Source organism: Rhopalosiphum maidis, chromosome 2 (genome assembly GCF_003676215.2).
Source record: "Rhopalosiphum maidis isolate BTI-1 chromosome 2, ASM367621v3, whole genome shotgun sequence".
NCBI lineage: Eukaryota > Metazoa > Arthropoda > Insecta > Hemiptera > Aphididae > Rhopalosiphum > Rhopalosiphum maidis.
In genome coordinates, this window is record NC_040878.1 from 49,631,400 (window position 1) to 49,703,488 (window position 72,089).

General features: G+C 24.0%; 1 pseudogene; it reads right to left on the reverse strand.

Moving 5' to 3' along the window:
• Nucleotides 1–8,478: 8,478 nt before the first annotated feature.
• LOC113552501 lies at nucleotides 8,479–54,787 on the reverse strand (annotated as a pseudogene).
• Between the last annotated feature and the right edge of the window lie 17,302 nt (nucleotides 54,788–72,089).

The window sequence follows — 72,089 nt, forward strand, 5'->3', positions numbered from 1 at the left end:
CACCTATTTTAATCTTGCAACGCAAAATAGTTGGTTGTTCTTTGTAATAATTAAAACGTTGTGAAAAATAAGAATGGTATATTCTAAAACGTTAATAACATTGACAGTAATCAGTATTATAAGCTACAGTGAATCCAAAAATGGAGGTAATATCAATAATTTTATTTAAAAAATTGTTAAAAAAAAAAAAATTGATAAAAAGTAAGAGACAACACAAATATCATTGAATTATGAAAAATGTGGTCCATATTGTAAAAAATATAAAACTATAAATTTAAAATATTATTTTAAATTATTGTGATTTTGTTAAAGATATTACATAGAAAAGATAGAATTATAATTTATTTAAATACAAACATTCCATATTATAATTATTCAATATATTTATTAATATTTAAGATCACCTTTTTTTTTTTAAATGGTTTTATACTTTTTTAGTTAATTATAATTACATTTTGAAACAATATGATCATTAGATAATACACAATAATCAAATCTTATATGGATATTACATTCATACTCTATATTATACGGAGTGGACACTAAACAATTTATCAAATTTAATTTTAATTTTTATTTTTACACGCGCAATGGTATTATTGTATAAATATATACACTAATAACTAAGTTGCTCGTATTTATGAAAATGAATAATTTCTTAAGACTAACTTTGTTAAGTTTTTCTGTGCATATGAATATAAATGTATTAATAAATAGTGTAATATATTATATAAACGAATATTAAATGGATAATTTAAAATATGATATCATCGAAAACATGAAAAACAGCAGATAAATGAATTAAAAAAAAATAAAATATTTTCAAACCAACTCTGTTGAAGGTAAATCATTTTTATTTTTTTTTTTAATACAAACAGAGTTGGTAAAACCATAGATGTGTTTTTCTACAGATACTAATCTAAAGGGTCTAAGCTAGATAAATGCGATATTTTTATATGGCAAATTTTGATCATACCATACTATGTTTACTTACCAACTTTGTGTGCAATCTATCTTAAATATAATCGGGAATTATATTTCATTTATATTTTGTTATATTCAATATGCATTAGTCATTAGTTTTTTAAAAATAAAATGTACTGAATTAAAAGAGGGGTGGGAAGCTACACACAAGGGCTATCCCTTTATAGATATATAGATCTCTGAACTATCGACTTGTTATCGCTAATCTAATGTGTAGACTTGTAATGCATAGAAGACTTATATAATATTGATTTAAACTAATCTGGTTAATCTCGTTTTATTATACTTCACAATAATGAATTATGAAATAGTAGTTGGAGTGCGACAAAATAAATAAGTTATTTATCAAAATGAAAAAAGTCTTAAAACAAACCTTGTTAAGTATTTATGTGCGTTTAAGTGGAAATGTGTTAATAAAAAGTGTAATGTTAAAATATACACAAACAAATCTTAAACGGATATTTCAAATGATATATTGACCATTTAAACAATGAAAAACAGCCGATAAATGTATTAAAAAAAAAACCATTTTCAAACCAATTCTAAAGAAAACTTAACGATTTCACAGATGATCCTGAAATAACAACAGTTAAAGGTAAGTCATTTTTATTATTTTTTAATACTAACAGAGTATAACATATAAGTTATTTTTTAAAATGTAAAATTTTTTTGAAAATGACAAACTTTGTTTAATGCTTATTTGTATATAAGTGGAAATTTATTTGTAAAAAATCATATGTCAAAATATATATAAACAAATATTACATGGATATTTAAAATACAATCATCAAAACCGCAGATAAATACATTAAAATAAAACTGTTTTCAAACCAACTCTAATGAAAACCTAACAATTGCACAGTTAATGCTGAACAAATAACATTTGAACTTGAGTCATTTTTATTATTTTTTAATGCTAACAAAGTTAGTAAAAACATCGATGTGTTTTTTCTAAAGGCACAAAGCTCGACAAACATGAATTTTACTTATGGTAAATTTTATTCGTGCCCTATAATTACTTACCAACTTTGTACAATCCATATAAATATAAACGGGAATTATATTTTACTTGTTTTTTGTTATACATTTAAGTATTTAACATATTATATAATATGCATTAGCATTTAGTCACATTCACAAAATGTGCCAAAATAAAAGAGTGATGGGAAGTTACACACGAGTGGTAGATTTAGGACTTAGCATGCTCATTAAAGAGGTATAAACTAATTATGTATCAAAATTCAGCTTTCGGTAAATTAGTTCCGAAATTTGAGTGGCATCGTTTTCGGCCAAAATAAACCTTTCCCTTTAGGGCCATTCTGGTATGTCCGTTTTCGGCCGATACACTAGTATTTGGTACACTAGTTGGTCACCAATGAAATATTTTTTTATGTTAAACTGGCAATTTATAGTAATTTGTAGTAAATGCATACAAAAAATGAATTCAATGCAAACTCTTGATTAATGTTTTATAATTTCTGTATCAATAAAAATGTATTACATTGGCACATTTCAACAGTTTTTATTTACTAATAGTATAGTTAAACACAATAAAAGCAATATGCTTTTTGGGAAAATAAAATTATTTTCCATTTACATGAGCATGAAGGTAATACTTACAATGTTAACCAAATTATCATATTATCATTGTGTGATTGTATAGCTATTTTTGAGCTCTTTATTGAATTTTATTTAAACTTAAAATGTTTTTTAGTATTATTTCTACAAATGTCGATGAAAATGTTAACCTGTAACGATAAACGATTAATTTTATTTCGAGTTATCGAGAACAAAACACTATTAAGTAAAATGATAGTTTCAAGGATATTTCTATGTATTTTGATATAGCGACGTTTAACATAATAATGTTATAATAATTATCTACTGTTTTATTAATGTCATTAATTTCTTTTCAATGTCACATTATTTTTTTATTTAAAGTATATATATATATTGTGCTTTTTAGAATGCGAGGGTAAGAGATATCATATTAGTTAATGATATATTTTATAATAAATTAATATAACATTACCAGAACTGTGATCGGACAAATTCTGCTCACCGAATTTCCATTTTATGCCATATGAAGACGTATCAACAACAAACAGCCATGTACTATAGTCTGTGCAACTCCAAAATTTAGTATGAATTTCTTCATTTTTCAACTCTTAACATATTTTCGACCTATTAAGTACTAAGTTTTACTCGGTAACTCGACGATGCTATTCGGGCCTGAACATTGCGGTTTATGAATTTTACGTACTGGTCATACTTGGTACATTTACGACATTTAGTGAATGATGAAAATGTCAATCATGTAACAAAATTCAACTACCTAATTTATTTGTAACTCACTTCTTCTATTCAACAACCTTATTCCTCTAAAAACACATATTAGCAATAATCATTTCAAGATTAATAGAATCTAATTTACCTATTTAAAATTGCATACCTTTTTTTTCCAACTAATTTTATATTTGTAATTTTGGTATTTTATAAACAGCTGCTCTAAAAAGGGCAGGACTTTCATGTGAGTAGTTATAAGTTTATGATATAAAAAATTTCGGATAGACCTATTTGTTAAAATTATGATTTATTTGTTAAAATGTTGTATTTACTAACTTAAACTATTTTATAATGCTGAAATCAAATTCATAAATTTCAAGAAGTCTACATTCTAATTAAGGATAAGTTAACGTGTGATATATTATCAATTTTATAGCTGAAATTGGATTTTTAAACTACTGTTATGTCATGCAATTTGGTGAGTTTTTTAATGATAATAATGTATAAATCAAATTTATGTTAGAGACTTATATAATGTAAAAAAATGTTCACACTTGGAGGCAAATTTAATACTGTTTAGTCTTATTTAGTTTATTATTTAGTCTTATTAATACTGTATAGTCATATTCGACCTAATATTAAGTTCTTTATTAATTTTTAAATTAAGTATTTATCATATCATATTAATAGACTATTTAAACAGGTAAAGTGCAGAGTCCATTAAAATATAAATGTGCATATTGTGTGACTTGATATATTCACTGTATCAACGTTTATAATAGATTATAATATGTGAACAATTGTTTTTATTTTATGACTTATGAGGTACTCATAACCTATAGGTGGTTTTTATTTAAAAATTATTATTACAGAACCTAAGGAGCTTGTAAGTTTTCTAAACAGCAAACGGAAAGTATATGATTTAAAAACCATAAGTAAGTTTCACACTTATTCTCGTGGACTACGGATTTTGGTTTACGACGAGTTAACAATTATATATATTCATTTATTCATATTAATCAAAGGCAATTTATTGTCTTTATTCTGATAATAATTGTATAAAGTATGCTAATCCAAGAAAAATTGATTACACTAAATTTAAGATGCCTTCAAGGCAATGTAGTGAAATCAAAATGAAGTGATAAGGAATGATATTTTATATAAAAGTGTTACTTGTACCTAATAACTTAAATATAATTTTCGATTAAGTACAACAATATATATATTGGAAAATTTGATCAAATAATATGGAACGCAATGACATTATAACGTTTGGAGAGTTCTCAATGTGATTTATTCAATAAATAACTTAAATTTACGGTGATTTAACTTTTTTTACATTTGAATTAGATGTGTTTACATATGCTCACAATTATCTGGCGTTGAAATGTGGACAATTTTATTATCATTTTTATAAACGAATTATATTTTAAATCTATTAGTTAGCTCTAATAAATATTTTATGATATTAAAGATATGATATATTTTTTGCATCCAAGAAAAAGTAGTATGCGAATAAACGTAATTAAAATATCAATAAAATTACTTTCTAGATATTATAAATACATTCTCGAATGAATTAAAAAGACGGGGATGTGATGTTATTGGTAAGTATAATTATCATATTTTAATTGTTTTTATAATCATTTAAATAAAAAATACATTGCATACACTCTAGTTATTGCTTTATTTAAATGTGTTCCTAAAATTAAAATATGTTTTGACATGTTTAATGGCTGGGGTCATTTTATACTTTTGTGAGACTTGGACAGCGTTACCATGACGTTATGAACCACCCGTAGGTTTATAATATTCGTCAGTATCCATAAGAAATAAATATGTCCGATGTATTTACAAGCAGTGGAGATTTGATTTACATTATGTAACCTGATAAAATAACATCCTTATTTTATATTTCTTTACAGATATTGTGATGGGTCCAAAAGAATATTGTAAATATATCAGTAAGTTATATTATTAACGCTCAACATACAATTTAGAAGTTTAAAAATTTGGATTAATTTAATACGATACACTACTTTAAAACGAAGACTTATAAAAAACAAATTATGTATAAACGTAGACAAATACTGATGGACTGTTGAATGATATTATAAATAGATTTGAGGTACTTCTACAAAAATAACACGATAATCTAAAACTTTTAAAAATATTTTTGTTTACTGAAAATATTATGATAATAAGTCGGTTGTTACATACATATTATTATCAATATCAAACATATTATTATCTATCTCAATGAATTGTTTTAATTTTATTATAATACTGTCGTAATTATGTTCTTATTGTATATTTGTATTATTATTTAGTATTGCTATGGCTACCGAACCGCATATACCCAAGTGCAGAAACCAATAAATTATTGTATAATCATTATTGCACGTGTGCGTGAATAGCTACTCTTTAATTATACTATTAATTGTTTGCGCGAATCAACATATTCATATTTTAAGCGGTGATTGTCATTATTTTTCATTATTTTTTTTTTTTTGCAATTGTTATTTAAATGATTATATTATTACACATTTTTTTTTGTGTAGACAACATGGCCATAATTTATTTACTATTGCTCTAGCTATTATTGCATTGCATTTATTATCATAATTTCAAATTTATTTATTAGTGGCGTACGCAATATTTTTTTAAGGGATGTCATAAAAAATAATTATTATGCACGAATTAATAAAAGAACTTTCTTATTTTCTAGTCATCGTTCATAATTTGAACAGATACTTAGATACTTATTTTTGAGGAGGGTGTCATATCTCCCTTACACCCACCCCCGCGTGCGCCACTGTTGTTTATTATTTATATACAAACACATACGCACTTATAAGTGTATTCATACCCACCGCACACCAGCACTTATGTGTTTACACACCCAAATCAGTTCACGATATTCTAGCTAAGTTGCACACATTGTAATTTGTTTCTGGATAAAAAAGGCAAAGTATATTCTATTAATATTTATAATTATAACAGAAAATTCAACAGTTGATTCTATTTCGCATATCCAAACATCTTTCAATTCATAAATGCATTAACAGTAAGCAAAATTAAAACATCATATTATGTACAGTTGCGAAGTACAGAAAAACAATAAAATCTTAAAACTAAATATAAGGAAATATATATTTAAACAAAACTGGACAAGTATTAAAATAATGAAATAAATTGGTTAAAGATTTGAAAAAATGTTTGTCCTACTTTTTTACCTCAATAAAACAGATTACTTATAAAAAAAATAAAAAATGGAGGAATTAAAAAGATATTATGATAATTGTTATTATTATTACTTACTATATATTCTATTATAAAAAAATTATAAAAACAATAGTTGCAAAAAATCATAGATAATAACCTGTATAATGATGTGTGGACGGATCTAAGTCCGTAAAAAACGGGATTAAATATTAAAAATTGAAAATGACACGGGAACTCGGGAACCAACTCGGATGTACCTATCGTAACAACCCCAAAAACAATTCGGTCGTTCCGGAATCAAGTCGGATACACTAAGTATTTCGGTGACCGTAAATCTATGATTAATCATTTAAAGATCAAATTGGATATTCAATGCGTCCAACGCTATTTTTATTTTGTTTTAGTTAAATAAAAATAACAGTGTATACATAAAATTATTAACTAATTTTTTTAATTCCATTATTTTCTTTATAATTTTTAATTTCTTAAATATATTTTATGAATTATGTATATTTATTGCAAATCATAAAATACAAAATCAAATATTTAAATTTATAGATTCAATGATGGATCAAAGTATAGGATGGTGTGGTGCTTTTGGTATAATTATTAAATTATTTAAAATTACAATAATATGACTTTAATCACATTATTATATACATTTTCAGGAATCATATAAATTATTTATAAAAACATAAAATTTACGTTAATTATTGATGAATATTTAGAAAAAAATATGCTGTGTATGTGAGAAATATTTTTTTCGTAGTTATAGCCCTCTATATTAGACTGAAAAAAATCTGACGCCATTTAACATTACGACTTTCCTAGTCTTGCCAATACTTTATAGCCGGTTTCGGCCACATTGTATCTATTTACAATATAATTTATTCTCGTCATAATCTGCTGTTCTAGTGGTATTTCACCTATGTAATAGAAGTTAAAATATCAGGTGTTTAAATATTTCATCACACCTGACGTGTGGTTAACCGAAACGAGTACAAAAAAATTAATACTCCTCCGGGGTACTAGTAGAGTTGTTTGGAATTTTCATCTATTTGGTAATTAAGTATCTTCTGAATATTTATAAGATTTCATCCCTTGTACGGTTTTTATATCCACGGTACAGTTGGAAAATATCTTAAGTTTATAACTTAATATACTAAAAAAAATCTCTATTTTTGATGGATTCTTAAATTGATGTCTACTTGGTGGATGTATTCTTATGGGAATATAGTACAAGTAACTCTGGACCCCTTATCAGTCAACAGACCTATGAAACTTCAACTATAATAAATGATACAATGTATTATGAAAGCTGTTAGGTATATTAAAATATACTTTATTTTCATTATTGAGTTCAAAATTATCTGCATATTCAATTCTCTATACATGCCAACTATGTAATAGACCATCAAGTAAATATAAGAATTATTTTAATTCTTATTTTTCCTTATCCTCTGTTGAATCAAATACATACACATGAATACTAATTAAAACCATCAAACTTTTTCAATATATAATCAGCATAGACCCGTTGTCTTTTTTTTCATCATATATTTCATAAAATATTAAAAAATCTGTCTCTCATAAGTAAAATTCTGATTTGCTGGACCAATTCTATTATTCTTAATGTATAGAAATGTGTGTGTTAATCTTAACAAAACGCAGGCTACGCAATTGTTAGAAATAATACAATAATGATCCTGAAAAGCGGTATTCAAACCCTTTTATTCAAACCAATGGCCAAATTCATATTTAGAAATTGACCACCCATAATGAATTATTAAAAAATGATTATAGTATTTTTCAGATGTAATAATTCTGAACCTTATCACCATGTTTTTTTGCAAAGTTACAACCCCAACTACGTGTTTATCCGCCTAATCAAAAATACTCCTACAGTTGTATAAAATCCGAATTTTATAAGTTACAAAAATTAAAGCTGACATACAATTTTAAAGCATTAATTGCTATTTTCAGTTATGTCAAAGCTCTATGTTTGCGTCTTTCTCGACTACTCTGGCTAGGTCTTAGCCTATCGACAAGGCTCCGATCTTGGTAGTCAGAACCACAACTAAAAATAACGTAGCAATTAATACATCTTTAAACATAATTATAGGTGATGGGAGATCCATTATTTCTACCTAATTTTCAAATAGTAATGTTTATAACTAAAAACGTTTGAATACATTCTCTTAATTTATATTTACTATCAATTAATCATTGTATTTATATTATTATAGCATATAACATTAGTTATATCACCTTTCTCAACATTATATAAACACAACTTTAATAAATAGAATAATTAAATGTTTATGATTTAAATTAATCTTTATACAGAATTTACAAAACTTGTATTAATTTATAATTATTAACAATTTTGTTGCACTCATGCAGATATTTTTTCCATAAGTAAGGACACAACTTTATTTATTCATTTAGTATTTTTATTCAGCAATTATAACAACTGTTAACTAATAGTTAATACTTAATTATGATAGATATATAATCACTATAATTGTATTATCTGTAATTAAACATTTTATTTCAAAGTTATATTAGTATTTTGGACATTTTGAGATAAAATTTTCAGATATAAAGACTTGGTGCTATGATAATATTAGTAGATAGTATGGCCACATTCCTTCTAATATAAAAGTAACAAAAACATATTTCTTTTCTTTTGAGTAGTATGATGTTGTATAAAGAAATTCAAAGACATAATGTAAGGTTGTGTAAACTTTGACGGTTTATTTTTATTATTATAATAAATTTTGTATTAAATCCCCAATAAATTATATTACAAACAGATAAACACAAATATATGAATTGAATCATTTTAAAAATTCCACAATAAAATAAAAGACTAAAATATGTATAATCCATTCTAAAAAATTACATGATTTCATTGATAATATTTCAAATAGAAGTATTTTAATAACCATTAATATATTTTGGTCAATTAAATATTTATTAAATACTTATATTTATACATTCACAGGAAAGAAAATAAGTATGTTAACTAAAATACACTTGGCACAGATTTGACCCTTTTAAAGTTTTAACTTTTACCACAAAATTATTTTTGTTTAATATTTTATAAATTAAATAACAGTACTTACCATAATTATTTTGTAAACTATTTGTTATAAAATTATTAAAATGGTTTTTAAGTTATAACACTAATAAGTTTATTAAATGTATTCATTCACAGAATTTTTAAGTAAGCTAACTCATAGGATTATAATAAATTAATACTAGTTTAACGATTATACCTAACTTAAAATACATATTTTAATCATATGTATATTTAATTTAATGTTATTCGCTATAAATTCCAACTCAGCTTTCGACTTCCTATATTTTATATTAAAAAAGAACACCTTATTTAAACCACTGTTGATGGATTACCAATCTAGGACTTATTTGTTAATGAGCAAATATCATATAATCCGAATTTCATTTAAATTTAGATACCGAAACACACAACATACGCAATAAAAACCTTTACATAATGTTTATAAAAACAAAAAAGAATTTAATTTAATATTAGTGTGTTTATGGGTTAAATTAAAATAGTAAAATATAATTGATCAGGAAATTATAATTGAATTTACAATTGTTTTGTATGTTTAGAGTGTTTAGGTAAGATAAATGATGTTATTTTAAATATTTTTAAATACAATTTGTAAATAATTACTGCCTACTACATACATTTTTAATATTAAAATTGTAACACATTATTATTAGTATAATACTTTATTGCATTTGTGTAAACCATTAAATGTGAAATTATAAATTTTGATTCAGGGTTGATACAATTAAGTACACTTTATGGTGAGTATATTCTTTGTTAATTATTATTTATGATAAAAATTCCTCGTATAGTCTAAATAAAATTTAGTATGTTTAAAAAATAAATCAATTACATATATGTATTATATGAAAATTGCGTTTTTTCTAGTGGGTGATGCATACACTAATGTCCTTAGCACATATCAAAACCGTAAGAAAATTATTATATAATATAATTATATGTATGTTACATTTATTGATTTATCTATAAAATATAGTTCTTTATCTTAATATAGTAAATGGCCAGTAATCAACATGGATGATTAAAACTGTACAATTGCAATCAATGTAGCTTCACCTATATCCTATCACTACACGATAATAATAATTAACAGAATCGAATTAAGTCCAATTAATTTAGAGATTGAGAAAAAGTATTACTAAATTTATTGTTATTTCATTTATTAGAGCCTGCATTTATTGAAGGAAATGGTAATAATAGAGTAAAATATAATGTACATATAAAAAACTTAAAAAAACTATTCCTGAATTACGCAACTCATAATTTTTAGTATAATAAATTGTACAGTTCCAAGTAGTTTAATTAATAACTTATAATATCATTATTGTAGAAAAATTAATGGAGATCGTAAAATCACTTTCAGGTACCATTTAAAAATATTATATTTAAGGTTTTAAAATTAAAAATTAAGTTAAATATACTTTATAATGTAGGAAATATATATTTATGGATTATGACAGAGGTTCAGTGTGGGGAATGACCCTTCAGGGAGCTACGAAAGCATTATAAGAGGGAGCACAAAAACATTTTAAAAATCAACATTGTACTTGTAGGACAGAAAATGATTTGTTGTGTTTGCGTAATAATAATCGTGTACAATATCAAACCAGACCACACATCACATTAAAAGTAACTTATTGTTTAAATCCTATTATAAAAAATACATTTATTTTTAAATAAATTTGTAAAGTGAATATCATTATTAGCCTATATTTCTGTTGTTTGTTTTTAACTTTTTGGTACTCTAAACATGACTTATTAAAATTATTTTACGAAGGAAGGGGCTGGCCTGAAATGTTTAGGAACCTCTGGATTATGATATTTCAGTAGAACTCTGCTGATACTTTTTTAATTTTATAATTTAGGTTTATTGATCATATTATTTGATGTGTTCTAATTCATAAATTAAGACGTAAGGTCTCACATTGATTCACCTAAATATAAATATTTTAATTATAACTAAAAGTATAACAATGATTTTAATACAATTCTTAAATTTTTACTTAACTAATTCTAACATTCGGTGTATTTTTATTTTGTTATCCCAAAATTTAATATCAGGAAATAAATAATCACATCAACTTTAGGTTGTCTCCCTTCATTCAGAATCTAAAAATGGTTGATACAATTTGTATTATATAGTTGAATTTAGCATCGTGAATAAAAAAATAATACGAAAGCCACTAATTCAGTAATCAAGTTTATAAATAACCACATTGTAACTTATATTTAATGGTAAATTGATAATAAATAATAAATAATAAAAATGAACACTTTTTAACCATTTAAATATATTAACAATTCTTTGATGCAGCGGATGAAAATAGTTACTTCAATTATCATATGAAAATTTTGAATAGATTGAAAGAAAGTAAGTAATCTCTTGAAAATAATAAATTATAATATTTATTTGTTTCCAGTTACATAGTAAAAAAACGATACAACATTACTCTATATAATAATTAGATATACTATAAATCAATTATTATGAATGTTCTATATTAATTGTAATTTGTATACATTATTTATTTATTATTTCAATGAATCTTTCTGTAACCTAAAACTGATTACTATAGTAGTATACCCTATAGGTACTTATTTAAAATATATTCTTTGATTTTACATTGGTATCTACATCATATGACATAACAAATCAATAGTAAACAATTTTATGTTATAATTTAAAAAAACAATTGAATTATTTTAGTATTATATTTTCCCATGATAATGTAACTCACAATATATATTGAACATTAATTATTAATATACTTCTATACGTAATGTAAAAAGTTTCAAATCGCTAGAAGAAATATTTTTTGAATTGCAACAAAAACAATTTTTAAAATTAAATACATTTTATTGCTTTATTTCTAAGTGATATTTTATTGTAAATTAAATGTTAAATCCTAGCTAGAGAACATAATAAATTAAATAAAATGCCATTAAATTAGTAGAAAATATTGTATAGTTACCTTATCATCTATTACACATACGAATTATGTTTAGTTTTATAAAAGTTATTTAATTTAAAATTTACTAGATTTAAAAATAAAAAATAAAAAGCATAAAATGTAAATTAGTTTTTATATTATTGTTTTCAGGCAAACGATATTGGACACTAACAGAATGGTGTAAGATAAAATTTGGTCCTCCCATTGACACTCAAACAAATTCACCTAAAGCACCGGATCAGGAAGAACCTAAATAATTGAACTGCTATCGTATTTAATTAACTGCCTTTAATTGTATTTTTAAATCTATACTATTAAAAGAAGACTGAGGAACTCACTTATGATGTAATAAGAATTTCAAGTATAAATCATTACGTCTAAAATATTTATTTATTATATTTAAATAATAATCATCATCTAATTAATTGTAACAAGTAATGTAATTAATACATTTCTTATACGTTTATATTAATTTAATCTTACAGTAGCCAGTGTTATTATTTATTTATTTTTTCATTAATGTTATATGAGTTTCTATGTTTGATTTCTAATAATGATTTATTGTACATTTTTGGATCAATATACAATTATGTGGATTGTATTAATTTTTTTATTTTTTTTTTTTTTTTAGTTCATTTTGTTTTGTCTTCTTTTTCACACTTAATTTTTTTAGTTATTAACAAATATTATTGTTTATAAATAATTATAATTTATAACTATTTAAATTTTATAATATGTGGGTAGATATTCAAGATTTAAAATCGTTAAAAAATAATATTTTGTAAATACATATGTACATATTATATTATATATATAATATAATATGTACACTACTACTAATTTTAATGATATTTTTTTTATTGATGTCTGTTTTTTTTTCTTTTGTATCGTTAAAAGATCATGGATTTAATTGTCATATTTATAATGTAATTCAAAATTTGATGAGTGATCTTGCACTCCTCTTCGTAACACTTTTAGGGCCTCTTTCATTTCAAAAGAACTTGGAGGTTTTTCAGTAGGTATCCGTTTGAGGCTAAAGCTCAATTTCTTGAAGTTTATATGTTTATAATAAAGCATGTAAAATATCTTCTTCGGTAAAATTGGATGTAGTAGGTATATTTTCATCACTTTTTATCCAATTTTTAAAAACCAAGTGTATTTCTTCATATTCTTCTTTTCCTCCTACTCGATACTTTCTGCAAAACTTCCATGTTTAGAACAATTTCTCGTACATAATGTTGATTTTATGACCTCAAACTGATAACATTATACGGCGTATTAATTATAATTATGTATAATTATATTTATAATATTTATAATAACCAACATAATTTACATATTATATAAGTATACGTCCAGCCCGTACGCCAAGCCGTATATTACCAACTCCAATTGGTTGTCTTTATTCTTATATTTCTAAAAAGTATGATAATCCAGTAAAAATTTATGACTATAATTTTAGATTATTTCCAAGATAATATAGTAGAATACAAATGGGGTGATTAGAAATTATATTTTATATATATGTGTTAGGTACATATACTTAATAACGTAAACATAAGTGTTTGTTTAATTACACCAATAAGTGTTGGAAAATGTGATAAAATAATATGATAATGCAATAGCCTCATGATGTTTGGAGAGTTCTCGATATAATTTCTTCAATAAAAAACTTAACTGTATGGTGTTTTTACTTTTTTTAAATCTGAATTAAATGTGTTTACAGATAATAAAATAAAATAAACAAATAATAGAAAAAATAAATGTAATAAAATAGCAATCAAATTATTTTCTAGATATATCAAATGATTTTATGTTGGAATTAAAAATCCGGGCATGTGATGATAATGGTAAGTATAATTTTAATTTTTTAATTGTTTTTATAATTATTTAAATAAAAAATTAATTTTATTCACTCTAGATATTGCTTTATTTAGATGTGTTCCTAATATTAAAATATGATTTGACATTTATGGCTATGGTCATTCTTTACATTTGTGTAACACGGAGAGCCTTACCATGACGTCTGAACTTTCTATAGGTTTATGACGATGTATATAATATTTATGTATCATAATAATATTATGATGTACCTATTACCTACAATTATAATATATGTGAGCGACATAGAGAGCGTTACCACAACGTCATTATTCATTAACCACCTATAGGTTTAAATTAGTCAGTAGCCATAAGACATAAACATGTCTAAAGTATCTGCATGCAGTGGATATTCGATTTACAATAATATGTAACCCAATAAAATAACATCCTTATTTTTCATACTTTTACATAAATCGTGATGGATTCAACACAATATTGTGAATATCTCGGTATTTATAACAAATACCTAAGGTTTATATTATAAAATATATTATGTATAAACGTTAACAAATCCTGATAGACCGTAGAATGATATGAATTAGATTCGACGACTTCGACGTACTTATACTTAAATAACTCGATAATAAATATTTTAAAAACATTCTTGTTTATCGAAAATAATATAATAATAATAAACCGGCTGTTAGATTTCATATTATCATTATTAAACATACAATCTATCTCCATGAATTACTTTTATTTTATTATAATACTGTTGTAGTGTTGTAATTATTTTCTTATTATATATTTATATTATTATTTAGTATTGCCATGGTTACAGAATCGCAAATACCCTAGTGCACAAATCAATAAATTATTGGATAATCATTATTGCACGTGTATGTGAATAGCTACTCTTTAATTATACTATTAATTGTTTGCGCGAATCAACATATTTATATTTTAAGTGATAATTGACATTATTTATATATATTAGGCAATTGTTATTTTAATTATTATATTATTATACATTTCATTTGTTTGGCCAACAAGTCATTCGACTGCATCCGAATTGGTTCCTATTCGTGAAAACTGACCGAACTGACCTAATCTAATTGGTTCCTGATATTCCAAGCAATACATATCTGAATGGGTTCCCCATATTCTAGGTAAGTAACAAACATCAGAATTGTTTCCAGATAAAAAATTTCGAAAAAGGCGAAGTATATTTTAATAATATTTATAGTAACAACATCAAGTTTAACAGTTGCTTCTATCCACACATTCAACCATCTTCAATTCATAGATGCATTACAAAAAGTTTAAATTGAAACATAATATTATGTACAATAAACTGCAAAGTACAAAAAAACTACAAAATCTTAAAACTAAATATAGGAAATATATATAAAACAGAAATGGACAAATATAAAAATAAATAAATAAATAAGAGATTGTAAAAAATTGTTGTTATAAATGTTTACCTCAATAATACAAAATACTTAAAAAAAAAAAAGAAATGGACCCAATAAAAAAATATTATGATTATTATTATTACTTACTATTTTATCTACTATGGCAAAAAAAATAATAATAATAAGTGTCAAAAAATCTTAGTTTTTAATCTGCATAATATTGTGTGGACAGTCCTATGTCTATATAAAATGGGAAGGAATATTGAAAATGACCCGGAAACTCGGGCACCAACTCGGATATACCTTTCTAATAACCCGTGAAATAAATAGGTTACACACTTTGTAATAAACACGGAAACAATTAGGACGTTTAGGAATCGATTTGGATACACTGAGCTTTTTAATGACCATAAATCTATACTTATTTTTTTATGAACCTTATTAAAAATACAATTTTGATAAAATTGGATATTCACGTATCCAACGATATTTTTATTTTGTTTAGTTTAGAATACCGCTTTATACCTACACAAAATTATTTATTATTTTTTTTAATTCCATAATTTTGTTAAATTTTTAATTTTTTTTTAGAATATAATGTATTATAGGAATAATAATATTTTTATAATACAAATCATAATATTATATTTTCAAAATCTAACATTTAAATTTATAGATTCAATGTCACATCAAAATATAGGATGGTGTGGTGCTCTTGGTATATTTATTAAATTATTTTAAATTACAATAATATGCATTAGATCAACTATACATTTTCAGGAATTGTATTCATTCACAACTAAATATATTAAAATCTAATTCTAGATTTGGTGGCTTCTTAAAGTAATCTCTACTTGGTGGAAATGTTCTTGTGGGAATATAGTAATATGAACTCTGAACCCCTTATCAATCAACAGACCTATAAAACTTCATCTTTAATTATTTAATACTATTTATTATGAAAACTGTTATATTATAATATCCATCATTTCCCTTTTTGAGTGGAAAATTCTCAAAATTATCTGCATATTCAATATGATATATAAAAATACTATCCAAAAGACCGACAAATAAAAATAAGAAGTATTTTATTTCTTATTTTTCCTTATCTTCTGTTGGATCTTATACATTTAAATGCATACTAATTTAAACCATCAATCTTCCGCTGTTAACAGAGTGATAGGTCTACAACTTTCATATCATTATTCATTAATAGCAATAAACACATAGTTTTTCAATGATAGGCCTATTGTCTATTTTTCATCATGTAATTCATAAAATATTAATAAATCTGTCTCTCATAAGAGTTACCACAGTTAGCAATAAATCGCAATAATATGTATTAGATCAACTGTACATTGTCAGGAATTGTATTCATTTATTTTATGAAAAAACATAATTTGTATTAATTATTGATGAATTTATAGAAAAAATATATGTTATGTATATGGGAAATACCATTTTCGTAGTTATAGCCTTCTATACTAGACTTAAAAAATCTGACGCCATTTCTCACTATGACTTTCCTAATCTTGCCAAAATGTACTTTACAGCCGGTTTTGGCCACGTTGTATCTATTTTTAATTTAAAATCTCATCTTAATCTGCTGTTTTAGTGGTATTTCACCTATTAATACCAATTTAATACATTGTTTAACTTAATTATAGGTGATAGGAGATCCATTATTTCTACCTAATTAGTAGTGTTTATAGCTAAAAACGTCCGAATACATTTTCTTAATTTATATTTCCTATCAATTTATAATTGTATTTATATCGTTATAGCGTATAACATTAATTATATCACATTTCTTAACATTACATAAACACAACAATAACAGGTCTTTGATTAAAATTAATCATTATACGAAATGTATACAACTTGTATTAATTTATAATCATTAACTATTTTGTTGCATTCATGTAGATATTTTTTCCATAAGTAAGGACACAACTTTAATTATTCATTCAGTTTTATTTATTCGGTAATTACTAGTCATTACCTAATAAGTAATAGTTAATACTCAACTAAGATAAATGTACAATTGCTAATAACTGTATTATTAGTGGTTTAACCATTTATTTAAAATTTATATTATTATTTTGGAAGTTTTTGAGATAAAGTTGTAAGATATAAAGACTTGGAACCATGAAATTTTTTTAAAAAAAACAACATATTTCTTTTCTTTTGAGTAGTGTGGTATTTTTTAAGGAGATTCAATATATAATATAAGGCTATGTAAACTTTGACGATTTATTTTTATTATTATGATTATTCAAGTATTAAGTCCCCAAGATATATTATACCCATATTCCCGAATTCGAAGTAAGTTAACTCATAATAGTATAATAAATTAATACTAGTTTACTCATTATATCTTATTTATAATAAATATTTAAATAAATGTTATTCGGTTAACTATAAACTTCAACATGGTTTACGCTTTCCCACATTTTAGGTTGGAAAAGAATACCTTATTTAAGCCACTGTTGATTGTTGGCAACCTAGGACTGATTTTTCAATGTACAAATAGCCTCAAATCAAAATGTAATTTTAATTGAATTACCGAAATACACAACATACGTAACATAAAAACTTTTACATAATGTTTATAAAAACAAAAAAGAATTTGATTTAATGATAATATAGATATGGGTTAAATTAAAATAGTGCAATAAATTTCTTTAAAAAATTAAAATTTAATTTACAATATTTTTATATCTTTAGACTTGTTTAGGTAAGATAAACGATGTTACTTTAAATATTTTTTAAATACAATCTATAATATAAGTACTACCAATACATAAATTTTAGATTCTGAACATAGTGATGTATGTATTAATTTTACAATGTGTGAATAATAAAATATACAAATTTCTTCTTTGTTAATTTAAAACTTATGTCCATAAATAAGTTCAATTTAGTATATATTCTAAAAAATTGTTCTGAAAAAAAATCGTCATCTGTCGGACTTAAGTACTCACTACTCAGTACTCACGAATGATATTACTATAAATTTCATTATCTGTGCCCTATGCTACAATATAAACTGTCATTAATCGTATCTCTTATATAGTAAAATATAATAGCTTAACCTAGTTTTCTAAATTTACTGACAAAGACTTAATTATTAATATTATTACATAATTGTTCATTTTAACCTAGTTTATAGTATATAATTCCAATAATTTTTACGTCATGTTGTAACATAGGTAGTAATATATTATTATATTATATTATGCTGACTTCTGTATGTGTAAATAAATATATTATATTTATTATGGTAAATAAACAATTGATTATTACTTGTTGATATTGATGCCATTGATCGTTGTTGGTAGACTTGTGTTCAATGGCGTAGCCAGGGGAGGTTCAGGGTTCAGATTCCATTCCCCGAAAATTTTTTTTGAAAAAGATTGAATAGGTTTAATACCTATTATATTTAAAACTTGTATAATATAACATATGTATACTCTACCCCACCCCCCCTCCAAAAAAAAATCTTGCTTATGTTTTGTATTATAAAATACTTGAAAAATGTATCATTTTAATAACGATAGGTTTTAAATAATGATTTAATTTATGTGTATCAATTTTATTTTTTGATAATCTGATAACTGATAACTCTATAAATAACTACGAGAGTCTAAACATTTAGTTCAAATGGATTTATCATTACAATATAATATTAAGTAATAATGTAAAAATAAGGTCAAATGTGTTCGTTGATTTAAGAATAAAATACAAGCCATAAAATTTATAATGTGTCTTATTTGCACATGTCTTACAGAGTTGATTTAGTGCTTATTTTATTTTTATAATATGTATGCAGTTGAAATGTATTTACTTAATCGTCAATAAATATAAATACCCGTATCTTTTTAGAAAGTAATCACACCTATTTTAATCTTGCAACGCAAAATAGTTACTTGTTCTTTGTAATAATCTAAACATTCTAAAGAATAAGAATGGTATCTTTTAAAATTTTAACATCAGTAACAACGATCAGTATTTTAATAAGCTACAGTGATTCAAACAATGAAGGTAACATCAATGGTTTTATATAAAAATGTATTTAAAAAAATTGATAATAAGTAATAAACAACACAAATATCATTATTTTATAAAAAATATGGTTTTAATTGTAAATAACATAATACAGGTAATTACCTATTGTAAATTTAAAATATTATTTTCAATTATAATTATGATTTTGCTAAAAATATAACATAGAAAAGATGGGATTATACGTTATTCAAATTCACACATTGCATATTACAATAAGTCAAAATATTTATTACATTTTATTAAATGGTCTTATATTATTTAATTTGTATGGTAAATGATAATTAAATTTTTAAACAATATAATCGTTAAACAATAGGCAATAATCAAATCTTGTATGGATATTACATTCATACTCTATATTATATGGAGTGGACACTTAGCTAGTACCCATACAGATTATAAATTTTAAAATCAAAATTTAATAATACATTTTGATTTTATTAATTTACCATATATAACAAAAGTATTTCAAATGTCGAAAGAACTTATTATTCGCCAACAGTGATTTTACATTTAAATTACGTTAAGTGAATTTATATTATTTATCATCAATGTTATTTTTACACACACAATGGTAATATTGTATTAATATGTACATAATAACAGATTCTGAGCAGAACGATTAATATTTTGGTTATACAACCGTGATAATTTTATTTTATTGTATCTTTATTTTATGTACATGTTTTATACTACAAAATATATTTTAAAATAATCTTTTAACTTTTATAATAATTGAAGATAGATCTAGTTGAACTTTTGGTAGTGACTGGTATTATGACTTGTAATGTACAGACGACTTATACTTCAAAAAAACAGTTTTGAAAATGTAGCCTTAAGAACGATATAATAAATAAGTTATTTATCAAAATTAAATGTTTTTTGAAAATGACAAACTTTATTAAGCACTTATTAATGTGCGTATAAGTGGAAATGTGTTAGTAAAAATAGTAATGTTAAAAAATATATAAAAGAATAATTAATAGATATTTTAAAATATCATATCATAGAAACCATAACAGCAGATAAATTCATTAAAAAAAAAAAAAAACTATATTCAAGTCAACTCTGAAGGCTCTAAGCTAGACAAACATGATATTTTTTTTATGGTAAATTTTGATTATGCCATATTATGTTAACTTACTAGTGTTGGTCAATGAAATCGAAAATTCAATACGATATCGATATCGTGGGTATTTTCCAAAAAATGTCGATATCGTTATCTAAAAATAACTATCGAAAATATCGCGATATCGACTCGGAATAATAAAGTTGACGGATATTCACTTTTATAACTTATATAGTTATATCTATTTGTACTAGATAATAAATTATAGCATATTGCGATGTATTTCAAAGAAATATTTCACCACACTAAACAATTTAATCTAAATTCAGTGTCGGTTGTTAACTCGTGGTGAGACCTCGTAACTATTTTATTTCGTTATTAATTAATAATATTATATTTATGTTAAACAAAATGAGTGAAAACTTTGAATTATAGTACCGTTGTCTGGTGCTAGGAGTAATATATAGCAACATTTTAGTTTTAAAGTTGATGATAAGGGGATTATATTTAATAAAAATCAAATTTTTTGTAAAAAGTGCAAATGTCCTGTTGGCTATAGTGGAAATACGACTAATCTCAAATCACATTTATAAATAAATAAATAAATACTCAATGAATACTTTTCAGTTTAATACAAAATTATTTATAATTGATAATTAATTTACACTCATAATATATTAATATAATAATATATATGCTATACTTTTAATATGTTTTCAATAAACTAAATTATATAAAATGTAACTTGTTGTAATTATATGAAAATTTAAATTGATATCGATATCGCTTTACAATATTGGAAAAACAAATACAATATCGAATATTAAAAATATATCGTTGGCCAACACTACTACTTACCAACTTTATGCAATCTAAATAAATATAATCAGAAATTATATTTCATTAGTTTTTTGTTATACACATTATATAATATGCATTAGCATTTAGTTTTTTAACAATAAAATGTACTAAATTATAAGAGGCGTGGGAGGCTAAACACAAGGGGTAGGTGTTGTAATGCACGGATGATTTATATAATATTGATCTACATTAATCTAGTTAATCTTGATGTTATTATACTTCACCTAATGAGTTTTGAAAAGGTAGCTGGAGAACGACAAAATAAATAATTTATTTATCAAAATAAAATATTTCTTAAGACAAACTTTGTTCAGTATTTATGTGCGTTCAAATGGAAATAAATTCTAAAAAAAACTTAACGATTTCACAGATAACCTTGAAATAACACTTGGTGAAGGTGAGTCATTTTCAATATATATAGATTTGGTATTATATATCATTTGATTTTTTGTTATATATCTATTACCTACATATTATAAAATAATATGTTTTAGCATTTAGTTTTTAATAAAATATGAAATAACATATGTAGAATAAAAAGAAGGAAGCTACGCACAAGGGTTTGGTGTCAAGACTTTTATTATGTTTATTAATGAGTTATACGCTATTTATGTAACAAATTTCAGCTTTCGGAGGATTAGTTTCGAACGTTGACAATTTTTTGTTTCATTTGACTAGATTATCTCTACTAAGTGCACGTGAAAAACGATCTCGATGCATAATTGATTTATGTTTTATAAGTTATCTACAAAATTATTATTTTGATGATGCTTGTGAAAATGCATTAATTACGAAGACTTGTAATGCGTAGACGACTTTTAATATTGACCTACAATCTGGTTAATTTCATATATTTTTTTTTCGTGTTCTTATACTTCACCATGATGAGTTTTGAAAATGTAGCTGAAGAACGAAAAAATAACTAAGTTATTTATCAAAATGAAAGTTTTTTTGAAAATGACAAACTTTGTTATGTATTTATGTGCATTTTAGTGGAAATTTTTAGAAAATATTATTTTTCTTATAATATATATAAACGAATCTTACGTGGATATTTTAAAATATTGTATCATCGAAATAGCAGACAAATGCATTAAAAAAAAGCTATTTTCAAACCAACTCTTAAGAAAACAACGATTTTACAGAATATACTAAAATAAGGACTGTTGGAGGTGAGTCATCTTTATTATTTTTTAATACAAACAGATTTAGAGAAAACGTCGGTGAGTTTTTCTATAGATAGTAATCTAAATAGGGCTCTAAGTTCAACAAAAACGATATTTTTTAAATTGTAAATGTTCTTTATATCATATGTTTGCTACAAACAAGGGGTAGGTTTTAGGACTTTATGTATGTTTATTAATGAGGTATAAACTAATAATTATGAACCAAAATTAAGCATTCGGGGAATTAGTTCCAAACTTTGTCAAATTTTTCATTTTGGTCTAATTTTCCTGAACTCTTTGTACTAAGTGCATCCGAAAAAGGATTTCAATGCAAAATTGATTAATGTCCTATAATTTATTTATCAACAAAAATATATTACGTTGACACATTTCAACAGTTTTATTTACTGAAAGAATAGTTAAAAACAATAAAAGCGTTGTACTTTTTGTAAAGATAAAATTTTTTTCTATTTATATGCGTATGAAGATGTTAGTGAGCGTAAAAAATAATTCTTCTTGGTCAATTATGAACGTTTTGTTTTAATTCAAAAAAAAATACTTATAATTTTCATCAAATGATCATATTATGATTGTCCATATATCGTTTCATATTCTAATTTTATAACTCTTTTTGGGACACCTATTTATTGAATCCTCTTCAAATTTAAAATTTTTCTTAATTTTTTTACTATAAATGTCGATGGAGTTAAAAAAATAGTATATGCTTGCAAGTTTTCTCATAAGATGCCACTATGACACTATGACACTATACCAATATAAAAAATTTAAAAATTCATATGTATCACTATTATTTAAAGTACAGTAGTTTTGTTTTATATCAAATCTCAAAAGGAACATGAAAATGTTCGAGATATCGAGTTGTATTAAAATTCTTAAAAAAAAATTGAAAAAATTGATAAATAATTTGAATGCTTAAAATGTATAATTTAAATACTGAAAGTACTAGAACTATACATATATATCAATAAACTACAATAATGGATAAATTAATTTTCTTTAAAAAAATCTGTAAATAAAGTTTGTTAAAAAGCTATAAAATTAAGCTATTAAGGGAAATGATACATAGTTTCAAGAGGATTCCAATGTATTTCATGATAGCGACGTTCGACACAATATTATGGTTATTATTATCTACTGTATTTTTAATGTCATTAATTTCTTTTCTATGTCATATCATATTAATTTAAAGCAATTTCATTGTATTTTTAGGTTGCATTGGTAAGGCATAATCATATTAGCTAATGATATATTTACAATTAATTTATATAACATTAGCAGGACTGGAATTGGATAAATTCTGCTCACCTAGTTTTCTGTATAATGCCATGTTAAGTACCTACCAACTACAAACAGCCACATACTATAGTCTGTGCAAGTTCGAAATTTAGTCTGCATTTCTTCATTTTTTAACTCTTAACATGTTATCGATTAGCAATCAATCATGACTTGAACAGCTGGCCTAACATTGTCGAGATCCACTGAGTTTTACTCGATAATTCGATCATCCAATTCGGCCCAGAAGATTACTATTTATAAATTTTACGTACCTACTGGGAAATATCAATACCTTTATGATATTTAATGAATAATGACAATATCAATCATGTAACAAAATTCAATTACGTACTTTATTCTTAACTCATTTATTCTATTCAACAACCTTATTCTCTTAAAACACACTTAAGCAATAATCATTTGAAGATTAATATAATCTGATTTATCTAATTTATATTTTCATACCTTTTTTTTCCAATTTATTTTATATTTTTTAATATTATATTTATAATTTTTGATATTTAACCAATAGCTACTCTACGCAGTGCAGGATATTCATGTGAGTAGTTATGTGTTTATGATATAAACAATTTTTGATACACCTTTTTGTTAAAATTATGATTTATTTATTAAAACTGTGTACGTTCTAAATTTAATTATTTTAAAAATTTAAACAAATCAACATTATATTTAAGAATAAGATAACGTGTAATATATTATCAATTTTATAGCTGAAATTGGATTTTTAAACTACTGTTATGCTATGCAATTTGGTGAGTTTTTTAGTGATAATAATGTATAAATCAAATTTATGCCAAAGACTTTTATAATGCAACAAACTTTCACGCTTTGTGACAAATTTTTTTTGTCTCTTAATTATACTTTACAGTCATAATGAACTTAATATTAAGCCTCTTTATTAGTTTTTATATAAAGTCCATATCATCTATTCATAGACTGTTTAAACATATAAAGTGAAGAGTCCATCAAAAAATATATATATATGCAAATAGTGTCATCTGATATTTTCACTGTATCAACGTATATAATAGTTCTTATATGTGAAAAAAATATTTCCATTTCATGACATGAGTTACTTAGCATGTATGGGCGATTTTCATTTTAAAATTAATTATTACAGACAATTATAATCAACTTACAACATTTCTAAAAAATAAATGCAATGTAGAGGATTTACTAACCAAAAGTGAGTTTTACACTTATTATCGTGTACTATACGTATTCTGGTTTACGACGATTTATCAATTAAATATTTTCACTTTTTCATCTTGACCAACTCCAATTTTTTTCGTTATCTTATAATTGTATAAAGTATGTTCGTCCAAGAAAAAATTGACTATAGATTGAGGTTATCTCCAACGGAATGTAATAGAATAAAATTGGGGTGATTAAGAATGATATTTTATATAAACGTGTTATGTGTACGGTGTACCTAATAACGTAAATATAGTTTTGTGATTATGTGCGCCGATAATTATTGGAAATGTGATAACAAAAATATGGTTACGTAATTACCTCATGATGTTTGGAGAGTTTTCAAAATAATTTACTCAAGAAAAAACGGTGTTTTACTTTTTTTTTTATTTTAATTAAATGTGTTTACATTTATCTTGACCCACAATTATCTAGTGTGGATCTGTTGAAAATTTTATTATCAATTGTATATACAAATTATAAATTAAACCGATTAGTCAGTTCTTATAAATATCTTATAATATAAGAGATATGATATTTTTTTTTCCACCGAGAAATAATATTATGCGCATAAACATAGTTAAAATATCAATAATATTAATTTATAGATATTTCATTTGTATTCTCGAAGGCATTAAAAAAACGGGGATGTGATGATGATGGTAAGTATAGTTTTAATATTGTGATTGATTTTAGAATTATTTACATAAAAAAATAATAAATATACTCTAGTTATTGCATTATTTAGATGTGTTCCTAAAATTAAAATATGTTTTGACATGTACGGCTAGGGTCATTAAATACATTTGTGCGACATAGACAGCATTACCACAACTTCATTTACCGCCCGTAGGTTTAAATTAGTCAGTAGCCATACAACATAAACATTTCCGATGTAGCTCCATGCAGTGGAGATTCGATTTACAATACGTAACCCAATAAAATAACATCTTTATTTTTCATTTCTTTACAGATATTGTGATGGATTCAATAGAATATTGTGAAGATCTCGGTAAGTAATAGTATTAACATACATTATACAATCTGAAATATTTTGATACGATATACCTACACTACTCTATGGTGAATACCTTAGGTTAATATAAAATATATTATGTATAAACGTTTACGAATACTGATAAATCCTAGATTGATATGAATAGATTGGTGGTACTTATACGAAAGTAATTCGATATTAATCTAAATATTTTAAAAATATTATCCATATTATATTAAACATTTAGTCTATCTCCATGAATTATTTTTATTTTATTATAATACTGCCGTAATTATTTTCTTATTATATATTTATATTACAGTGAGTTCCGCTTTATGTAATCACTGGTTTATAGAATCAAAATTTAAAATCCCAAACCAGATCTTATGGTAAACCAATAATTACAAAATGTTCAATAATATTTATTATTAAATAAATGTAGATAACCCGTCTCGGTAGTATACGATATCCAAATCCCTCTCATAACTATGCTACTGATAATATACATATTCACACAATATAAAAATATCGTCGGTGCGTATTGAAGTGGATATTGGACAAGTCTTTCGACTGCATCCGAATTGGTCCATAAACCTGAAATTGACATCTGAATTGGTTCCCGACATTCCAGGCAACATATTATATCTAAATTGGTTTCCAATATTCTAGGTAGGTGCATACATCGGATTTGGTTCCGGATAAAAAATGAAAAAAATGAAAAAAGGCGAAGTATAATCTAATAATATTTATAATAATAAAAGCAAATTCAACAGTTGCTTTTATTCGACATATCCAAAGATCTTTTAATTCATAGACGCATTAAAAGAAGTTCAAATTGAAAAATAATAATATGTACAATTTTGAAGTACAGTAAAACTAAAAAATCTTAAAACTAAATATAAAGAAATATATATAAAAACAGAAATAGACAATTATAAAAAAAGTGAAATAAATAAATTAGGAACGTGACTTCTCATGTCGCCAAAACCCAATTTGCCGACACCCCAGTTCGTCTATTATTATTTATATGTTCCCAATTTGCCGACTTATTAAAAAATAAAAGTAAATACAAATTTGTCATGTATAAATGGTTATTAATACATTGTCAGTAGATATATTATATAAAAATAAAAGTAGGTTATGATATTATATTATTATATACAGAGTTAAAGCACATATTCTTCGAACAGTTTTTTTTTTACTTCATCATTGTGTGTATAATCGTGCATTAATCCAACTTTTTGTACTTGATGCCATATAGATTGCCCAAAATGAAAAAGGTATCCTTTTATTTCTGTGTTATATCGAAATAAATCTCTATTGGCAACAATCATTCCTATTTCAAAATCAATTTAAAATGTTTTTGGTTTAAAAGCCAAATCATTTCTCAAGGCAGCTTCTTTAATTATATTAAACATTCTCTTATAAGTATTATTGCTTTTATTCGGTAAAAGAGAATAAACCTAAAGATAAATAAATATAATATGAATGTAATATTTTATAATGTATAAAAATATGAATATATAATAGGTATATATTTATATAATATGTTAAGATATATATATATTAATTTTTGAAATGATAATATACCATAACCATTGGCACCATAATACCCATTTCAAAACAGCGTAACGTGTATATTTGCATAAACAATTTGGGGGTGGATTTAAATGTACCATCCACTGTCGGTGAATCGGAAAAATTGAAACTTTATTAATAATTTGTCGGCAAACTATAGACTATCGGTGAAAATGGAGTATTTTAAAAATATTCTAATACTGGTATATTTGTCGGCAAACTGAGTTATTGGCGAATTGAGATTCGACAAAGTGCGTATGAACCGATTAGAGATTATAAACAATTTTTGTTATACATTTTTACCTCAATAATACAAAATACTTATAAAAAAAAACACTGAGTCTTTCAGTGATCGTAAATTACCGTTTTTATGATCCTTTAAAGATACAATTTTGATAAAATTGGATATTCATGCGTCCAAGGATCTTTTTAATTTTGTTTTAGTAAAAACGAATAACAGCTAGTGTACACACAAAATTATTTATTTTTTATATTAATTCCATTATTTTGTTTAATTTTTATTTTTTTTTTTTAAATTATAGTATTTATCATAAATCATAATATTATATTTTCAAAATCAAACATTTAAATTTATAGATTCGAAGTCGCTTCAAAATAAAGGATGGTTTAGTGCTTTTGGTATATTTATTAAACTATTTAAAATTACAATAATATGTCTTTAATCACATTAATATATATATTTTCAGGAATTGTATATATTATTTATGAAAACATATAATTTGTATTAATTATTGATGAATTTTTAGAAGAAAAATATGCTATGTATAAGGGAAATACTTTTTTCTTAGTTATAGCACTTATAGCGTATAAGTTACGTTCAATAACTTATAAATTCCATAAACTAAAAGGTTTAGTGCCCAAGCAAACAATGTGGGTTATTTATTTTGCTCTATATCAATCAATATTTCAGTACGAAATGTTAGTATGGGGGGGGGATTGGACGATACTGTTTTAAACACATTTCAAATAAATCAGAATAACATAATAAGAATTTGTTTAAATAAATACTCCCTGCAAGGTTCTACAAATCAAAATTATAAGGAATTGTGAGTTTTACTGACTTGATTTTTCTATAAAAAAATTGCTATTTTGTTCACTTTTAAAAGGTTTAGTCAAGATAAAGATTACAAATTGTTGGATTATAAAAGAGAAAATATAAATTACAATATACCTGTTAGATATTCTTATAAATCTTTTGTAAATTATCTAGGGCCTGTTTATTTTAACTGTATGCCATGCCAATATAAAAAAAATATTCACTGTTCTAAATTTAATATTAAAAAAATTGTATATCATTGGTTATTTTCTTAATTAATCTATAAGACCTTCATAATATGTTTCGTTATATTTAATGTGTAAAATTATCTCATTTTTTAAATTTTTCTATAGTTAATATTATTTTAATTTCTAATGTATTTATCACTATAGTTTGTTAATTATATAATATAAATTATGTTTTTATTATTAATATTACTCTCTATTTCTAACACAAGCTAATAGTTTAAAAAAGATAGATAATCATGTAAAAAAAAAAAAATTAGCTCTCTATATTAGACTGAAAAAAATCTGATGCCATTTATCATTATGACTTTCCTAGTCTTGCCAATATGTACTTTAAGCCGATTTCGACCACCTTGTATCTATTTTTAATATATATTCTCATCTTAATCTGCCGTCTTAGTGGTATTTCACCTATACAAGTTAAAGTATCAAGTGTTTAAATATTTCATCTTTATGTCGGGTGTGGCCAACCGAACCTAGTTTAATTTATTTTTATTTTAATACTCTTCTAAATATACTAGTAAAATTGTATGTAATTATCATCTATTTGGTAAGTGTGTAAGTATCGTCTAAATATTTTTAGGATTCTATCCCCTTGTACGGTTTTTACATCCACGATTCAGTTGGAAAATATCTTAAGTTTACAACTAAATATTAGAATCTCTATATATTTTTAATGGCTTCTTAAAGTGATTTCTAATTGGTGGATGTGATCTTATGGGAACTTAGTCCTATTAATTTTGAAACTCTTATCAGTCAACAGACCTATGAGCCTACATCTACAATAATTTGATACCATATATTATGTAAGCTGTAATATTAAAATATTCTTCATTTCCCATTTTGAGTTGAACATTCTTAAAATTATTTGCATATTCTATCTAAGGATACTATCCAAAATACCGTCAAGTAATAAGAATTAGTCTTTTATCTCTTATTTTTGATGTTCTCTGTCGAATCATGTACATTTGCATGAATACTAATTAAAACCATCAAACATCCGCCGTAAACAATATGATAGGCGATCCATTATCCTGGTGACCAATATACAATTCATGATTTCGTGATCTATTCAACCGCGATCAATTGTTCACAACCAATTCACTGCGATCCATATTTCTCCATTTAATGAAAAATAATCCTACAAATTTGTTTGTATAAAATCCGAATCTTTTAAGTTACAAAATGAAAAGCTGACTTACAATTTTAAAGCATTCATTCCTATTTTCAGTTATGTTTGCGTCTTGAGATTTTACTCTGACTAGTTCTTAGCCTATCGACAAGCCTCCGATTTTAGTAGTCAAAACCACAACTAAAAATAATATAGCAAATAATACCTCGTTAAACATAAATATAGGTGATGGGAGATCCATTGTTTCTACCTAATTTTCAAATAGTAATATTTATAACTAAAAACGTTCGAATACATTCTCTTAATTTATATTTATTATCAATTAATCATTGTATTTATATTATTATAGCATATAACATTAGTTATATCACCTTTCTCAACATTATATAAACACAACTTTAATAAATAGAATAATTAAATGTTTATGATTTAAATAAATCTTTATACAGAATTTACAAAACTTGTATTAATTTATAATTATTAACAATTTTGTTGCACTCATGCAGATATTTTTTCCATAAGTAAGGACACAACTTTATTTATTCATTTAGTATTTTTATTCAGCAATTATAACAACTGTTAACTAATAGTTAATACTTAATTATGATAGATATATAATCACTATAATTGTATTATCTGTAATTAAACATTTTATTTCAAAATTATATTAGTATTTTGGACATTTTGAGATAAAATTTTCAGATATAAAGACTTGGTGCTATGATAATTTTAGTAGATAGCATGGCCACATTCCTTGCAATATAAATTTAACAAAAACATATTTTTTTTCTTTTGAGTAGTATGATGTTGTATAAAGAAATTCAAAGATATAATGTAAGGTTGTGTAAACTTTGACGGTTTATTTTTATTATTATAATAAATTTTGTATTAAATCCCCAATAAATTTTATTACCCACAGATAAACACAAATATGTGAATTGAATTATTTTTAAAAATTCGACAATAAAATAAAAGACTAAAATATGTATAACCCATGCTAAAAAATCACATGAATTCATAGATTATATTTCAAATAGAAGTATTTTAATAACCATTAATATATTTTGGTTACTTAAATATTTATTAAATAATTATTGTTATACATTCACAGGAAGGAAAATAAGTATGTTACCTAAAATACACTTGGCACAGACTTAACCCTTTTAAGTTTTATTACAAATTTATTTTCGTTTAATATTTTACAAATTAAATAACAGTACTTACCAAATTTATTTTGTAAATTATTATTCATTATAAAATCATTATTGTAATAGTTTTTAAGTTATAACATTAATAAGTTAATTAAATGTATTCATTCACAGGAATTCGAAGTAAGCTAACTCATAATAGTATAATAAATTAATACTAGTCTACTTATTATACCTAATTTATAATAAATATTTTAATCATATTTATATTCAAATTAATGTTATTCAGTTAACTATACATTTCAACTTGGTTTTCGACTTCCCACATTTTAGATTAGAAAAGAATACCTTATTTAAACCACTGTTGATGATTGGCAATGTAGGACTGATTTTTCAGGGAGTAAATTATATCAAATCCAAATTTCATTTTAATTGAGTTACCGAAATACACAACATACATCATATAAAAACCTATACATCATGTTTAAAAAAAAAAAAAGGGTAATTAAATGATTATGTGGATATAGGTTAAATTAAAATAGTGCAATAAATTTCATCAGAAAATTTAAATTTAATTTACGATTTTTTTATATCTTTAGACTGTTTAGGTGAGATAAACGATGTTTCTTCAAATATTTTTTAAATACAGTTTATTATAAAAGTACTACTCAATACATATATTTTTTAATGATAAAATGGTATTTCATTATTGTTAGTATAATACTTAATTGCATTTATGTAAGCCTTAAAATTATGAAATTATGCATTTTGATTCAGTATCACTAAAATTAAATGACTTTTATGGTGAGTATTAAAGATAAGTAGTTAATTATTATTTATGATAAAAATTTCCCGTTTAGTCTAAATATAATTCAGTATGTTTAAGATATAAATCAAATAATTAGGTATATGTATACATATTATGAATATTATTTATTTTCTAGTTGATGATGCATACTCTAATGTCCTTATAACATATAAAAATCGTAAGAAAATTATATGTATCTTACGCTTATTAATTAATATTATATGTGTTTCACTTATATATCATTATTAGAGCTCTGAAATTAAAAAAAAAATAAAGGTGAGCAAGTGGTTTTTACTAAATGTATGTTTTTTTCATTTATTAGAGCTTGAATTAATTAACGGAAACGGTAATAATAAAGTAAATTATAATATACATATAACATATTACATATATAAAACTTAACAAAATGTTCCTGAATTATACAACACATAATTTTTAATATAATAAATAGTATAGTTCCAAGTAGTTCAATTGATAACTTATTCTATCATTACTATAGAAGAATTAACGGAGATCGTAAAAGCATTTTCAGGTACAATTTATAAATATTATTTTCAAGAGTTTATAATTGAAAATTATATAAAATATAATTTATAATGTAGAAAATAAATATTGATGGAGTATAATATTTCAATGGAATTTCAGTGTATTTTTATTTTGTCATGCCAAAATTTGTTATCCGGAGACAATAATTCACATCAACTCTTTGATACTTAAAGTTTTCACACTAATTTTTATTATAAAGTTGAATTTAGCATCGTGGTTAAAAAAAAAATACAAAAGTCTCTAAATCAGCGATGTTGTTTATTAATATCAATTTTTGAAACATCTTTTTTATGCTTCATAACTATTATTATACATTATTGATAATATATGATAAAAAAAAAAAATTGAATTGTGCAGCAGTATAGTTAAATTAATTAAAGTACCAAAATATTTGAATTTATACAATTCTTTGTTTTAGATGCTCAAAAAAGTTACTTCAATTATCATACTGACATTTTGAATAGATTGAAAGGAAGTGAGTATTCTCGTAAAAATAATTAATTATAATATTTATTTGTTTTCAGTTAAATAACAAAATAACGATACAATATTACTCTATAATATCATTGATTATAGAATAATTAGAATATACCTATTATTAATAAATTATTTTCTATGTTCTGTTTTGATTGTAATTTGTTTATAATATTGATTTATAATTTTAATGAATCTTTCTTTTAGCTAAAATCGATTACTATAATTGTATAACCTATAGATACTTAAATAAATATTCTTTGATTTTACATTGGTATCTACACCATATAACATTACAAATCTGAAATCAATAGTAAAAAATTTGAAGTTATAATTTAATAAGACAATTAAACGGATTTTGTATTATATTTTCACATGATAATGTAACTGGTGATATATTTTGAATAGTAATTAATAATATACTTCTATGCGTAATGTAAAAAGTTTCAAGTCGCTAAAAGATACATTTTTTGAATTTTTTGTACTGATTATGTATAGTTTTATAAAAATTATTTAATTTAAATATAATTAGATTTAATAATAAGAAAATAAAAGCCACAAAATGTAATATTGTTTTATATTATTGTTTTTAGGCATACGATATTGGACTTTAACAGAATGGTGTTTAATAGAATTTGGTCCTCCCATTGACACTCAAACAAATTCACTTCAAGTACCGTATCAGAAAGAACCTAAATAATTGAATTGTTATCTTATTTAATTAACTGCCTTTAATTGTATTTTAAATCTATAATATTAAAAGAAAACTGATAAACTCACTTTCGATGTTGTAAGAATTTCAAGTATAAATCGTTACGTCGAAGTTATTTATTTATTATGTTTAAATATAATCATCATCTAATCAATTGTAACAAGTAATGGAATTTATAAATTTGTTATACACATTATATTGATTTAATCTTACAGTGGGCAGTTTTTTTGTTTATTTATTTTTTTATTAATTTTATATGAGTTTCTATGTTTAATGTCTAATAAAAATTTATTGTACATTTTTGGATATAATTATGTGGATCGTATTAATTTTTTGTAGATAGTTATAGTACTGACGCGATCATGTCGAAGTTGTCTGTTGGCGAATGATCCGCGAGTAGCCTGTCGCAATATTATAAATTTACAAGTAGATGTAGAGAAAAAGAAACAAACATATAAAGTTCACTCGCGTAATAAACACTTTATGTAATATTATGTAAGTTTGTCAATCAACAACACACAAAAAAAAAAACAAGTGTGAATAAATATGACAAAAAAAAATAAATTTCACGAAAGGAAAATGGCCAATCGGATTTATGACGAGTTGTTATTGACACGACGGTGACTGCAAATGAGCGAGATCGCTGGCGGCCGATACTCGTCCGGCGTGACTTGTTTTCCGGTACCGTCTTTGCCTTTGCAGTGTTGGAGGGAGAGTCATCAAGATTTTTTTTTATGATGTAAAGTTATGAAGCTTTGTATTTTTTAATTAATCAGATTGTCTAAAAATGTACTTTTAACGAATTTATCAAAACAATATATTAAGTAATAATATTAGAAATAAGGTCAAATGTGTTCATTGATATTATGTTTGATTTAATAATCAAATACAATCCATACTATGATATTTGTCTTATTTGTATATTTCTTACAAGACAGAGTTTATTTTGTTCCTATTTTAATTTTATAATGTACATCGCTGAAATGTGTACATAATCATCAAATAATAACCGTATGTTTTACTAAAATAATCACATTTATTTTAAACTTGCAACGCAAGATAGTTGATTGTTCTTTGTAATATTTTTAACATTCTAAATATTAGAATGGTATCTACTAAAATTTTAATAATATTAACAGCAATAAGCATTATAAGCTACAGTTATTACAACATTGAAGGTAACAACAATTAATGTACATATAAATGTATTAAAAAAAAATTAATATTAAGTAAGGATTAACACAATTATCATTATATTATAAAAATTATGGTTTTAATTGTAAAAAACATAAAATATTGTAAATTTAAAATATGATTTTCAATTATTGTAATCTAGCTAAAAATATAACATAGAAAAGATAGGATTCTAAGTTATTTAAATACAAACATTATATATTATAATAAATCAAAATATTTATTAAATTTTAAAATGATCATTTTATTAAATAGTTCTATATTATTTAATTTTGATGGTAAATGATAATAATTATATTTTAAACAATATAATCATTAGATAATAGACAATAATCAAATCTTATATGAATAATATATTCATACTCTATATTATATGGAGTGGACACTTTAGAAAATTTATTAAATTTTATTTTTATGTACCCACATAGATTATAAATTATAAAATTAAAATATAATACTTTTGATTATATTAATTTACCATATAAAAAAATTATTTCAAATGTCGAAAGAACTCATTATTCGCTAACAGTGATTTTAAATTTAAATTACCTGTAAATTATTTATATTATTTAATATCGATGTTACTCTTACACACACAATGGTATTATTGTATTAATATGTACACTTATAACTAAGTTATTATTTATCAAAATGAATAATTTGTTAAAATAAACTTTGTGAATTATTTATGTGCATATGAATCGAAATATGTTAGTAAAAACTGTTATCTTAAAAAATATATAAACGAATATTAAATGGATATTTAAAAATATGATATAATCGAAACCACGAGAAACACTAATGAAAACATAACAATTTCACAGCTAATGGTGAAATAACAACTGTTAAAGGTGAGTGATTTTTATTATTTTTTAATACAAACAAAGTTGGTGAACATCAATGTGTTTTTTATAAATAGAAACATAAAGGCTCTAAGCTCGACAAATATAATATTTTTTTATGGTAAATTTTTTTCATGATCTATGTTTACTTACCAACATAAACTCCATCAATTTTATCGATTTTTTTATTTACTTTGACTAAGCTATATGTACTAATTGCATGCGAAAAAGGAATTCAATGAAAAGTCGATTTATGTTTTATATTATTTTTATTTACAAAAAGTTATTACGTTGACATATTTGAACAGTATTCGATTATTAAAAAAAAAAAGGCAAATAAAAGCATTTTACTTTTTGGGAAAATAAATTTTTTTCCATTTATGTGCGTATGAACATTAATACAATGGGCGTAAAAAATAATTCTCTTTGATCAATTATTAATGTATTGTTTAATGTTTTAATTCAAAAATAAACACTTATAATTTTCACCAAATGATCATATAATAGAAGTATAGTAGTTTTTCTTTATGTCAAATCTCAAGAGGAACAGGAAAATATTCGAAATATCGAGTTGTATTAAAATTCTTAAAAAATAAGTGAATAATTTGAATGCTTAAAATGCATAATTTAAATACTTAAAGTACTAAACCTATACATATATATTAATAAACTACAATAATGAATAAATTAATTTTCTTTAAAAAAATCTGACAATAAAGTTTATTAAAAAGCTATACAATTAAGTTATTAACTGAAATGGTAGTATATGGTAGTATCAAGGAAACTACAATGTTATTCGAGATAGTGACGTTTAACAAAATAAGGTTATGATTATCTACTGTATTTTTAATGGCATTCATTTCTTTTCAGTATTACATTATATTTATTTAAAGCAATATTATTGTATTTTTTAGAATGCAACGGTAAGGGATACTATAGTTGTTAATAATATATTTTATAATTAATTAACATTACCAGAACTGGGATTTGAAAAATTCTGCACATCGAGTTTTCCGTATTATGTCATATTAACAACAAACAACCACATACTATGGTTTGTGCAAGTCAAAAATTTAGTTTGCATTTCTACAACTTTTAACCCTTTACATATTATCGATCAGCAGTCAATCTTGACTTGAACATTGTCGAGACTCTACATCTACTCGATAACTGGACGATCCAATAATGCAGCCCTGAGCATTACTGTTTATGCATTTTACGTACTGAGCATACATTTATGATTATTTGATGATAAATATAATCTGATTTACCTAATTTAAATTTGCATACCTCTTTTTCCAATTAATTTTATGTTTAACAATATTATATTTATAATTTTGGTGTTTAACCAATAGATGCTCTAGAACAGGCAGGATATTCACGTGAGTAGTTATAAGTTTCTGATATACATAATTTGTGATAAACCTAATTGCCAGTTGATATTATGTACTTGTCAACTTAAATAATTTTTTAATGGTGGGCTAAAATTCATAAATTTAAACAAATCAACATTCAATTAAAAGATAATTTAACGTGTAATATATTATCATTTTATAGGTGATGTTGGATTTATAAACTACTGTTTTGCAATGCAATTTGGTGAGTTTTTTAGAGAAAATAATCTATAAACCAAATTTAAACCAGAGACTTTTATACTGCAACACATTTACACACTTAGTGAGCATTTTTTTTTTTGTCTTATTTATACTTTATAGTTATATTGAACTTAATATTAAGCTCTTTATTAATTTTTATATAAAATTTATATCATCTTTTTATATACTTTTTAAACTGGTTAAGTTCAGAGTTCATTAAAATATAAATGTATAAATAGTGTCATCTGATGTATTCACTGTATCAGCGTCTATAATAATATTTAAATGTTGAAAAAATATTTCTATCCCATACCTTATGCAATACTCAGTTATGGGCGAGTGATTTTAATTTAAAAATTAATTATTACAGAAAATATTGATAAACATATTGATTATATAACTATCAAACGGGGTGTACAAGATTGGGTTACTAAAGGTAAGTTTTATACTTATTATCGTGAACTACGTAATCTGGTTTACGACGAGTTAAAAATTAAATATTTTCACTTTTTCATCTTGACCAACGCCAAGTCATATATTGTCAACTCCAATTTTTTGTCTTTAATCGAATAATTGTAAAACATATAATAATCCACGAAAAATTGATGGCTGTAAAAGTGTAAATTTAGATTATCTCTAAGGTAATGTAGTAGAATGATATTTTATATAAACATGTTACGTGTACCTAATGTAACGTAAAAATAATTTTGTGATTAAATACACCAATAAGTGTTGGAAAATGCGAACAAATAATATGAATACGCAATTATGATGTTTGGAGGGTTCTCAAAATAATTTATTCAAGAAAAAACTAAACTATACAGTATTTTTACATTTTAATTAAATGTATACTGTGTTTACATATATCCTGACCCATAACTATCTAGTGTGGAACTATGGATAATTTTATTATTATTTTTATATACAAATTATATATAAATTCGATTAGTCAATTCAAATAAATGTTTACAATATAAGATATATGATATATTTTTTGCCGCATAAGAAATAGTAATATGCGCATAAACGTAATAAAAACATCAATAAAATTAATTTCTAGATATTTCTAAAGATTTCTTCGGAGAATTAATAAAACAGGGATGTGATGATGATGGTAAGTATAATTTTAATATTGCAATTGATTTTATAATCATTTACACAAATTTATAAATATAATCTAGCTATTGCATTATTTAGATGTGTTCCTAAAATTAAAATATATTTTAGTATATTGTTTGGGTGGGGGTAATTAACTACATTTGTGCGACATTGACAGCGTTACCACAATTCATTAACCACCCGTAGGTTCAAATTAGTCAGTAGCCATAAAACATAGGTAAACATGTCTGATGTATCTGTATGCAATGGATATTCGATTTACAATATATAACATATCATCCTTATTTTTCATTTTTTTTTTAGATATTGTGTTAACTCCAGTAGAATATTGTCTAAATATTGGTAAGTAATAGGTTCGAGGTACTTATATGAATATAACTCGATAATCTAAATATTTTAAAAATATTTTTGTTTACAAAAAAATAATATTATAATAATAAGCCGGCTAGCTGTTAAATACATATTATCAATATTAAACATAAAATGTTAATTAATGGAGGTAGATTATAATATATTTTAAGAATAATATTTATTATAAATCAAAATATTATATTAACAAAATCTAACATTTAAATTTATAGAGTCAACGTCTGATCAAAATAAAGGATGGTGTGGTGTTTTTGGTATATTTATTAAATTATTTTAAATTACAACATTATATAAACACATTAATATTAATAAATAAAAAAAAATAACATGTTTATGATTAAAATTAATCTAAAAAATTGACTATTTTGTTGCATTCATGAAGCAAACTTAAGTAAGGATACTAATTTATTTATCCATTTGGTTTTATTTATTCTGTCATTACTAAAGATGTTATCTAATAGTTAATACTTAACTATGATAGATGTACAATCACCAATAACTGTACTATAAGTGGTTTAACATTTTATTTTAAAGTAATATTAGTATTTTGGATGTTTTAAAATAAAGTTGTCAGGTATAAAAATTTGGAACTATGATAATTATAGTAAAGAGCATGGCCACATTCCTTGCATATAAAAGTAACAAAAACATATTTCTTTTCTTTTGAGTACTGTGATATTGTTTAAAGAAATTCAAAAAGGCTGTGTAAAATTTGACGGTTTGTTATTATAAATAATCTTGTATTAAGTCCCAACGATATATTACCCACCGATAAACACAGATTAATGAATCGAATTATTCTAAAATTGTTCACAAATAAACTAAAAGATTAAAATATGTTTAAACCATGCTAAAAAATGTTTTCATTGATTATATTTTAAATATAAATATTATAATAAACATTAAATACATTTTCGTTAATTATATATTTGTTAAATACTTATTTTTATACATTCACAGGAAAGACAATAAGTATGTTAACTAAAATACACTTGACACAGATTTAACCCTTTTAAAGTTTTAACTTTTACTACAAAATTATTTTTGTATAATATTATAAAAATAATATATCATAACTATTTTGTAAATTATTTATTATAAAATTATTATAATAGTGTTTAAATTATAATACTAATCAAATAATTAAATTTATTCATTCACAGGATTTAACAGTAAGCTCATAATAGTATAATATATTAATACTACTTTACTTATTATACCTAATTATTAAAAAATATTTTTAATCATATTTATATTTAATTTAATGTTATTTGGTTAACTATAAACTCCAACTCAGGTTTCGGCTTTCTATATTTTATAATAGAAAATAACTCCTTATGTAAAAAACTGTTGATGGATTGCCAATCAAGAACTGATTTTTCAACGAACAAATAACATCAAAACCGAATTTCATTTAAATTGAGTTACCGAAATACACACAGACTAACATAAAAACCTTTATACCATGTTTAAAAAAAAAAAAAATCCGATTTAATGGTAATGTGGATATGAGTTAAATTAAAATAGTGCAATAAATTTCATCAGAAAATTAAAATTTGATTTACAATTTTTTTATATCTTTAGGTTGTTTAAGTAAGATAAATGATGTTACTTTAAATATTATTTAAATACAATTTATAGTAAAAGTACATGTACAGCCTATACAATACATACATTTTTAATAATACAATTGCAATGCATTATCATTAGTATAATACTTAATTGCATTTATGGAAATCATCAAAATTATAAAATTATAAATTTTGATTCAGAATCAATAAAATCAAATAAATTTTATGGTGAATATATAATACATAGTTTATTATTATTTATGATAAAAATTTCCTGTTTATTCAAAAAAAAAAATTAGTATGTTTAAGATATAAATCAATTAAATAAATATATAATATGAATATTATGTATTTTCTAGGTAAAAATGCATACACTAATGTCCTTAAAACATATAGCAAACGTAAGAAAATTATTACATAATATGATTATATATTTATATGTACCTTAAAAGTATTGATTCATATTATATATTATGTTTCATTTATAAAAAATAAATAGAGCTCAGAAATTAAAGAAACTAAATATCATGATACGAAAAATTCCAAAGAAATCAATTTTATTATTTACCTATAATATTTCGATTTCTTTTAAGTAAATGATTTTCTGTAACTTTGTATTGCATAGAAATATATCGCCATAGGCCACGATTAAAAAGTTTAATATAAATATATATAAGTTTGTATATGTCAAAGTTAGAATTAAAAATACAATATAAATATTGACTTAGGAAAATGATTAAAATATTTTTCTCATTATTGAATTCTTTAATAAGTTTTTTTTTACATTAATTACAATCATTTTTTAGGATTTATATTTTGTGCCCTTTTTTGACTGCAAATGAGTTGTTCCCAAATACTGAATTTACTACTGTAAATTAAGAGCAATAATAACTAGGTACATGAATAATTTTAATAGTATTATTTTATTACATATCAGGCAAAAAAATTAATCATACCATTTTTATGAATTCAAATCACGAACTTTGTCCATTCTTATATGCATTTAATTTTTGACCAAGAAACAAACGTTTTTTACGTGTCGTCCTTAATAATTGTTCAGTACTTGTAATTTGAATATTTACATCACATTTCAAATTCTTTATCACTTCAGTAAATTGTAATATACTGGGATTGCTTGAATAAAACATAGAATTAAGTTTCGAGTGCAATGCGAGGAAATAAAGCATGATTCATGACATAATTTATCCTTTAAGAAAGTTGCACATTTTAGAACCACGAAATCACAAAACATTAGATCAAACACTAATGCATTTTAAACTTTATCTAGTTTGAGAATTAGCACACTAAAAACGTTCTTATAAAATTGGTTATCTCGAAGGGTTGATTCTGAGGATAAGCCGAGTTCTTGAATTTTCATCCACTAACTGCTATGACTGAAATATTAGCAACAGCCATTAATTTCTTTTTTTGGCCATACGTCAATGAGGGCAGAATTAATTACTATTTAAGATGCTCGAGGATACGTTGCACATTTAAATCAACAAATTTTTTTTTATATGTTTAAAAGCTACGAAATATGATTCTTGTCTTAGATTTGACAAATTTATACATGACGTTTTGGTACATCTCCATATCTGAAAGTCGCACTTCCAAAACACCATTTTGTTTCACTCATTTGTCAATTTTTCTATAGTGAAAGGATGTTGTTTGACCGATTAATAATTAATTGTTTAGGTACTACCATTTTGTATTACCTATTTAATGTACGAAAATTCAAAAAGTCAAGTGTGATATTGTAATGTCCGAATATGTAATATATAATATAGTTCGTTTTAATACATATAGGTATTTTTTTTTATTTTATTTATCAGGGCCTCGATTGATAAGAGGAAAAGGTAATAAAAAAATAACGACTAAAGTATTATATGAGTACATATAACGTACATAAAACTTAACAAAACTTTTCCTGAATTACTTAAAATATAAATTTTAGTATGATAAATAGTATAGTTTCTAGTAGCTTAATTAACAAATTATTCCATCACCATTATAGAATACGTATCTCAAATCGTAAAAGAACTTACAGGTACAATTTAAAAATATTATTTTCAGGAGTATGTATAATTATGTATAAAATATATATTTATGGATCATGATATTACAATAGAACTTTGTTGACATTTTTATAATTACGGTTTATTGATCACACTTTTGCGTACTAATTCATAAATAATCAAATATTCAATATATATTTTAGTAAATTACATAAAATGTAATCCATAAGATCTAACATTGATTCATCCGAGATTAAATAACTAAACTAATTCTAACATTCAGTGTATTTTTATTTAGTTAAGCCAACATTTGTTATTTGGCAACAACAATATACATCAACTCTAAAAAAAAAATACGAAAGTCACTAAATTAGTGATCAAGTTTATAAATACCCACATTGTAACCTCTATTTTATGGTGCATTGGTAATAACCTAATAAATAATAAAAATGAACACATTTTAACCATTTTAATATATTAACAACTCTTTGTTTTAGGGGTTCAAAAAAGTTACTTCGACTACCATACCGACATTTTGAATAGATTGAAAGGAAGTGAGTATTCTCTTGAAAATTATTAATTATAATATTTATCTGTTTCCAGTTAAATAATAAAATAACGATACAATATTACACTATATCATTGACTATATAGAATAATTAGAATATACTATTAACCAGTTATTATCAATGTTCTATATTAATTGTAATTTGTATAATATAGTATTGATTTATAAAAATAAAGAATATTTCTGTAAGTTAACGTTGATTAATATAGCAGTATAGCCTATATATGTACTTAAACAAATATTCTTTAATTTTATATTGATATCTATTACATAAAACATTGCAAATCAATAATAAACAATTTGATCTTATAATTTAACCAGACAATTAAACTGATTAAGTATTACATTTTCGTATGATAATATAACTGGCACTATATATTGTCCAGTGAATATTATTTCAATATGTAATGTAAAAAGTAACCGGTTTTTATATGAATAAAAATGTAAATATTTTAATTTCCCCTGATCCATTGCCATGTTAACACGTTTCTTAGTTTTAATTTATTATTCTGTTTACTCGACATTTTTATTGATGGTCTTATAAAAAATAATAACAATTTTAAAAAAAATATTTTAAAATTATAAAATTAAGTATTTAGTTTTTGAATTTAAATTTAATAAATTAATTAACGCTCCCCATATTAAAAAAGGTTCAAAGACTCAAAAAATCACATTTTTTTATTATTTTATTTCTGAATTGTATTAAATTATAATTTAAATATTTTATCCTAGGGCCTTGAGGACATAATAAATTATATAAACTCATATACAATTAATTTAAAATATTGAATAGTTACCTTATCAATTATTACACATTCACTAATTATATTTATTTCACATTGTATAGGCATGTAAATAAGTTATCATATTACTCTTAATCTGAAAAATACGTTTTGAATAAACTATAAAGAATCTTGATAAAACACCAGACATATCCATCTCATTAAGATACTTTTTTTTTTAAGTTTCTATTACAATAGAATATAATTATACTTATTTATAAACAATAAATTAATTTTTCATTACTTACTTTTGTACCAATACTTTTTTCTTTAAGACAGAGGTGGTTAAAAATAAATACCTTGTTAATCGCTTTTCTAGAAGTTTTTACCCGTTTCTTATTTTATTTTCTAGTTTGAGCCATTATTTACATTCACAAGCATGTCTATATTGTGTTTTATCAAATACATTAATAAAAAAATTCTAAGAAATGTCTAAATGTTTTATAAAAGTTATTTAATTTTAATTGATTAGATTTAAAATTAAAAAAAAATAGAAGGCATAAAATGTAATATTGTTTTATATTATTGTTTTTAGGCAAACGATATTGGACTTATTCACTGTGGTGTAAATTGAAATTTGAACCTCCCATTGACACTCAAACAAACTCACCTAAAGCACCGGATCAGGAAGAACCTAAATAATTGAACTGCTATCGTATTTAATTAACTGCTTTTAATTGTATTTTTAAATCTATAATATTAAAATAAAATTGATAAACTCACTTCTGATATAATAAGAATTTCAAGCATAAATCGTTACGTCGAAATTATTAATTTATTATATTTAAATAAAAATCAACATCTAATTAATTGTAACAAGTAATGGAATTTATAAATTTCTTATACGTATATATTGATTTATTCTCACGGTGGCCAGTGTTATTATTTATTTAGTATTTTATTAATATTGTATGAGTTTCTATGTTTGATGTCTAATAAAAATGTATTGTACATTTTCGGACCAATATATAATTATGTGGATTGTATTATTTGTTTGTACATAGTTATAGTACTGACACGGTCACGGTGGATTTGTCTGTTGACGAAAGGTCTGCGATTAGCCTGTCGCAATTTTCCAAGTAGATGTGGTGATTTGAAACCAACACACGTTTATATCCACTCGCCTAATAAACACTTAATGTTGTGTTATGTATTTTTTACAATCGACAAAAAAAAAAAAAATATAAAACAAAATGAATGTCACGAAAAGAAAGTTGTTAATCGTAGTTACAACCGTGACTGTGAGAGAACGAGATCGCTCGCGGCTGACACTTGCGCGTCCAGCGCGACTCGTCTCCGATCCTGCTTTTTCCTTTTGCCAGTGCCGTGGGTTGGTCGACGATGTCACGACTTTACCCGTGAGTGCGGTTGTGGCAGTCAGACTGGTCGCTGCGGTGCCTGTAATTTGATATAAGATATTTCATCAAATTTATGATTAAAATTATTTTTATAATGTTAAGTAACGAAGCTTTGTATAATCCTTTTTTACTGCAAGTGACGAGAACAGAACTTGATAAATTATAAGCCATTTCTTGAATACCAAATTCGTTAAAATTTTAAAACGACAGTTTTTGATCTATATTCTACTTTTGCTAGATCCAAATAAACAGTTGAATATTTATTTTTATTTGCGGCGTATTTATAAATGTAGTTTTACATTGTTTCAATAATTGTTTATACTGAACAATAGAATAACAAATATAATAAGTATCTATTAATTTTTAATAATAAATCTATTCAAATTTCAATGTCAAGATTAACTACTATGAATGTTGACAAATGGTTACATTTCAATTTATAATTTCAATATTTTACTCATAAACCTAATTGAATCTTACCCCCTTTTTTCCACCAAATACCTGTCGAAAATAATTATTTTTTCCAAATGTACAACCCCACCCCCGCCCAAAACCTGAAAATGAATCCTAGTTGCGCCAATGCAGTCAACGTTATAACACCCATTATGTGGTGTCAGTACAAAACCTTCAATGCCTATTTAATGTTTACTTAGTTATTAAAATAATCTCATTGACTGGAGAAAGCCCAGCATTCTAAAGGTGTATTACTTAAAAATTCCCATTAATCCTACCTTTACAGGACTACTACAACAAGTACGTAGTAACATATTATTCTATATTATCCAGATTTTTGTACGTATAAATAAATATTTTATATATATTATGCTTAACACAACAATACCTTACAGCCTACACTATTTTATTCTCAATATAAATTCAAGTTACATTATACAAACATTTATAACTATGAGCAAGGTATTTAAATAAACTGTTAACTAATAAAACAAAAACCAATTGGTTGTCGATGTTAATGCGTTGATCGTTGTTAGTATACTTGTGTTTTGTATTGTAATATCTTTTGGAATAATGGATCTCTTTAATAACGATAGATTTTAGATAATGATTCAATTGATGTGTAACTATTTTATTTTATGATAAGCTGATAAACAATAACTCTATAAACAATTCGGATTGTCTAAAAATTTACTTTAAAAGAATTTATCATAAATTCATAACAATATATTAAGTAAAAATTTTAGAAACTGGGTCAAATGTGTTTGTTAATATGTAAAATATAATATTATGTGTTTTAGTCGCACATGTCTTACAAAACAAAGTTTATTTAGTGCCTATTTTATTATTATTATAATATTTATGGCTGAAATGTGTTCATAACAATCGTCAACAAATAACCGTATCATTTTTGAAAATAATCACACCTGTTTTAATCTTGCAATGCAAAATAGTTGCTTGTTCTTTGTAATATTCTAAACATTTTAATTATTAAACAATAACTATGGTATCTTCTAAAATTTTAATGACATTAACAGCGATCAGTATTATTAGCTGCAGCGATTCCAACAATGAAGGTAACAAAAAAAAAAAAAATGTATAAAAAAATTAATATTAAGTATGACACAAATCTTTGTATGTATTATAAAAAATTATGGTTAATATTATAAAAAACATAAAATATTATTTTTAACTATGATTTTTCTAAAAAACATAAGATAGAAAAGATAGGGTTATAAGTTATTTTAATATAGATAGGTATTACATATAATAATAAGTCAATATATTTATCACATTTTAAAATCACCATTTTATTAAAATGTCTTATATTTTTTAATTTTTATGGTAAATGAAAATAACATTTTGAAACAACATAATGATTAGAAAAATGTCAATAATCAAATCTTATATGAATATTACATTCATACTATCATGCTCTATATTATTTGGAGTGGACATTTTAGACAATTTATCAAATCTTATTTTTATATATTATAAACATATATACCCATACGGATTATAAATTATAAAATTACAATGTAATACAATATATTTTATTAATTTAACATGGGTTTTAAATATGTATTTAAAATGTCGAAGAACTCATTATTAGCTAACAGTGATTTTACATTTAAATTACGTTAAATTAATTTATATTATTCAATACCAATGTTATTTTTACACACACAATGATATTATTGTATTAACATGTACACTGTTGACAGATTTTGAGCAGAACGATTAATGGTTTAGTTATACAACGATGACAATTTTATTTGATTGTATCTGTACTTTGTTTACATGTTTTATACTTAAAAACATATTTTTAAATTTAAATTTTATAATAATCAAAGATAGATCTCGTTGAACTTTTAGTAGTAAAAATTAAAAAAGCTCAGTGCTTATTTAAAAAAATTTGAAAAAACTAACAGAAACATTAGAAAAAACATTTTTTGATAAAATAAATTTGAACTTTATTTGTTGTAATTCAGAAATGAATAATATAATAAACACTTTGTAAATTAAAAAATTATTAAGTATAATTAAATTATTTTTTATTACTTAATATATTTGTGATGAATTTAACTAGTCTGAATTTAAAATATTTTTCAATTTTGATCTAAAGTGTTTGATAATAATTAATCTTGGATAAAAAGAATATTTTTTAATAACCTCGTAAGTCGTAACTGGTAACTAAGTTGAACAATTTACACGTTCCACGAGAGTGACGTATAAATATTGAATTTTATTTGTGTATCATATCGATTATCGGTTTAAAGAGATTTGAATTATTGACTTGATGATAATCTAACGTGTAGATTTTTAATGCTCAGACGACTTATATAATATTGATCTACATTAATCTGGTTAATCTTGATGTGATTATAATTCACCATAATGAGTTTTAAAATGGTAGCTGGAGAACGACAAAATAAATAAGTTATTTATCAAAAGGAAAAATTTCTTAAAACAAACCATGTTAATAATATATAAGCGAATATTAAATGGATATTTTAAAATATAATATCATCAAAACCACGAAAAACAGCAAATAAATTTATTAACAAAAAAAAAAAAAATAATAATAAATTCAAATCAACTCTAAAGAAAACATAACGATTTCACAGATAATTCTAAAATAAAAACTGTTGAAGGTGAGTCGTTTTTATTATTATTTAATAGAAACAGATTTGGAAAAAACATCGGTGAGTTTTTCTATAGATAGTAATCTAAATAAGGCTCTAAGTTCAACAAAAACGATATTTTTTAAATGGTAAATTTTCTTTATGTCCTATGTTTACTTACCAACTTTATGCAATCTATATAAATACAATCGGAAATTATGTTTCATTTGTTTTTTGTTATATATATCATATAATATGCATTATCATTTGGTTTTTTAAAAATAAAATGTACTGAATTATAAGAGGCGTAAGAGGCTATACACAAGGGTGTTGTAGGGTAGGTGTTAGGATTTTTTGTATGCTTATTAGTGAGGTATAAACTATTTATGTACCAAAATTCAGCTTTCGGGGAATTAGTTCCGAACTTAATCAATTTTTTTATTTAATTCGACTGAACTATATTATATTAAAAAAGAAATTCAATGCAAAGTCAATTAATTTTTTTATAATATTTTCTACAAAAAGTAATTACGTTGACACTTTAAAACGTTTTTAATTACTATAAGAATAGTCAAATACAATAAAATACAATAAAAGCTTTGTATTTTTTGGAAATATAAAAAGTTTTTCCATTAACATGCGCATGAAGGTATTAGTGGACATAAAAAATAATTCTTCTCGGTCCATTATTAATGTTTTGTTTTAATTCAAAAATAAATACTTACAATTTTCACGAAATTATCAAATTATCATTACCCATATTATATTGTGTCAATTTCTAATTTTATAACTATTTTTGAGCTATTTTTGTTTTTGATAGAATAATTTAACAATTAATTGTAAATAAGACATTTAATTTGTATTTATTTTCCATTTCACTATATTAAATACGAATAACTACAAACGCGTGAAATCAGTAATCACTATACTAAATGAACTACTTAATTTTTTTTCTTACTATAATGAAAATATTGTTTATGTTATCGGGATAACGATAAACAGTTAAATTTACTACAAGTTATTGAGAGCAAAACGCTATTGTGAAATGGTAGTTTTGAGGGGATTTTAATGTAGTCCGATAGCGCAACGTTTAACATAAAAAGGTTATTATTATCTATTGTACCTATTTTTAATGTCGTTTATTTCTTTTCGATGTCACATTTTTTTTATTTATTTAAAGTAATTATATCGTATGTTTTAGAATGCGAAGGTAAGGGATAGCATAGTAGTAAATAATATATTTTACAATTAATAACCGTTAACATGGCTGGGATTGAACAAGTTCTGTCCACCGACCACCGTATTTTTCGTATAATTTCATATTTAATATCAACAACAAACAGCCACGTATCTACTATGGTTTGTGTAAGTCCAAAATTTAGTCTGCATTTCTACAACTTTTAACTCTTAACATACATTGATCAGCAATCAATCATGACTCAAACGGCTGGTCTAACATTGTCGTGACTCACCGAGTTTTACTTGATAGCTCGACGATCCAATTTGGACCTAAACATTACGATATATGAATTTTACGTACTGAGCATTTATGATATTTAGTGAATAATGTCAATTTCAATCATGTAACAAAATTCAACTACCTAATTTATTCGTAACTCACTTATTCTATTCACCAACCTTATTTCTCTAAAAATATACTTTAGCAATAATCATTTGAATATTAGTATAATCCTGCTTATCTAATTTAAATGTTCATAAGTATCTCTTTTTATCAATTAATTTTATGTTTATCAATATTATATTCATAATTTTGGTATCTAACTAACAGCTGCTCTTCAAAGGGCTGGATATACAAGTGAGTAGTTATAAGTTTCTGATATATACAATTTTGTTAAGCCTTTTTTGTTAACATTATAAGTTGACAGTTAAAATTTTGTACCTACTAACTTAAACTATTTTTTAATTGTGGAATAAAATTCATAAATTTAAACAAATCAACATTCAATTAAAAGATAATTTAACGTGTAATATAATTATCATTTTATAGGTGATATTGGATTTTTAAACTACTGTTTAGCTCATCATTTTAGTGAGTTTTTTTAAGTGATAATAATTTATAAATTAAATTTATGGCAGAAATTTTATAATTCAACTAATTTTTACGGTTGATGACAATTTTTTGCCCCCTTATTAATTGTTTACAGTCATAATGAACATAATATTAAACTCTTTATCAAAAGTTATAATTTCCTTTCTAAGTAAATATTACAAGTTTAAGGAAATTTAAAAATTAATTTTAATAATAGACTTTATAAGTCTATGTCATCTTTTCGTAGACTGTTTAAACAGGTAAAGTGCAGAGTTCATTATTATAAATATACAAATAGTATAACATGATATTATATTCATCCTATTAAGGTCTATAATAATTTATATGTTCCAAAACAATCTTTATATTTTATGATTTATGCAATACCTAGATGTGCGGGTGATTTTAATATAAAAATTAAATATTACAGAAAATTCTGACGACTTTAAAGAATATCTGATCGAACAGAAAAAAATAATGGATTTAAAAACCCGAGGTAAATTTTACATTTATTATCGTGAACTATGTATTCTGGTTTACGACGTGCTAACAATTAAATATTTTCAAATTTTCATCTTGACCAACGCCAAACCGTATAATATTATTACCAATGCCAATGCCAAACGCTAAATATATTTTCACATTATACATTTTTGTCTTCATACTTATAATTGTGAAAAGTATGCTAATCCAGAAAGAGTTGATGACTATAAATTTAGGTTATCTCTATGGACGTAAATAGGCTGGGGCTTAAGATGGCTTAGCCCTCCCTAACATATTTTAATATTTAGCCATTTAGGTTATCTTTATTATAATGAATTATATAATTTAAAATCTATATTTATAATATTAATTATATAAATTATAACCAATGGTAATAGTTAAAAATATAATTATAAATATCACCGATTAGTGATAACGTAATGAGTAATATTGTATGGAATATAATATTATGTTTATTATTTATGATTATATTATAATAAAAATAAACCAATGTATTGATAGTGGTATCTTTCGACCTATGACTAGATTTTCCTTTATTATTATTACATATCCCAATATTTATATTAAGTTAAATCATATTGCATTAGCTATACGCCTATACCTATAAGCTCGGAAACATATGAGAGATCTTTTTCCTCTATGAGAAAAATAAATACTTATCTAAGGTCCAACATGAAACAAGATAAATTTACCGATTTAAGTACTATAAACATAGAAAGAGAATTATCAAACCAAATTGATAATGAACAAATGTTAATCAAGTTTTTCGAGGAAGAAAGAAGGATGCAATTATAATGAAATTAATTGTGTATAATATTATAATATGTAATATATAAGTATATTATGACTGTATAAAACTCTTTGGTTTTTCACAATAATTCAAAAAATTAATTTACATTTAATTTGCAGTGATAGTTTTGAATTGTATCAGTATCATAGATACAATTGTGTGTAAGTAAATGGGCAGAAGACAAATCTCCCAGAATTTTTGTTCTTAAAACCTTTCGGGCTCAAGCCCTATGCATTCGAAGACCCAATTTACGTCCATGGTTATCTCCAAGGTAATGTAGCAAAATAAAAATGGGGTGATTGGGAATGAGATTTTGTCTAAATATGTTACGTGTACCTAATAACAGTAATAATTTAAATATAATTTTCTGATTTTGTACACACATAAGTGTTGAAAAATTTGATCAGATAATATGGATACGCAATTACTTCAAAATGTTTGGAAACTTCTAAATATAATTTATTCAAGATAAAACTAATCTATACGGTGTTTCTTACTTTTTACATTTGAATTAAATGTGTGTACAATATCTCTCCTAACTCACAACTATCTGGCATGGAAAAATTGTATTATCAGTTATGTGTAAACATTATACAATATTAGACCGATTAGTCAGTTCTAATAAATATTTTATAATATTAGAGATATATTATTTTTTTGCAGCCAAGAAATAATCGTATGCGCATAAACATAATTAAAATATCAATAAAATTAATTTCTAGATATTTCATATGAATTTTTGAAAGCAATAAAAAAAAAAGGATGTGATAAGAACGGTAAGTATAATTTTAATATTTTAATTGTTTTTTTAATCATTTGTATAAAATATTCATTGTGTCCACTATAATTGTTGCATTACTTATGTATATGTTCCTAAAATTAACATTTGTTTTGACATGCATTGTCATGGGGTCATTCAATATATTGACCTATGTGACACGCAGAGCTTTACTATGACGTCATGAACCTCCTGTAGGTTTATGACGATGTATATAATATTTATGTATCACAATAATAACAATAACAATTCCGTTCCTATTACATTCGACTATAACTTTGTACGACGTAGTTAGAGAGTGTTACCACAACGTCATTAACCACCGCACCCGTAGGTTTTAATTAGTCAGTAGCTAGATAGATATGTCTATAAGAAATAAATATGTCCTAAGTATATGAATGCAGTGAAGAATCGATTTACAATATGTGACCCAATAACATAACATCCTTATTTTTCATTTCTTTACAGATATTGTGATGAATCCAATACAATATTGCTATGATCTCGGTAAGTAATAGTATTAACGTTCAACATACAATTTCAAAGTTTAAAAATCTAAAATATTTTGATATAATATAATAAATATTATATATTTTATGAATAATATTTATTACAAATTATAATATTATATTTACAAAATATAACATTTAAATTTATAGATTTAAAGAAAAAACCAAATGTTTTATGGTTTGGATATAAGGGTATAATTATTATATTATTTTAAATTACAATAATATGTCTTAAATCACATTATCATAATAAACATTTTAAAGAATTGTATATATTATTTTATGAAAACATATAATTTTTTTTAATTATTAATGAATATTCAGAAAATAAATATCGGCTATGTATATGGGAAATACTTTCTTCGTTGTTATAGTCTTCTATATTAGATCGAAAAAATATGACACCATTTCTTATTATGACTTTTTTAATCTTGCCAATATGTAGCCGGTTTCGGCAACCTTTTGTATATTTTTAATTTATTTTTCCATCTTAATCTGCCGCCTTAGTGGTATTTCACTGAAAGATGTTAAAATATCAGTTGTTTAAACGTTTCTTCTTTATGTTGGGCGTGGCCAACTGAACCGAGTATTATTTATTTATTTTTATTTTATTACAATACCAAGAGACCAGTAGAATTGTTTGGAATTTTACTGTAATTAGTTAGTGTGTTAGTATTAAAGTAGGATTTGTATGAATATTTTTAGGATACGACCCACTCGTACGTTTTTACATCCACTATTTAGTTGGAATATATCTTAAGTTTACAGCTAAATCTATTAATATTAACTCGGAATCCCTTATCAGTTAACAAGTCTATGCGACTGTATCCATAATAATTTAATTCTATATGAAAGCTGTTATTTTGAAATACCCTTTATTTTCGATTTTTGAGTTGAAAATTATCAAAATTATCTGCATACTGTATCTAAGAATACTATCTAAAATACCATTAAGTAAGAGAAGAAGTCCTTAATCTCTAACTTTTTCATATCCTCTGCTGGATCATTTACACTCACATAAATACTAATTAAAACTATCCAACTTCCTTCATAAACAGTGTAAAAGAACTAATTATTTTTATATCACTAATAGCCATGCACACGTCGTTTTTCACATAGATCCATTGTTTTTTTCTCCATCATATACTTCATAAAATATTTTAATATTATAATCTGTCTTTCATAAGAGTTACCTCAGGTGACAATACATTTTGGCCCCGTTTAGTTCGACCATAGTCATAAATAACTTTTTACCAAATTCTAATTGGCTGAAAATGTTCTTTACCATGCTAATCTTAACAAAATACACGCTACGTGATTGTTAGAACTGTGACTACTTGCAAAATTATCAGCAATGAACAATAATTGTATTACAATTTATAATTATTATCATTTAGGCTACACGATTGTTAGATCAATAAAATTATGTTCTCGAGAACACGAATTTAAAGGATGTTATATTCACACCAATTTTGTCGATTTCATGCACAAAAACCAACCATCCATAGTTACTTATTGAGACAAATGATTATAGTATTTTTCAGCAATTATAATTCTGAATCCAACTTTTGCAAAGTTACCAACCCTAATATTTGTTTCTCCACCTAATCAAAAACACTCCTACGGGTTCGTTCTTGTGTAATCCGTATTTTCTAAGTTATAAAAAGAAAAGCAGTCTTCCAATTTTAAAGCATTTAGTGCTATTTTCAGTTATGTCGAAGCACTATGAGTGTGTCTTGAGGATTTAGTCTGACGGATCTTAGCCTATCGACAAGTCTCTGATCTTGGTAGTCAAAACAACTACAAAAAATTAGGTAGTAATTATTATTACATCGTTTAACTTAACTATAAGCGATAGTAAATCCATTATTTCTAACCTAATTTTAAATAGGAATATTTATAACTAAAATCTATCAAATACATATTTTTGAATTAGCATTGTATAATGTATTTATAATGTATTAATTTAGTGTGTATAACACAACCATTATTCGAAATGTATAATACTTATATTAATTTATAATAATTTACTATTTTATTGCATCCATGTAGGTTTTTATTCCGAAGGTAAAAATACAAATTTATTTATTCGTACAGTTATATTTATTCATTCATTACTTCAAGTGCTACCTAATAGTTAATACTTAACTATGATAGATGTACAATCACTAATAACTGTATTATCAGTGGTTTAACCTTTTATTTCAAAGTTATATTAGTATTTTGGTAGTTTTTGAGATAAATTAATTGTCCGATATTAGAGCTTAGAGCTATGATAACTTTAACAAATAGCTTGCTCACATTACTTGTAATAAAAAAAAACATATTTATTTTCTTTTGGGTAGTGTGATATTGTTAAAAGAAGTTCATAGATATAATGTAAGGCTGTGTAAACTTCAACGACTTATTTTTATTATTATATTTAATCTTGTATTGAGTACTTAAGATATATTACCCACGGACAAATACAAATAAATGAATCAAAAAAGCGCACGAATGAACTAAGACTAAAATATATTTAAACCATACTCAAAAATTACTCGTTTTCATTGACTAAATTTCAAATAGAAGCATTTTAATAACCATTAAATATTATATTTCAATTAATCATATATTTATTAAATATTTATGTTAATGTATTCACAGAAAAACGCAGTAGTAAGTCATCTCAACTATTCTTGGCAAAGACTTGACCTTTCTAAGTTTTATTACAAATTTATTTTTGTTTAACATTTTATAAATTAAATATCAGTTTAATATTTGTTTTGTAAATTATCGATTATAAAATTATTGTAATAGTTTTTAATTTATAATATTAATCAATTAATTATGTTTATACATTCACAGAAATTAAAGGTAAGCTTATGATAATATAATATATTAATACTAATTTACCTATTATACCTAATTTTTAGTAAATATAATAATAAGAAAAAACTGAGCCGTCGCGGGACGCATGGTAGATGTGAAACATCAAAAATGTTCTTTTTGTAATAATGTTGAAAATAGTTGGTGTTTTCACTGTCACTTGCTCTGTCAGCTGCACCGTCATATTTTAGTAGAAAATATATATTGTTATTGAAACGCTCCGCTCAAAACAACATATACGTAACAATTTTGGGTAAAACAAATAAATTATTAACTTCAAAAGAAAATTAAATTACTGATGAAACCTTAAATGCTGTAATTGATTCTGTGCAATTTATGAGTACGCAATTTGATAATTTTGGACAACAATTGTAAACGTTAGTGTCTATAATCAATGAATTAAAAAAAGAAAATAAACACATAAAAGAAGAAAATATAGTTCTTAAGAAAGACATGTTAAAATTATCACAATGAGTAAATATTCTTGAACAAAAAGCGCTAGAGCGTTTGTAGAACTTATTGGTATACTTGAAATTCAAAACGAAATTTGTACTGATACTGTTACTAAAATTACGTCAACACAGGGATTAGATATAAAAGTCAAAAGTGCTTTTCGCATACCATCAAAATTCAAGGATAAGCTTGGGAAGATTTCAGTCTGTTTAAAGTCCATAGAAAAAAAGCGCACGGTCATGGATCTTATAAAGAAAAATAATATGGTAGCAAAACATATAGATGACAAGTGGAATAACACAGCAATTTATGTAAATGAACAGATGACATCATCATATAGGAACCTGTTTTTCATGACAAGAAATATTGCAAAAGAGATGGGTTATAAATTTATTTGGTTCAAAAATAATGAAAAATTTGTTTAATAAAAATGAAGGTGCAATAACTATAATTATAGATGATGAAACATCTATTTCAAAAATTAAACAATAACATTTCAGTTTATGTTTTTATTCTTTCTTGTATATTTTTGTTTTATTTCTCTTTGTGTTAATATTTTTTTAGTTAATTTTTATTATTAGTAACCATGATAGATTTATATAATTAAATAGAAAATTATAATAGTTATTACACTAAATACTATGAATCTATTTCTGAATTTTTTAATAGTATAAACCAAAAAATGGAAAACTTTTTTAATCTAAATGTAATGTGTACTAATATACGCAGCATAGATATCAGAGAAAAAGTAGATAACGATTATTTAGACACTATGGCTCAGTATGGTTTTAAAAAGATTTAAAACCATACTGGGCTATTTTTCATTTTTAGTACCCATTGATAAAAATGAGATAACAAATATTATAAAAATTTAAAAGATGAAACAATAACTGGCTTTGATAGAATATCAGTTAAAATATTAAAAAAAATTGAAAATTATATTGTAGAGCCACTATTTTTTATACTAAATGTATGTCTAAAACAAGGTTACCTCCCTAAAAAATTTAAAACAGCTATAGTTAAACTGTTATATAAATTAGGAAATAAAGATAACATGTCTGATTACAGACCAATATCTATGCTTTGCAATTTTTCTAAGATTTTTGAAAAAATAGTTAAGTCTAGATTAATCTCTTACCTAGAAAAACATAAACTTCTATCCCAATTTCAGTTTGATTTTCGACCCGGTAAAAGAACCACTAATGCTTTATATTCAACAACAATATTTATTTATGAAAAAAAAGATAATATTGAAAAAGTCATAGCAATATTCTTGGATCTGGCTAAGGCATTCAATAGTGTAGACCATAGAGAATTGATTAATATTTTGCCAAGTTTTGGAATAAACGGAGAAAGTCTAAGCTGGTTTAAGAACTATCTGGAAAATAGGATACAGATAGTCTCAATAAATAATGAGTTAAGTAGTAAAAAAATAATTGAATGTGGTGTTCCTCGGGGCAGTGTGTTGGGACCTATTTTGTTTATTTTATACACTAATACTATTTGTGATTCAAATACAGGTGGATTAGTGGTTACTTATGCTGATGACACTTGCCTTCGTTTTTTGGGAAAGTCTTGGGAAACTGTAAAATAAAAAACTATTACAGGCCTTAATAAAGTATTTCAAGAGTTAAATAATAAAAAACTAACCTTAAATATTAAAAAAAAAACAATTTTATGGCTTTCTCTATAAACAACGCACTAATTCCCATTAATAATATACCTATATATACATGTAGTAATATTAACTCCAATACTTGTAATTGTCAGGATATAATAAGGATAACACGAATAAAATATCTGGTTGTTATTATTGACTCAAATTTGAAATGGAATATACATATTAGTAATACAGTAATGCGCTTGAGATCAGTAATTTTTAAATTTTATAAATTGAACAAAATATTACTAATAGAAGTCAGTCATGTGTACTGTATATGAAGCTCTGTATAAGTCCATTATGCAATTAGGGTTAATAATCTGGGGAGGATGTGCGGATAATGCGATAAGATCTCTATAGTACAACATAACTCAGCGGTATAAGAATATGTTTAGACAAAAAAGATAGACAGGGCTCGTCATCATTAAATTAAAAAACGTTAAAAGTGTTGCCAGTTAGAGCTCTATATAAGTTATCTGCAATTGTAAATACTTCGAAATCAACTATTAATAAATGTGAAAATAAAAGAGAATTCAGAGTATATGATGTAAATATTAAGTACACAAATAAACAATTTGATCAGAGGTTTATTGATTACTTAGGTCCAGTTATGTATAACTCATTGCCTTTAAATATTAAAAAAAAATATTTATATTCATTCCACTTTAAAATCTAAAAATTCGTTGTACATTAAAAGAGTTGTTAAAAATTGGTTATTAAGCGAATTTGTGTAAATAATAATTTTCGTGTAACTTTATCAGATAATTATCTGTAAAACTTAGTTTTAGTGATATTTATCAACATGTAATATTTTATTTTATTTTATTTAATACCGGCCAATGTATTGTAACTCGTTTAGCCCACCACAAGCTTTGCTTTCTGGGTTAAATTAATTAAGTTGTAAATTTCCATATACTCGTAGTATGTAATAATATGTAATGCATAATTTTGATCCAATAAAAAAAAAAATAATATATATTTATATAATCAACGTAATATACAAACAATATATTTATACGTAACAATACAGTATAGGTGTACACATTACATACACGTTTTTAAGCAGTCGGAGGGTATGCCGATACTGCGCGCGTAGAGAGGAAATCGCCGAGCTTCTGCGAATAGAGCCGACGAGCAACGTGTGGGGCGTCACCGCGCCATTAAATGTTTCACATCAATAATAAGAAGTGTTTAACGATAAAAGAATCACCCTGTATACCTTTACATACAAAATTGAATTTGATTTAATGATAATTTGGATTTGGGTTAAATTAAAATAGTACACTATAATTTATAGGAAAATTTTAATTTAATTTACAATTGTTTTATATGTTTAGACTGTGTAGGTAAGATAAACGATGTTAATTTAAATATTTTAAAAATATAAATATTGCCCAATACATACATTTTTACTATTAAAATTGTTATTCATTACTAGTAGTATAAATGTATAATACTTAATTGCAATTATGTAAAAAATTAAAATTGTGAAATTATACATTTTTATTTAGACTATATAACATTAAATGACTTTTATGGTGAGTATAATATATAGTTAATTATTATAAATAAATATTGTATGTATAATGGTATGTTTTATTATATATCAATTAAATATTTGTATAATATGAATATTATGTATTTTCTAGTTAATGATGCATACTCTAATGTCATTAAAACATATGGAATACGTAAGAAATATATTATTTAATTTAATTATAATCTGTAACTTACATAGATTTATTAATATTATAAATGTTTCACTTATATTATATGATTAATAGAGTTCAGAAATTAAAGAAAGTAAATAACATAATATGAAAAATACCAAAGAAATCAATTTTACTATTTTCATATAAGATTTTGATTTCTTCTATATGACTTCCTGAAAAATTATATTGCATAGAAGTATATTACCATAGACCACGATTAGAAAGTTATGAGAATATGTGTATGTATCACTTAGGAAATTTATTGCAATTACTTTTTAGGATTTATATTTTATGACCTTTTTTGGCTGTGAACGAGTTGTTCCCAAATACTGAATTTACTACTATAAATAAAGAGTAAAAATAACTTTATAAATAATTTTAATAGTATTATTACATATCCGTCAAATATTTAAATCATCCCGTTTTATGAATTCAAATCATGAACATTGTCCAGTCTTATATGCATTTAATTTTTGATTAAAAAATAAATGTTTTTTACGTGTCGTCCTTTATAATTATCCAGTACTTCTAATTGTAATGTAAACATCACATTGCAAATAAAGTTTCGAGTGAAATACGAGGAAATAAAGCATAATTCATGACATCAATTTTCCATTAGGTATAAGTTGTAAATTTTAGAACTTCGTGATTATTTCATTATTTGAAACATCACAGATATTAGATCAAACAAAAATGCATTTTCTCACCTCATCTGGGTTGATAAATGACAAACCAAAAACGTATTTTTAAAAATTTGCTTATCTCGGAGGATTAATATTCTGTGGATAAACCGACTTCTTGAATTTTTCGCCACCAACAATGACTGAAATAGAAACAGCGGTCATTTTTTTCTATTGTTGACCATATATCTATAATAGCATAATGCGTTTCTATTTAAAAATCCGAGACAATACGTTGTATATACTACATTTAAATCAACAAAATATAATAACTAAATTAATAACTTATTCTACCATAATTATAGAAAACTTATTGGAGATGGTACAATATTTTAAAGGTACAATTTAAAAATATTATTTTCAAGAGTTTAAAATTGAAAATTATAAAAAATATTATTTATAATGTAGAAAATATATATTTATGGATTATGATATTTTAATAGAACTTTGTTGATACTCTTTTATAGTTGTATAATTTAAGTTTATTGACCATATTAATTGTGCTCTAATTCATAAGTTAAGCCAAATTAACTTTATTAAGGTCTTACATTGATTCACCCTAGATTAAATATTTTAATCATAACTAAAAGTATAATAATTATTTTAATATTTATCTTAAATCTTTACTCACCTAATTCTAACATTCAGTGTATTTTTATTTTGTTATGCCAAAATTTGTTATCAAGAAACAAATATTCACGCATCAACTCTATGATCTCTATCTATCTATTCTCACTCTATTCTGCAGAATCTAAAAATGGTTAATATAATTTTAAAAAGTTTAATTTAGCATCGTAGTTAAAAAAAAAAATACGAAAGTCACTAAATTAGTGATCAAGTTTATAAATACCCACATTGTAACCTCTATTTTATGGTGCATTGGTAATAAACTAATAAATAATAAAAATGAACACATTTTAACCATTTTAATATATTAACAACTCTTTGTTTTAGGGGTTCGAAAAAGTTACTTCGAGTATCATATCAACATTTTAAGCAGATTGAAAGATAGTAAATATTCTCTTGAAAATTATTAATTATAATATTTATCTGTTTCCAGTTAAATAATAAAATAACGATACAATATTATACTATATCATTGGTTATATAGAATAATTAGAATATACTATTAATCAGTTATTATCAATGTTCTATATTAATTATTGTAACTTTTATATAATATTGATTTATAACTATAACAAACCTTTCTGTAAGCTAAAATTAATTATTATAGCACTATAGCCTATAAGTTTTTAAATGAATATTCTTTGATTTTACATTGGTATCTGCATCATGTAACATTACAAATCAATAGCAAACAATTTGATGTTATAATTTAACCAGAAAATTAAATTGATTTAGTATTATACTCGTATTTTCGCATGATAATACAACTGGCAATATATTATATTGTACGGTAATATACAATAATATATACTTCTATGTATAAAAATTAAAAAATATTAAAATTTTAAGTCGCCAAAAGAAATATTTTTTGAATCGCAATAAGAAAAAATTTTAAGTTTAAATATATTTAATGTTTAATCATATTTCCCTCCGTGCAGCCGCATCAAAAGCATCAACGGGGTCAGGGCAAGGCTTTGTAAAATGCACATGTAAAACATACAGCGGAACAAATCGCTGTTTATGTGGAAAAAAAATTCTATGTAACTCTAAATGTCACGATAGTTTGTTTTGTCAAAATAAATAATATTATAAGTTTTTATAATATAATAGTTATCCTAATAATATGTACTTATATTTCTACTTTTCCCTGGTTAAATCTAGTTTAACCTATCAATATAAACAATACGGATTTTCACTAGATAATTCTAGTTTTCACCAATATATTTTAGACAAAATTAGTTCTAACTAAATAAAAATAAGTTTTAACTAGTTTGGACGGTGATGGTCTTAGTAAATTCTAGTTTTAATTAGTTAAAACCAGAAGTAACTAAGGAATTTGTGGAAACTAGTTTTGACTAGGTAATTAAAAGTTTAAAACTAGTTTCGATGGATTTCGGGTTTTAATTGTAACATATACAATATTGTTAATTTTAACTTTAGATGTCTAATACAATTTGATGCATGTGTATTTTTATATTAGATTCTGAACGGAGTGATGAATGTATTGATTTTACAATGATGTGTATTTATTTTTTATTTTTATGTCTGTCATCATGTTTTGGAGTAGTAATAGTGCTTTGATTTTTTACTTCAGCCCCTTTTTGAAAAGGAAAATTAATTTAATTGATACTTTGGAGGAGGGGGTCAAAAGTAAAAATGTTCAGTAGTTTTCAAAAGCGTCATGTTAAAAGTAACAGAAAAACGAGAATTTTTACGCATAACCCAGTTTTTAACAAAATCAATTTTTTTTATTTTGGTGTAACTCAAAAATAAAACATTGTAAATACTTGAAATGTTCTTATCGTAGTAAAAAAAAAAAAATCAAAAATCGTTAGTCACAATTTTTGTTTATAAGCATTTAAAGTTCAAATGTTTACAAAATATATCTAAATTTTAAAGTTGAAAATTCGTAAAATTGTTGTGATTTATACCTAAAACCCAATACAATGTTATCCATAAGTTTTCCTTCAAGTAACTAAATAAAAATAATTTCTAGCGTCAATATAGAATACATTTTATGAGCGTATGAAATTTAATAACGATATTACAATTTAGATATAGGTTATAATATAATATACCCTACTATTTGTTGTTTTATATTATTGTTTTCAGGCGAACGATATTGGACTTTTACAGAATGGTGTAAAATGAAATTTGAACCTCCCATTGGCACTCAAACAAATTCACATCAAGCACCGCATCAGGAAGAACCTAAATAATTGAACTGCTATCTTATTTAATTAAGTCCCTTTAATTGTCTTTTAAGTTTTTAATATTAAAAAAAAACTGAGAAATTCACTTATAATGTAAAAATTTAAAGCATACATCGTTACGTCGAATTATTTATTCATTATATTTAAATAATAATCATCATTTAATTAATGGTAACAGGTAATGGAATTTATAAATTTGTTATACGTTTATATTGATTTAATCTCACAGTGGCCAGCGTTATTATTTATATATATTTTTTTATTAATGTTGTATCTTTTATGAGTTTCTATATTTAATGTTTAATAGTAATTTATTGCACATTTTTGGACCAATATATAATTATGCGGATTGTATTTATTTTTTGTACATGGTTAGCACTTTGATAATAGATATTTCATCAATTTTAAAATTAAGATTTTTTTTTATAATATGAAGTAATGAAGCTTAATAATAATATAATCATTTTTTTAATTGATAGTGCATTTTTATCACTGAGCAAGTATTTTCTGTGAAATGTTTTTTTTTTAAATAATTTTTAATATTTATCTTATGTGTTTATAACGATACATAATATAAAAATAAATTATTATAGACTAAATTAGTTCTTGATGCAATACTCTAGTTTTTTTATCTTGTAAAACTCACAGGCACGGTTCTAGGGTGGAAAGGGGCAAGGGGGTTTTTAATCATACTTTATTTTTCTTAATTTATTTGTTATACATTTTATACGGTCATTCCATTTAAAATTGTGGAACATTTGTATGCATAAATATTTAGTGTTTAACTATTTTTATAAAGGTTTCGAATGTACAATATATATTTTGATTTAAATACAAGTACTCGTAGACTTGTTTTATTTGGTTGATTAGATTTATCTTTATGTACAATAATGTGATAAAATGCAAGTTTCTTTAAATTTAAATAACAAATTATTTTAACATACTATGAGATGGTCATTTTTGGATTTCTCCAAAGTCAGTATAATATATACATACACTAGTAATATATCATCCTAAGACTAGCCTTCGGAAAATAGTAGTATCACTAGTATCATTTGTAAACTAGTTTTTCATATTCAAGTCAATCTTTTGGTTTTGTCGTACATGCACTTTTCAACAATAAACAAATGGTAAATTACAAAATATTCTTGATAACCTTTATTTTATTTAAACACACACGCACATAAATATATTCATACAACCGAATCAACAATTCAGTTATCATCATAATGCGGTGTCAGTTCAATTGTTTCAGTGACTTATTTAAATTATTTAGTTATTAAAATAATGTTGATGACTGGAGAAAGTCCAGCGGGGCGCTGTTGGCACACGATGACGCTCAGGCTCAGCTGTGCTGAAGAAAACCTAACGCTAGAGACGCCTGGTGTCGATCGTCACAGTTGTCGTTCCTTACAGTTTATCCTTTTTGATTCTGCTGGTGCTTTTAATATAATTTATAGCCCCCCTAGTTTGTATTCTTAATATATTTATATATTAACTTATCGCAACATTTGACATTGTTACGTGTTTGTGTATATTCAGTGGTTCTCAACCTTTTTATTCTTACGGCACATTTCTTATAAGTTATAACCATACATTTTGACAGAACACTATAGTAAATTAAGTACTGGGAAGTACTGGGAAATTTCTATTTTAAACACCTAATAATACTATACGCGTGTACCACAGTCGCGATTCGTGGCACATCTACAACTAATTCGCGGAACACCGGTTGAGAAGCACTGCAGTGTATAACAATCATTACGATCGATTATTATGTTAAGATTAAACCATTTATCGATATTACCGAAAGCGCGTACGTGGTCACCAAAAATAGATCGATTAGGCGAGTTTGCACTTGTTGTATCTTATTGCAACCGGTGTAAGCCACCGACCAGACTCGCACTCGTATAGTTGGCGGGAGGTTAGTAGTTCCATTGTACACTTGGAACTTTTTGGAATAAACTGTTACAAAACTTCAAATTCTAAGTGATTTTTGCTCAAATATTTAGATGATATCATATTGCAAGAAGTACCAGTAGATCTAGAACAAATGAAAACAACAGTTTGAACGTAGTAATAATGTTATTAACGTGTTTGTATTTTAAATAATTTATTAATTATTTACTGAACTTATTGTTGAGTACCTATGTAATATGTATATTCTAATAATTAGATATTTAATTAAAACTATTTAAAAAGATTATCTTAAATAAAAATAGACAGTAGGTACCTATTTCATTAAGGATGAACAATTGTAAAAAATTAACCAAAAAGTTAAATTAGTTTTTTGCTAGGGATTTGGTTTATATATAAAAACACTAAATACAGTTACATCTATTTATCCCTACTCGCTTGTTTCTGCTTGTGGCTGTATTTGACAGTTCATTAGTTTAGGTTTTTGCGCAGTTTTTATTAGTTATACAGCGACAATTCAGATAATTTCTTTAAATGTTTAAAAAGTGTTTTTTTACCAAGATAAAAATAAAAGAGTTAGTTTTAATATCTAAAAGGTGTATTATATTGTTAAATTGTCACGGTTGTATGATTTATATGTATATTGTATACTATATTTAATATTTTCTTCATATATGTACAGGAAAATAGGGTTGGCAGTATCGTCGTTTCAATTTTTTTTTTTTTTTAATATACGTAGTGTATATAGAGCAAGGCCACTTAAGCGCAAACCGCCATTGATTATTCAAGCCGATCAATTTATAAAATGGGCCAAATCACTACAATATTATTGGATTTTAAAAACGCAGGCACAAATGACGCCACTGAGGGTTGGTACGGCGTATTATATTAACAATAATAATTATTGTACTATATAGTGGCTGATGCAAGTTAAACATAATGAAAAATAAAGCCAAATATGTTTGTTAGTATATTTTTTTGTAGAATCAAAAATAAACCATATGTGTATGTCATTTGTTCATACAACGAGTCTTAAAAAACATCTAATAAATATCGTTAATAAATAAACACCAAAGTTTAATATCGTACCTTTTCAGACAAAAATCATATTCTAGCTTTGTAACGCAAAATTTATACTTGTTCTTGTAGTTATCTAAACATTAACTATGATTTCTTATAAAGTTTTAATAATATTGATAGTTATAGTGACATGTATAATAAATTATAGTGATGCTAACGATGAAGGTATAACAACTAGACACTAACAATGATTTCATATTTAAATTTAAAATTGATATTAAGTTAGAAACATAAGAAAGATATTTGTATATTCAAAATGCAATAGTTTATATTTTGAAGATATATTTGTAAATTCAAAATATTATTATTCAATTATTTTGATTTTTCTAAAATGATAAGTAAAGATAAAATAATTAATTTTACGATAAAAAGTAATTACATTTTGAAACAATATAGTAACAATAAGTTTTATAGTCATTAGTCATTAAATAATGTATATTTTATTAAATTTAATGAAGTATTAAGTAAGATTAATATTATTATGTTGCATAATATTACTTATTTATTACATTTCAAAATTTTAAATGATACTCGTATCATTATACCGGGTTTATATACATATATTATAAAATGCAATAATATTCGGAAACAAAATAATCATAAATCATAATGGCTAATATAGACATAATATTATATAACATAAACATATAAATACATAATTTAAGTTAAACAATTGTATTTTTTTAGAATATACAAGTAAGTATACAAATTATAAACTATTTAAGTATTATTTAATATATTTTTATTTTATTTATTTACTTTATTATAAAAAAATATATTGAATGCTAAAAGAATTGAATTGTTATTACTAGACAATTGGTAAATTTATTTCTATTTTCTTGCATACGAAAATTCTATTACGAAAAAAAAAATATGTTTATACATTTTCTACATTGATCTTATAACAAATATATTATTTCTATACATCTAGAAATGTTTAGTAATATTATTTTTGACAATTATTACAAAAAAAAAAATAAAGAATTATAATCATTTTGACATATTTTAATACGTACTTATTGACTAAAAACACAATAGAAAACGGAATGGGTTGGAAGTCGTTATTACAAATATAATATATTTAATAGTAATTTTAATTTGGTAAGATAATACATTTACAAAAATAAACACAAAAAAAACATGGTTTATAATAATAATTATAACTTTCACTTCAAGATTGAATAAATTGTGAAATTTAATACCAGTGTATTTATTACACACACTACTATAATATGGTCTATAACACATTAATAACAGTTTTAGATTTTAATCAGAGCGAGAATGTATTAATTTTACATCAATGAAGATTTTATTTTATTTTTTGTGTACCTACAGTTTAGTAATAAAAAAAATACTTTGATCTTCAACTTTTCAAATGGTTTAAATAATGTTGTATTGTACATTATATCAGTTTATATTTGTAGTTTAAATTCCATTAAATTATTAATTGTATCCCCTATAAAGTTTTATTTCTCATTAATTTAATAAATAGAAAAAAAATCAAAATTTAGCGTACAAATAATAAATAATAATTAACCATAAAATTAATTTTATTGTATAATATGCACATTATTATATCCATTCAATGACATTCATCTCTTCTAAATAGCATTAATTTGCATTATATTCATTTATAATGGAGTATTTTTTTGTTTAGAATGCTGTGGTAAGGGACGCCATGTTATATTTTAGTAAACAAAACGTTTTACAATCTATTTATACAATATAACCACGATAAGTAGGATTTATTTTACGTTATTTGTATACCTTTATGATACTATTTAAATAATAATGTCAATGTTTTTCATATGAAAAAATTCTTTTTAAAATTCTAAAAATCTATATTAATTTATATCTTGCTGCTTATTTTAAAAAATCTTTAAAAATACAGCTTATAGTATTATTTGCAGTAGATAAATATATATCTTAAAACAATTCTCATACAAAATTTTTTCTAATTAATTTTATATTTTTTAATATTATATATATATATATTTTTTTATAATACTGATATATAAAAATAGATGCACTAAGTAACATTGGTTTTTCATGTGAGTAGTTATAAGCTTATGATACAAACACTTGTTATTGACCTATTTGTTAAAATTAAGAGTTATCACTTAAAATTGTATATAATTTGTTCTTATTTTATCTTATAAAATAAGTCAAGCTATTTTATAGTGGTTGTAAAAAATTTAAAAATCAATATTAAACTTGGGAAAAAATTAACGTGTAATATATCATTTTATAGATGAAATTGGATTTTTAAACTACTGTTTTGCTATGCAATTTGGTAAGTCAGTGATAATATTCTATGAATTAAAAGTACATATCTTAAAGACAAGTTTTAAAAAAGTTTTATAATATTTTAAATTTAAATTTATTTTTAAAAATATTAAAAAATGTTCATTTAATATATATTACATACTTACTGACTCATGACAAATGAAATACCAATGGATGAACCTCTATTTAAATCGTTAAAAAATATAAACTATAATTTTTTTTTTTTATACATATATTTGAATTATTTTGACCAAATATAAAATACAGATCTAAAACTATAGGTAATCATTATTTTCTATAACTAATGGCAACAATAATATTTATAAAAAATATAATAGTTTTATGTAGTCAGATTTATTCAACATTAATTATGTGTTTAAAAATAAAAAGTAGCAGTGGCGTATCCAGGGGAGGGGCCACAGGAGCCATGCCCCCTGGTTGGCCGTATTTACTATTTTTTGAAAGATTTATATTTACAAATTAACACAGTGAATAAACCTTGAAACTAGTATTGAGACTTCACCTTATTGTATAGATATTGTGCCTAATATTAAATTGTTTTTACAAATATTCACAACTTTTCCTGTTACAACAACTACGTCAGAACGTACTTTTTCTACCTTAAAATGACTGAAAACATACTTAAGGCCAACAATGACTGAAAATAGACTAAATGGATTACCTTTAAAAACATAAATAAAAAAGAGGTCACTTCAGAAACTAAAATAATTGAAGATTTTGCAAATGAAACACTAAGAAAATTGCAACTTGCAAATTGGTCAAAATAGTTTTATACAAATGTTGCAGTTGTTTTTATACTCTTATAATTTTGTTTAGAATAAAACACGCGTTTTTATTATTAAATTACTATTTATAAGATGTACATAATATTATGTATTAACTTAACGACTGACTGAAAATATAAATAAATTATTTGCATTAAAAACATTAAATATATTTTAGTTTATTTTATTTTTTATTTTTGGTAGTAAGTAGTGTATATTATGGCAAAATTTTAGGTAGTATGTGCGCCCCTCTTTCTCCAATCACTAAAAAAATTCTGGATACGCCACTGGTACTAATGATTTTAATGAATCTATTGACGAAAATCAATATAAAACTGTAGTTTTGCTTAAGGGTCTTCTGTTTTAGGCAGGCGCGAACACAGGCTAAGAGGAGGGGTTAAGCACCTGGTTTTTGGCTTTTGATTTTAAATTGTAAATAAATATGTTCATTAGTTAAAGCTGATTCTGAATGGCGTTGTCTGTGAAAAACATAATGAGAGTTAATTTACTCTGTCCTAAACACCGTTAAATGAAAGCTATATAAATCGCAATTCTATATTAACCAAAATATTTGTTTTTTGTGAACCAACAATCATTATGTAAACCTCTCTTTAAAATGCTAAATTTGGTTTTTGGTGTGCATATCTTGAGGTATTGGATTTACTATAAACTATATACCATATTTCAAAACCATAAGACGTGCTAAAGACTTGGCTGAGGATCTTTTACAAAGACTCATCACACACACAAAAACATTATTTTTTATTAATATAGAAATAGAAAATGTTAACTTTTGTACTTCAACAACAATCGGACAGATTTTTTTAAGTAATTAATAACGTATTTAATATACCTTATGGCTTATACAAGCTTTAGAGATTTATGTTTATGTAGACAGTTTAAACAAATAAAATAATAGAATTTATTATAATATAAATATACAAACAATATCGTCTGATGTAGAGTCACCATATCAAATTCTACACAATAAAAATACGTTACAAAAAAATATTTTATTTTATGAATTATAAGATTATATTACGTATGCATTTGATTTTAATTAAAAATTAACTTTCACAGAAAGTTTTAAGGCGTTTCAAACTAATTTGAAAGAAAAAAATATTTTGCGATTAGAATTCAATGGTAAGTTTTTACATTTATTATCGTGAATTTTGTACTTCGTTTTACGATTTGTTAACAATCAAATGTTTTAGCTTTTCTACCTTAATTTATAATGTTAATTTATACTTATAATATACCTATACAGCTAGTATGCGTCATAAATTTGCGTTTAAGGGGAAATTGGGGAAAAATTTCACCAGCCCACCACACCAAAAATCAATTTTTCAAACCAGCCAATGATAAGCTAATTATTTACTAGATATTCCCCAAAAAGTCGTCAGCGGGAGTTTAGGAAATGTACGTACTTTGTAATAAGAAAAATGTATTGGACCATTTATAGAATTTTAAAATACATTTTATTAGAACTATAATATTTTGTACATCTAAGAAATACGTTATTATACATTTAATAAAATATGTATAAACGTAATTAAAATAACAATTAAATTATATTATACTTTCTAGATATTATACTTGAATACTATACAAGATTAAAAGAAATTATAATTAATGATAATGGTAAGTATAATTTTTCAACGACATTGTTTTTATAATTATTTATATAAGCAATTAATTATATTCCTCCCAGTAACTGCATTATTTAAATATGTTTATCAATGTTTTTGTTTATAATATGCAACATGCAAATAAAGAAACCCATAAAAATAATATCGTTATTTTGTCATTTCATAGCAGATATTCCAAAAACTCCAAAACAATACTGTAATAAACTCGGTAAGTAATACTGTAATAGTATTAAACAATAAACATAATTTTATTAAAGCTTATTAATCTGAAATATTCTAATATACGTAATACCTATTATATTCATAAAATTCATTTTTTTTCGATTAAATAATATAATATATATTATAATATAATTTCATCAAATTTTAACTTTAAGAACTTTATAGAACTTTATTAATTTAATAATTAATTTAATCTCAATGTTTTTTAATTGTTGTAAAAATATACATTTTTCTAGGATATTTTAGTTGATTCGACTTAAAAATGTATCGCAACTTACAAAAATTCTCATCACTTTTTATTACAGGAATTAAAAGATAATTTTAGAGTAAATTTTTAGTAATTGTCATGAGTGTTTGAAATTATAATTTTATCGAATTTCATTAAAATAATAAAATTGTCAAACCTTACAAATTATTTTAAAGTTCACTTTTATAATTCAACAAACTATAACAAAAGATCTATTTATTTTAATTTTTTAAATATTTAATTCAACAACTAGATTTTTTTTTTTTTTAATATTAATTTTTATAATTATTATTTATAATAACATTGTATTTAAAAATAAAATATTTAAACTTATTATAGAGTCATTGTTAAAGAATCCTGACGGTTGGTATTATTATAACATTTTAAATTACAAATTACAATGTATCTA